This window comes from Mustela erminea, chromosome 13 (assembly GCF_009829155.1).
Source record: "Mustela erminea isolate mMusErm1 chromosome 13, mMusErm1.Pri, whole genome shotgun sequence".
Classification (NCBI taxonomy): Eukaryota; Metazoa; Chordata; class Mammalia; order Carnivora; family Mustelidae; genus Mustela; species Mustela erminea.
This window is the reverse complement of record NC_045626.1, coordinates 29,258,255-29,330,343: the sequence shown is the minus strand read 5'-3', so window position 1 is coordinate 29,330,343 and position 72,089 is coordinate 29,258,255. Positions and strand designations below refer to the sequence as shown.

Here is a 72,089-nt window from a genome sequence, read left to right as displayed (position 1 = left end):
TACCTCACACTTTTGGTTTTGCTCATTTGCCTCTTTTGTGAAGCTGCTTCTTTTACTTCTTTTCAAGATACTCATTGTCTTGATGATGTTCTTGTTTGCTGCAAAGCCTCTTACTAGTACTCTGGACTTTTCACTTTCTGCTTTTCTAGCACATGCCAATTCCACTTAGTTTAATGCAATGATTTGCATTTTATAATAGAAGTGAAGTGTTTAGAAATGCAGCACATGACCAAGAAATGATTGTTAACCATGGGTATGAGTGGAACAAATCAGTAAATCCTGCCTTTGTCACCTTCGTTCAGAGAGGGATAGAATGTAGAAGGACCTGGCATCCATCAACTCTGGATAGCAAAGAGCAATGTTTTTCAGCTAGAGTGGTTTATTGTGACATTACAGGGAGGACTTCTCTGAGCAGGGAAGAGCCAAGAGAATTTAAGCACCATAATGCGGAAGGGAGTAGAAGTAGGTTCAAGAATCAGAGACCTATTGTTTCAAAAGGAAAAAGAAGTAACTTTGTAAGTAATACAAATGTTATTTCCTTCATGGAGAATTGTCCTATGTTGCCTCTAGGGGAAATTAACATTTTCTATTATGTAAGGGGCCTAGGTTATGTGTGACAGGATTCTAAAGGGGGAACTCAGTAATGTGTTATCTGAACTAGAATGAAAAAATTTGCAATCAAATTTAATCATAGGTCTAGAGCAATGTGCCTCAGAGTCAATTGGCTGATGGTTCATTTAAAGTATATTATGTGTTTATAAAACCCAGAAATGTTTCTCTCCTTAGTGAGGTTAGGCTTTGGGAAGTACAAATGAATGTAGCAATTCAGGAGAAATCCATTCATATACTTTCCATAATTCTACTGTAGTAGCACTAGAGAATTGCCTTCAAAGTTCATCATACCTCATCATCTTGGCCTGAAAGGCTTGATCTAGCCCAATATATCATGCTTTCTTGTATGCTTCAGAAAACAAAAAGTGTGTATCCTCCAGGTTTATTACAGTAGTAATAACCTTGGGTTATTTATTAGAGGCCAAGTGTCCTACCTCCTTGAGAGACCCTGAAGAAGATAACTGATATAAGAAACAGCAGAAATCCAATTCTGTAATTTCACAAAGATTCTCCCTGTTCATCTGGATCCAAAGGAGAAAGGTTATAAAATGTTGTGTAAAGTATGATTACAAATGTATCTGTAACATTACATATTCATAGGAAAACAACACTAGGAGATTCATGAGCTTACAAGCTATCTCAAAATATCAATTCAAACTCCTGGAAACTCCCCCTCCTATTATACATATATATACACATACATATGCATCCACATACATATATAGATATAAGCATAGTTTATATAGATATAAAACATGTATATCATAAAAACATATATAATCTATATTATTAAATTATAATATCTTATATGGTATAATATGTAAATTACATGAAGATACAACCCAGAGCCCACTTTTTCACAGGCTAATGGTAATACTGTCTTTAGACATTTTAGGCCAAAATACTTGACATCAAGCTTTCCTCTGTTCTCTTTCTTACTCTTGACCTCTAAACAATTAAAGAATATTATTGTCATAGAATTCAAAATATTATCAAGATATGATCTCATTTTAGAATATCCAACACTTACAATCCTCCCCTTACTCCTACATGAACCCCAAACCTCTCTCTCAGCTTAAACTCTTATTTATTTCCATATTCCTATTAAAGCAGTCAAAGGGATCCCTCCCCCCTTTTTGAAGCCTGAAAACTTATAGGACCATACACAGCCTTGGTTAATCTAACTTAGACAATGGCCTTAGGAATTCATCTACATCTTTTGAGAATAGGCCTCTATTCAGCTCCACCCTAGTGTTCCATCAATGGGCCATTGTACTGATATTTCATGAAGGGGCAACTCCATTTTTACCCATCTTATAAGCTGGCAGTTCAACAGCTTAGAAAAACTGTTCGAAACGCACTATTCTGATCTAACCCCTTCATTTGCTATAGTGGGAGACCCAAAGGTGAGAATCATCTTACTCCAACTAACTGGTCCTGTATAGTCCAGGAATGTGGCCCTCTGTCCTGGCCTAGGTGGTTTTCAAACAGACATCCCAGTAACCTGAGAACCCTTGGAGTAAAAGGTTTCAAGATGCTTTCACTGATCACACTCTGAGGTGTGATCAGACTGATCACACTCTGAGGATCTCTGCACTCAGGATAGGTCTAATGCCTGGCTGAGAGTTATCTTAGAAATCAGCATCTCTCACTAGCAATGAACTAAGAATTTTTACCAAACTCACTTTTTACAAATATCTATTCCTTTGTGTGAAGTCAATGTGGTGACTCAAATAGGATACAGTTAGCCATGGAATAAAGAACAGTCTATACTCTTGTGAACTATGGTAACAATAATAATAAAAATAGTGCAATCTATTGTACAAACACTTGGGATGCCTGAGCAGGGATGTCTGCTACTCAGGAGCAAGGATGGGGAGCCAGGTTCAAGATCTCAATAAAACAGTTAAAGGAGGATTTTACTAGGTTCTGACTCTCTAGGCCCATTTAAGTAGATGTAATGCTAAGAAGATAAGGGTTCTCTAATTTATATCTGAAAGGGAACATTCAGATAATTTAGTCCAATATTCTCATTTAGATGATGAGGAATATGAGGCCCAAAAGGGCAAACTAATTTTTCCAAGTTTATCCCACTAATTAGAGATTGAACAGTGCCTGGAACCAAACTCTCAGATTTCAGTATTTTCTTCACTGACCAATATAGTGAGACTTCGAAGGAATTAAGTTACGAGTGGTATTTTGTAACTAATTCCTATGGGTTCCAATTATAATTTTACCCTTTAGTCCCATCTTACAAATCCATGACCCCTCATGTAATAGTAGTCAAATAAAATATGTACATAATTTTAATCATCTCTTTTAGAAATCTTTTTCAAAATAATAGATTCTTTGTATCTACTATATATATGTGTATATACATAAATATGTATCTCACATAAGTAGGCAGATGATCTAAAATTTCAAGTATTTCTTCTGGCATTCTGTCTCCTTTCTAATAATCTTAAGTCTAGTTTCTAAATCAGTTCAGTCCACCCCGCATCTTCCTTTATATAATTGCTATGTTTCAAGTTTTATTCAGGCCAATCTCATTTCTCTCCTTTTCTCAATCTATTCCAAAAGCACTCTTTTGTACAATCATAAGCCTAAGGTGCTGTATGTCAGCTTTGGTTCTGGGTGATTTGGAGTGAGTTCAAGAGTGATGTGGTGTTGGCCTGTTCATTACACATAGCTGTGCTTCCACAGGGAGTATCTAGAGATTCAATTACACCAATCCAGACAGAAAGAATGTTAGAGACATGCCAAATATATGGGTGCTTGTGAATCCATTCCACTTCCAGGAAGGAAGACATAAGCTAGAAAAGGGAGAAGCAGGCTCAGAACAGTGTGTCACAGGAGGCGGAGCAAGAACTTAAGGTAGTTCATACATCCTCTCCTATGAGTGGTGATGGGGAGACTGTAAGAGAGTCTCTGTTTATAAAATATTACTACCTCTCTTCTTCTACCCCTTGGAATTGGAGAGTATCACTTACTGGGGAAAACAAAACAATACAAAACAAAACTGTGTACTTCATCATGTTCCCTTCTGCAAACTCTGATCACAGAAGCATATTTTGATTGGGAGCCTCTATTAGCCTGAATCACTAAAATGGGCATAGCTCCCTTCCCTCATCACTACCTGGTTAACTTCCACTGACCATGCAGCCCTAATGAGAGATAGACTTTTGTTGTTTCAAAATACTGGATTCTGGGGTTGTTTGTTATCTTGATGTAAGCTACCCTATCTAGACTTATATATGTGGATGGTTTGGACACTGTTTGCATACTCAGATTTTCCACAGGCAAAGAAGAAGCTTTCTCTAAATTCGTTTGGAAACAAGTTCCCTGTGTACTGGAAGTGCTTATCCAGGCCTTTGCCCCAGGATCCAGTAGAACAGAAAGAGAAATGGAAGTCAAAATTCAATGAGTGAGGTCAGACAGACTGATGAAGGAAGTCAATCATACTTGGGATGGTACCAGAATGGCCACTTCTAGCTCCATGAACAGACCTAGATTATCCCTCAGGAAGATTATCTCTGGAGGATGTCTCTCAGAAGCTGGTTCTTCTCCAATGCCAGTGCAAGCCACTGGGAAGGTATCTGAAATATATTTCCACAGGGAAAACACTAAGGATCCTGGTAGCCTTCTTTCTCACTCCTACATTCTGATATTTTATTCCTATCAGTATTTTCTGTTTCAAGGCCCAAACAGGGAAGACTATGAGAATGATTTTTTAAAAATAAGAAAAGAAATACAGTTTTCCCCAAATCTTGTCAATCTCCCAATGGAAAAGACTGACTTTCAGTCAAGACACAAGGGTCCTAGTCATAGAACTGGCAAGTTATTTTATCTCCCTCTGCCTTTACTTAACTCAATTGCTGACAGAAGGTATATTTAGGTTATTGTTAAGACTCCAGTCCTAACATTCTTTGACTCTAAGCCATTTTATTACTCACTACTCTTGGTAACCAAGTTAGTTATGTTACATATTTGCAGAGTCCCTAGGATATTTTATACTTTAATTTTGAAAAATAATTTAAAAAGAGCTAATGTCAAAAATTGTTTATGTTTTGAAAAAATCTAAAATGAAAAATTCAATCAACATAAAAGCCACTGTAGTACTTTAAATTATGCTGTTCTTCTGAGCCTTCTTTACACAGTGGTTTGAATTGCCCCCTAAGGAACTATAATTGACAAAAAGCAAACTACATTTAGAATAATGATTAGAGTTACTAATATACAACATTATGATTCCATCAAGCTCTATCTTTGGCTGTTAATTGGAAAGGCACCAAAAGGATTCAAGTAAAGTCAGCTTTGCTTTAGCAAATTTAAAATTTTCAAAGATAAAGGATATGGCCTAAACCATCTTCTCAAGTACACCATCTAATCACCAGCTCTGTGGAACCATCACACTTGCATCTAAATTTGGGATGCGTTATGTAATACAAAAACCCAACACAGGACTTCTCTAGTACTTTTACCCTATCGGGATTTTTTCTTTTTCTTTTTTTTTTTTTTTTTTTTGCAATTCCCTTCAATATGGTGTCTTTGGCATTTTGGAGAATCCAAGCGATTAGAACTTCATCTCCACCAGATTTGATGTCCGCTGGACTAAGCAATTAAATATTCATTCATTCATTCATTCATGGAAATCCTGAAGTGAAATGTGAGTGTTCTTCTTTCTGACTTCCATAGTCTAAATTCCTCTCAAAGCAGACTCTGAGGTAAAGTTTATAGACAAAATGCAGAAAATATGCATGGTAGAGTCAAGCAGGGGAAAAGGAAAAGTCAATGTGAGGGTACATCATAGCCACCACTATGAATAGTGGGTGCTCTACCCCACAGAATCCAAAAAATCTAGGAAACATGTCTGGGATTTTTCTATGCAAGGAACAAAAAAGGAAACATTCATTCATCACCTCCCATCATCTATAATTGAAAAGTAGCATATGGGATACTTAAAACTTTGCACTTCTGGGTCATTCATGCATCAGTTCAGACACATAAGTAGAGTCCTGTGGGTGTCTCACAATACACATAAAAGAAGCTCTAGGTCAAGAAACAAGAGAACTTGAGGACTTTTAGTTTGCCCTTGTATGAAGTTATCTGAAGACTAGGTGGAAATTATTATTAAAACAGCAGCTGAAATAAGAGTTAAAGTCAAAAAGATTTGAAGTGATGCAAATAAAGGGCCCAACACAGTCAAACTCATGCATTACTGATATGTTATCACCCTCCACTAAATTGAATGCAGCAAAGTATCACATTCAAGATGTTATACAGTCACAAACTCTTTATATAATTAATACAAGAGAATAGTAGAAAAGACTTCCGTCCTCATTGTAGCAACTTAATCCTAAAGCTATATTAATAGTTATCATTGCCAACTTCCCTCAATTATTCTGGAATTCCCTCACCCTTTACCAATACTTCAACTGGTCTAAGTGGTTTGCTTAGAATGTAATCTGAATTTCACACATGAGTCCTTAATTGCCTTGCTTTATTGGACTCAACCACTGCCAACTGCCCATTAACCATTATTACTGAAAACGGAGGCACCAAAAAATGTCATAGTGAATCCTCTTCTCCCATTACATAGCTGGAATACTAGCTGTTCACAGCACTTAAATTGATTACTGCTAGCTACATAAGAACTTAATTTTTTTGGCTTGGTTTCTCCCTGGATGAGAAGCCTGAAGAGACCATGTGATAGTTCTAGCTTCAAGTTCTTTAGAACCCATCTTGTATCCTTTGGAGGAATATTTCCCCTCGAAGATTCAGCACTTATATTCCAACAGAGCCTACGTTTACAGAGATAGAAAGAAAAACTCCTACAAGTGAGTGACTGAAAATGATGGCGAGTTAATCCTCCTTCTGTCCTTTGGTTTCCAGGTCTATGTATCTAATTATTAGAGGTACAGCACCATAAGAGATCTCAAGTCCATAGCAGCATCTTCCACTGTGTATTCTGGTCTCTAGAGGAGAGCCAACTTTGATCTTTTCAGAGATGCCAGTTATGTCCACACTAGCACACTTATTACTGCCTAAATGAAAGAAGTGTCTAGGAACCACCAAGAAAACTAAGTCAGCAGATAGGTTCTCCAATCTCACAATTAATTCATGACAACATATTGCCCTCTAAGTCTTCTGACTACTTCTTTATAACAGACTTTACGTTCTATATCATCTCCACTTGATTAACTATATAAACGGTTATCGTGTCCCAGTTTCAAAGTTCCATCTAATAATATACTGGGACCAGAAAATCTTACCAAAGTATTGAATCTCAAGACGATGGTGGGAGTTCACATGGTAAGCCTTCACCTAACCGGTGAAAGACTCCACAGACCCACTTTCATCCATGTTTTCCCAATTACCTCTAGTACATATTAGCCAAGACTTTACAATGATTCAGTGTTCAAGCTATGTTCCCTAAAAGCAGCAGCTCTATTTCTTACTTGGGCTATACTGAGTCCTGACCTTGAAGGCAATACAGTGGAGACAGGAGTATATCTTCTAGTCAGCAAGCATCATTTTGAGAGACACCTGCCTTAGGTGAGTATTTATAGGATCACTAAGCAAAAGTAATCTGTTCTCCTCTATCAAGGGAAGTGAGATGCTTCTGTTGGCATAAAAAAATCAGAGGGCTTTTAAGATTCTTAGGCTCATTTAATAAATATTTTCATTCTAGGTTATAGGCCTCAAATTGTTTCCTTTTAGGTCTCTAACTTTGACATAAGGAACCTGTCAAGGTTGCACAATAAGTTTCCTTGGCAGCTCTACCATACTTAAAATTAAATACTATGACTCATTTTCAGCACAGTTCTACCAGATATTGGAGGGAGAAGAGCTTTCTATAACTCTTCAGTGGAAATACGGTGGTTTCATAGTTTCTTTAGGTTGATAGGTAGCTGACTGAGTCCATCTTTTTTTTTTTTTTTTTGGTTATGGTTTCCAAAGCAGTTAACAAATTTTGATTTATTTCATAATCCTTATAATTGAAGTTTTCTCCATATGGTTTAATGGCCCCAGGTATCATATAACTTAATGCCTCACATTCTATATGCCTATTATCACAATTATGCAAAGATAAGAGTCAATATGATACTACACACCATGACTTAATTTCTAACCCCCATCCCTGGTACTAATGTTACTAGTCTGGGTTCTTGCCAAAACAGTCACAAAAACAAAGATCTGTGAATGGGTACAATATTTGGGAAAGTAATTCAAAGGAGCAGAAGTAAGACACAGAGAGACTAAAACAGAAAAGAGGAAAAGTCAAGGCAAAAATTTATAATCATTAAGAATGCTAAGAATTAGCGGTCCAATCCAGTGGGATATAACATTTGAGGATCACTAGGCTACAGCAGGGTTCTGCAAACTCATGCTGGTGACCACCTGCTTCTGTAAGTAAGTTTTTACTGGACTACATCCATGCTCATCCATTTGCTAACTGCGTACGGCTGCTTTCACTATAATAGATATTTGAGTAGTTGTCGCAGAGCCTGTACGTCTCACAAAAAAACAAAAACAAAACACAAAAAACAAAAAACTTCCCATTGGCTCTTTACCAAATAAATAAATAAATAAATGTTTTTTGATCCCTGACCTATCGAATCCAAACAGAAGGTGGTAAGGAGGCACAGGCTAGGTGTTACCTGATTATCATATATAGACAATAGATGTCATAGAAATTAAGAAAGAGACGAATGAAAGGCAAACTATTCAGGGAAAGGTTCACCTGAGGCTGGGAATGTAAGAAGTTGGAAACGTGCAAAAGAGAGGAGAAGAACGCTTTTTCAAATAGTCTAGGAAGCAGGGGCCTATATGAAATAATAACCCCTGATTTTCAAGAATAGCTGGCTTATGTTAGGTAGTAAGATGTAAGTTGATGAGGGATTTGGGTTCAGATTCTTGAACTCAGCATTGCATTTTATACTCCAGTGTAAACCAGTCATGCCTTTTCCTTTTTAAATGAAAACTCAGCCTCATACTTTATAAGGTTAGAAAGAGCATATCTAAATTGAGTCTCTGCTTTCTGAATGATCTTAGACAATGTACTTAACATCTCTGAGCTAATCTGTATAATAGCCCTGTATAGTAGGATGCCTGTAAGGAATAAAATCATGTTGAATATCTAAAACTGGCAAGATGTCTGTATATAGTAAGGGGCTGAGTCAGGAAGTATTTGTAACTGAAAAATCACAAAAATCAGAAAAGAAATTTATTAAGGGATATCAACTAGCACATGAAGATCAGGATGTCACACTTTGAATCCATGTATCTGGGAACAACCACTTAGCTTCGCTATGGATTGACTCCTACAAAGATGCTGTGGTACTGCTGGTGGGCACAGACCAGTGACACTGAGGAAGGTATCAGTAGAACTACTGTTACTGGCCCTGGAAACTACAGGTCTCTAAAGCTGCCCTCACCAAAAAGTAGTTCTAAGTGCACGCTTTCTCTGAGGACTTAGTCCCAAATCAAGGTCTTTTGAAACATCATCCAATTAGCAGAGTTCATATGTCACTTTCCAGATTTAAAGGAAGCTGGCAAGTGAGATTCAAGGCTTTTTCATTAAGCAAGCATCACTGCTAAAGGCGAAAATTCCCCCAAATCCTGAGATTACTCTTGAGGTGATAAGCAAGCAGACAAGACAAACGTCCAGCACAAGGCTCATTAGTTTCGTTCTTGCTTCTCACATCCTTATAAAACTCAATAGCCTTCCCTCCTGCTAATATAATAGAATCCCCCACAGTGGAAGTTTCAGTGATTCATAGTTAGTATATGTGCTGCCGAAGCGAACACTCAGTGATTCAGTTAGAAACTTGCAGCCCATCATACCTTTTAGCTTCCTCTGTTGAAATCGTAGATTATGAGAAATAAATACCAATGATATATGGAAAAATCAGATCAAATTGCACAACAGATGTTGAATTTTAAATGTAGTATAGGGTTTTCTCATTCTTTAATTCTGCAAAAATGTAACCAGAAAAGAAAGTTCAAAGCCAATGTTGACTTCAGCTACCACCTAAGGCTGTTTCCTCCCCACTCAAATCCCTCTAACCTTTAGCTGATTTGTCACAGAGGCATGAATTAATGAGAATTTAACAACTGCTCTTCCAATAAAGGCTAAGAGGCAGGTCCACTGCCCAGTAAATTGTGCAAATAACATAATGCTGAATAAGAGTATTTAAGATCTCAAATTTCCATTTACTTAATTTTTGCGTGTGTGTGTGTGTGTATTTAAAAAAAATTTTATTATAGATAATTTTTTTTTAATTTTTTATTTTTATAAACATATATTTTTATCCCCAGGGGTACAGGTCTGTGAATCACCAGGTTTACACACTTCACAGCACTCACCAAAGCACATACCCTCCCCAATGTCCATAATCCCACCCCCTTCTCCCAAACCCCCTCCCCCCAGCAACCCTCAGTTTGTTTTGTGAGATTAAGAGTCACTTATGGTTTGTCTCCCTCCCAATCCCATCTTGTTTCATTGATTCTTCTCCTACCCACTTAAGCCCCCATGTTGCATCACCGAGGATGCGGAGACAGGGGAACCCTCCTACACTGTTGGTGGGAATGCAAGCTGGTGCAGCCACTCTGGAAAACAGCATGGAGGTTCCTCAAAATGTTGAAAATAGAACTGCCCTATGACCCAGCAATTGCACTATTGGGTATTTACCCTAAAGATACAAACGTAGTGACCCATTTACTTAATTTTTATAAAATTCTTTCGTAATTATCAGATAACACATCAGGAGATTTGTTTTCCATTTTGGCTCAGATCAACTCTAGATGATGACGAGTTTGGGACTCTAGGGCAAATTATTTAACAATCCTAGTACCCATTCTTCTCATTTTTAAAACTGAAAAATAGAGATTTCTTTTAGCTTCCAATATTTGATCCCATACCCATTAAAAAATTGCATGCATAATTGTTTTTTATTAAATGTTATAAGGAAGCAGCTTGACAAGTATAAAATAACCAATATGTAGCCAACTGATGACAAACAAAAGATGTAGAAATACTTTATATAATAAACTGGTTAGTTTGAGTGCAAACAAAGATAACCTAATTCCTGTAAGACAGCATACTACTAACAGTAGGCCGTCCTGTGTACATAGATATGAGCAATGTCTCTCTGTCATCTCACGTACTTTCTCTTTTCCAAATTGCTAACTAATGGCCATATTTTGGACCAGCAGAAGTAGAAGCCTGAGATGAGACCTGGCTTCTGCTCTGCGGGGAACACTACAGAAAATGAGATAGGGCATTTCTTCCTCTTTACCATAGCCTTTTCATACAGTAAGTCCTTAGCAACTTGGAGCAAGCAGGGATATTAATTTCAGACTGGGTTGACCTTTAGCCCTATGTTTCTTTAATGTGAACTTTCCCTCTATCCAAAACCTGGAATTCCCTAGACATAAAGACACGTTTTCCTACTTCTTTTTTTCATTTTTTAAAGGGTTATTGTCTCCAGGAAACTGAATATAAAGCCTAAGCTTTGGAAAAACTACTGTGTACTCACCATAATTTAATGCATTACCATGTTACCAGTTTGATTTAAAAAAATATATCCATTTGAGTTAGGTCCAAGACTTTTATGCATGAAAGAGAAAAACTGGTCCCACTTTTAAATGAAAGCACATGGTAACTGAAACACTGTATGAAACATCTGTATAGAGTACACTACAGAATCATAGACTCTGTGATGGGAAATTCAGACAAGACAATATGAACTTTTTTAAAGACCTGTCATCACCTCATAGCAAATCTAAGGAGTTACAGTGCAGTAAGTCTATATTTACAATACATATGAGTTAATGGAAAGACATTATTATCTTCTGATTATTATAGTAACTTCATGGAAAAGCAGTATGATATACAGTGTGCTTCTTCCATTATCTCAGCAGTACAAGATGCTTGGTGGGCACCTTCTTCCAAACTGACCAGCCTGGTGAACCTGAGATAATTAACCTTTTCTTCTCCCCTTGAGAAAAAGTCACCATTCTCTACTCTTTACCAGGGAAAATGAGGGCACCCAGGACATCCTTCTGGGCTATCACCTGGAAATGTGGGGTTTTTAATTCATTTTCAGGCTTATATGTGGTTTAGCCCATATTTAGCTGTATTTTCCATCCTGAAACTAACTCCTTCATTAGTCTGCTAGATGTTGAAACCCAATAAAATGGCCTCCACAGCTTTCTGCCCTGAATCTCACCTCTGAAACAAAATATAAGTGGGGATGATTTCTTTCTTCAATAGAAAATGTAACTAGAGATGAAACCAAGTCTGCTCTGCATGGTTTTTATGTGCATGTGGTTTCCAGGGAAACCTCGCCCTGATATTTCTAAATGTTAGGATAGTAACTGGTACCCCTCAGATTTTGCCTTTGAACAACTTAAAAATGTTCGTAGCATCAAGGAAAGAGGGCCAAGAGCTATTGAAAAAAGACAGAAGTTTATTTTAAAATGAAATTTCATTCTTAAAGATACATTTTAAATTATACTGTAAGGGGGTCCCAGAAAGTGGGAGAGTCTAAAACTCTAAAATTTAAGTAAGGGGAAGATAAACAAGTCCCTTCGTTTAGGTGAACAAACAAGTAAATCTTCACTTTATTAGGGTAGCTTTTCAGACTTCAAAGAGGAGATAGTAAGTTACAAGTCTGATGTTTTAATTACCTGAATATCACTATTCTGAATGAGGGAGGGTCACAGAAGAGAGGAGTAGCAGGTATATGACCCTGTTAAAGAAATTCATTGAAAAAGCCAAAAATATGAACTAATGAAAATATTTTAATCCTTTAATTTGCATAAGTATGAATATATGTTAATGATTATTAATATGAAATGATGGTTAAAAAGTTTCCTCAAAGCAGTGTAGCTTTTCACTTTAATAAGGAATACAATGTACTTTTTTCTTCAGTCTCTCTCTTACTATCTTTGTTCTGAGTTTCTTTCCTTTCTACTTATTCAAAATCTTTCATTTCAGATCCTCCTCACATTTCATGTCTTCTAAATGATGCCTGCTTTCTTCTTGGTAAGATATTTTGCATTCCATTTATATTTGAAAAACGTAATTTTCTAAATATTGCTATAGCTTCTTTGGAAGTAAAATGTTATCACTGGATAATATTCTATATCGCTCAAGTGTTCTCTGACATTAACCTTCCATCCACTGTAAGAATGTTAATTTAAAAATCAACTCATCAACTCTAAAAACACGGCAGTGATGGACAAGGAAAGCAGAGGCAGAGGAAGACAGAAAGAGGAGCACAATGATCAGTTTGAGCTGTGTTATTTGGCACCTCAATTTGTTCTGATCAAGAATTAAAGCATGACAGGCTCTCATCTGGATTAGTGATTTCTCCTCATGGGCAGGAAGTGAAGGACAGACAGAAGGAAAATATTTCCTCCTCTAGCATTGCTTGAGAGGAAAGGATCATTAGTAAAAATTTCCATTATGTAGATTCAGGCTGGAATTCAGGGCAAACTGTTCATTCAACAACCATTGTCGTCATCATTATTATTATCATCCTGCTGGAAAGCACGGTAATGTTTTAGTTCGTGTTTGGTTTTCACCACCCAGCATAGTCCTTGACACAAAGTATATGCCCATTATATGTTTTTTGTTGTTGTTGTTGTTGAGTAAGAGAATGAGACAGGAAGAGAATTATATGCTATCCCAATCCCAGCTCAGGTTGCTCTAGAGGAGGTAGACTTTAACCTACACTAAAAGCACAGATATCTGTTAGATGCGTAGGCGTAAGGGGAGAAGTAATTCTAGTCTGGGCATTCTAAGCACACAGGGAGATGAAAATACCTGAATTCTCATGAATATCTCACTTGAATGTTTATAAAACTCTTCTAATTCTGGCAAACAATCTACATAATTCAGGATTTGAAGTGAAATACTAGATCTGGGTTTTTTTATTTAGCCATAGTCTTCATAAACTGAGTAATTGTGATCCTTTACCTCATGCTGTGAAAATGCCAACCTCTCAATTCCTCCAAGCATCTTGGTGCAGATGGTCCCTTATTGCACAGCCAACAAATGTCATTTTATTTTACCAATATCTAAGAGACAGAATGATTACATCTACATCAATCATCTTGAATAATAGAGACAAAAATCACTGAATTATTGCAAAATAACTGTCTCTCACTTTCTAGAGAAAAGTCTGTGATTTGCAACATTTATTTGTGATAATGTAGGAGACAGTCATTCATGTGACAACATTCTATTCTCTTGAGTCAGAGGTGGGACATGGACAAGTTTTCAGAATACAAGCAAGAAGGTGACTTATTACTCCAGAAAAGCTTTGGCTTTCTTTTTAGGACAAAAGAGTGTTCCAACAAGCATCAGGCAGAATTACTCAATTGCCTATCACTAAGGCAGTGTTTCCATGTACCAAATGGCTTAAATGTGTTGATGGATGGGAAAAGAAAGCAAACCACTTACTCAAACATCTTGTTCTCTTGGGCATTTTGACAGCCTTTAGTACCTATATAGACCCTGGTTTCAACTGAGATCATAGCTACAGGCTTATGTGATATAATTTTGTTATCTTAACAATTATGTCAATCTAATCAGCAAGACTGAAATTAGCTATTCTCTCAGAAAATTAAAAAAGGAACTGATGGAAAAGAGTAAAATTATTTATTAACTTTTTGTCCCTCTCCACACTCAGATGAGTTGCACAGGTTCATAAACACTGGTTCCAATTATTGGAGCCACTTAATAAATAACAATAAATTGGATTAGCAAATTTCATCTGCTTCTTCCTAACACATATAGATAATGGCTTTAATATTTAAAAAAATGTTTTCAAAAAAAGGACACACCTCCAAAAAAAGAGAAGAAAATGATACACCTCTTTGAAATGTTTTACTTTGCTGATTTACAACAGCATACTCAAGGATTTAATTATACTAATTAGCAGAGGAAGCACCTCCCCCCCCCCAAAAAAAACCATGGGCAGTATCTTCCTACATTACAGGAGATAATAGGTAAGGTCCTTTATAGGAAAGGTCCTTTTCCAATAGAACTAGATATATTCCTGGGAATCAGAAAATAATTTTGGGTTGGTTGATGATAGTCATCTTTGTCTTTTGTCTGACATTAGCAAGATACTTTTCCAAATGCATAATGTATTTATCAAAATATCCCAATAATAATCATGCTGCATATTTTGTATTTGCTTTTTTCTTTCTTTACTTTTTCATGTAGCACACCCATTTTGTTGTTTTGGAGTTAAAGGGCAATGGAAAAAATACAATTTTTCATTTTATTAAAATTAGGAGCTTTCTCAGCAATAAGTTAAAAACAGCTGAACAAAAGTACTTCAAAATTGGCAGGTGGCTAGGGTTCCTGAGGAATCATTTCACAGCTTAGTTTCAAAGAAATATTTGAAATTAAAGTTTAGATGGTTTTAAATGTTCCTTTGAGTCCAAACTTCTGGCAGATATCAAGATTAAGGAAATCATTTTGAAAAAGAAACTAGCCCAACCCTCTTTTTCACCACTGCTCAGAAAGATTAAGGCAAGGACTAAATCAGCAACAGGATGAGAAAGACTGGAATCCTACCATAATAACTTAGAAATTCCTGTGGCTTATTAATTGAGGTTGTGGCTTAATAACTGAGGTGGCAGTGGTTGTGTGGTGAAACTGGAACCATCTTGGCCAAGAATTCTAGTACTAAGCTTTCTAATCATTAACCACATAAATTTAGAAAACTCCATTATCTTCTCTGAGCTTCACTTTCTCTCTGTGTCCCATGTAGATCACAATAATAACAACTGGACTTTAACTGCGATTTTTTGGAGATACTTTAAAAAAGCAAAAGGAAGTTAACATTATCATACACAGCTTCTCTCTCCACCACTCTCCCTCTAGCCTACCACACAGAACTACTGGATTATCTCAAATTTCTTATTTGGTGTTGTTAGCATAGGCTTAACTTTTAAATGATAAAAGAAAGTCTGAGCTCACATCATTCCCAAATCCAGCAGTTGTAATTATGTTTATTCAGTGCCATGGAAGTCAGTAACCAAGATGAGTCATTTTAAAAGCTGATGTTGTCAAGATGATGAAATTAGTCATGTAGCCAATCTGATTTGGGTAATCAGATGATCAAAATATCTGACCCAACCAAACTAAATTCCAATTATTTCCATTTTCAAATCTGTTAGTCATTTGAGTCTTCACTAAGATTATGCAATCCAAGTCACACTGGTTTGCAGGAAGAAATGAAGCAAAAGACAAATTAAGAACTAAGGTAACAATGCATTGGGCACAGAAGAATAAATTAAGAAGTCTTAAGAGAAAAGTGCAACAATCATCATCACTATCATCAACATACTTATTATACATGGAATAAGGAAGATATTTCAAAGCAAAATATAATACTGAAAGAATTACGATGAATACAGCTTGTACTCTAGAAATGTACAACATTAGAGGTCATAGACTATGTATCGCAGAAGATTAATAATACTAAATGGAGTGTTTGTTATATCTTAAGTGAATGGTTGATGTTAAAGGAGCTTAGAGGAATAACATAATCATTAAGAGCTGAGCAGAGCCTGGCTATGAGCAAATAAGTATAAAATCACCCAGCATGAATAATAAAGTACAGATTATTTCCTATGTTATGCCTCATACAAAGATGCTAGGATTAAGAGTTATCTGGGAAATGGGAGTAAATTTAACAAATGAGTTAAGATAAAAGTAACTTACATGGTAATTGTGTTGGAATTGCTACAACTGAGGAACAGTTAGACCTATTTGCAATGTACAAGGGCATATCATGGCTTTAGATATGATCCAAATTGGAATCAGTATCCAAATTAAGCTTAATTATAAGGCATGGCAGTAGGTATTCTCTTAGTTAGGTTACAGAGTTGTGGTTCTAGGATGGACTATTCAATTTTAAGAAAAATTCTGGCCAATAGCTTGGATGAAAATAAATCAGGATTGGGCACTGGGGCAGGAAGTGGCTGGGCCTCAGGTAGGGGCAGAATTATAATCCACTAGCCCTACAGTGAAGAAAGTATGTAGTCTCCACTCATACAGGCTGGAGTGGGTACCACTAGAATATACACAAGATCTCATTCTAGTATCACTGGATACTGGATAATCCACTAACTCCAGTCAGTAGTGACTAGACCTCTAATATGTTGCCAGATTTGGTTTACATTTGCACAAGAGTTCTGTTTCTCTTTGAACTCAGGTTTTGAATTTTTGAATTGCCTTTTGTACATCTAAGAGAGTAGGTTTGGGGAAGGGAAGTGCTGATTTTAGAAGTGCTTTCTAGGTGGGGCTACTACTGGTTCATTAATTGTCACTGAAATCCTTGGACAGCATAAAGTAGCAGTTAGGGGAGAGGGAAGGGTTATTTAAGAATTTGTCCCTTCACTGCTAGAAGGTACTTTTTAGTTCATGGCTCATATAGCTCCGTAGCTAGTCCAAAGCCACAATTACAAAGTTTTATATCTCATCCCCCAAATCACATTGATTCTTCAGGACAGATGTCAATTCTAGAGATTAATCTTGTCAATACGACTCAATTTTATTAACACATTTTAAAATATTATGCTAATTAACCAAACACACACATACATATTTACATTGAAAACAGATCACAGCATTTCTTATAATGGGCAAAATGACATTTCTAAGACATTCCTAAAATGATTAACCTTGTCGTTTTCCAACCCTTTCTGCTCAGTCTATCTATGGAGATCTGTGCTGCTAACATTTTTTTTTTTTTTAAGTATTCCTGCTAGACAACTGATAGAATACAATGAATGGCAATTCTTAGCCCACAGAGCTCAAGAGCCACTTAATCAGTGAGGAGTGCACTGGCAGTGCTATGGACTGAGATTCCTTTAAAATAGCTAAGCCACAACCCAGACCAACTGCTGAGTGACAAGACTGATGCATAACCCAGAAGGAGAACAAAGCCTGCTATTCTTGTCCTCAAATGTACGCTTTTCAAAGTTGTTAATCCTTTATATATGGGCAGTAAACTTTTAATTATTTTTTTCTTGTGTTATATTTAATCTTCATCACCCATGAACTGGGTTGGGCACATACAGTATCTTTACAAGTGAGGAAACATAGGTCAAGAAATCAAAAAATACACTCTACATTTCACCTTGATAGTGAGAAGACAGAAAATACAACCCAAGCCCCTCACTCACAGAACCACCCTTTTTCCATTGCAAGACAGTGCTTGCAAAGTTTTCTCAAATTCGCTGCTTACTCATGGCAGTTTCTGATAGTTTCTCACTTCCCAATCAACTGCATGCAAATAAATTTTTCTTACAATCTTTGTGGCAAAATTTATTTTTTTTGGATACAAGAAAATTCTAACATTTATCTAAATGTAGTTTATTAGGAGGAATATGGTGTAGAACTCAGAGCTTTGAGATAATTTCTTAAACTCACAAAACATTTTCAGACACCTACATAAATATTAGCCAATATAAGAACTTCCCCAGTAGCAACTCTGAGTCAGTGTTGTTATACTCTAGGTAAGAATAAACAGAGGATGGAAACTTCCTCAATACTCCATTCTTTTACTCAAGGAACTTACAAAAGAGTTAGGCTGACGTCCAAGAACAAACTAAGGAACATTTACAATGCATATGAAAAAAATGTAAATATTAATCGATAATCTAAGCATTGATGAAATATGAAGAATTTTAGAATAGTCATAAGGATATAAAATTAGTAAAGATAATTTATAGGAAGAAATATCTGAGCCATCTTTCAAAAGAAAACACAAAATTTGGATTTCTAGAGTGTTATGTGTGTGTATATAGAATTTCACACCAATGGGAGAAAATGAGAAGAGACAATTATCAGCTAATTCGTACCCAAGTCAACAGTCAGTCTTTAACAATGGTCACCTTGACCCACAGCAAATCAAACAACTCAACTTATACCCCACTACCCTGAAAGTGATTATTACATTATAATATATATAGAATGTTAAAAGCATAAGGAGTCAAATCAGATAGGCCTGGGTTCAAATCATGACTATCCTGACATTTAACTGTATACTTGAGTAAGTGGCTAAAACTTTGTTTTCTCATATATAGCCTGTGAATAATTTCACCTACCTATCACACTGTGGGGAAGTGGAGGCACAATGTATATGAAGTACTTCGCATAGAGCCTGTCATCATTCAGGCAGATGTCATACTTCTATCTACTGAAGATGGAAGTGTAAGTTTGTTATTCCCTTATTTAAAAATATTTGACACACAAGACTGACAGTCAATTGAACTTTATATAATTCCTACTTTTGGACCACATGCAATCAGTAGATAATACTGGGCATATGGTGTATTAACTATTAGCTAATGACTGAATGCGTCTCATGCCAATTGTGTAAAATTCTCTTCTCTGAGCTCACAATCTGTATTTTTCTTTAAAAATGTGTTATGTACTGTGACCCCTACTCCAGTTGATCTCATTTTTCACCAATTTATTTCCTACTAGTTTTCTTCTTAATGAAATTCAAATGTTCATGTTATTTAACTAAATGCTTTGCATGTAGAAACTACTTGCTTATGCATACCCTGCTTACAGGCATCTTAAAGGCTTTTAGAAAATGATACATTATGTGAATGGATAAATGGCTACAGTATAACAAAAGAAATGTGTGGTCTTAATTCAGAGGAAGATCTGATGCAGACTCTAGTCATACTCTCTTTTCCATATCACCACCAGACCTATCAGTTTCTGGATATCCTGCTAAAAATTGGTAGAATTGGCAAGGTTTGGACTATTGAAAGGCAAGTGGAACACACTGGATAAACTGGAAGGGGCTGCCCATGTCTAGGGTCACAGATAGGCATCACTTCTGGATAGCCAGTGGGAGATGTTGTAGTATTGATCAACTAAAATGTGAAATATAACCTTGCCCTCAACTAGCTTTCAAATGTGTGGGACATACACTTATTGATATTTATAAGGACAGAAATTCCCTTCAAATGTTAGATTCAGACTCAGTGCTAGAGGTAATCAGAGATGAGAAGATTAATTCAGATTGAGTAGAGAGAAATTTGAGCTAGACATTGAAGATGACTAGAATTCAAAGGTGTATTTCCAAGACATATTTGCTGGTAAAGTTAGGGCTATAGAATATAGGAGGTAAAGGAAATGACATTTTTAAATAATCGGAGAAATAGGAAAACATGATGTTTTTGCCAGTCCTTCAATGTTGGTTGGCGTACAAGCTTTAATGTGTGAGAAGAGTACAATATATATGGTCAGGAAATATATATTGTTGGGAACATGCTGTGCTGGAGGAATACTTTGAGGCATTTTGAAAGACAGGCTGAGTTTTATTACCAAACTTTATATTCATTCCATATATAGTGTTTATGCTGTGTTAGGCAATAGACATTTTAGATTAGCACACATTAAAAGATAATGTAGATTCATTTATATCTATAGATTACTTGCTTTTAAAAAAATAAAAGTTTTGTTTGCTTTTTTTTTTTCATTATTCCATGATATCTGAGAAACTAAGTAGAAGTTTTCTTCATAATACAAAATTGGGCATAATGATTTGGGGCAATCATGAAAGGCACCAGGTGGCCATTCGTGTCTGTTCATTTCTAGCTTCAAAGCCTGAAAAAATAACAGCATCACAGCCTACAAGTCTTTACTGCCATTACTGTGACATATTTCTTCTTTGCTATAAAGGTTAAAAGAGCTGTAGATGTGAGATCCTCTGAAAAGTTTTAAAAGGCATATGACATCTGCTGAGAACTAGCCACAAAATTGAAAAAAAAAAAAAAAAATCTTGGGGTCAGTTTTCAGGGAGACTCCTGTACTACATCCACACTGAAAATACCTCTGGAAACTACCTCTCCAGCTTCACACTTGATGGCAGTGTTCTGCAGCAAATCTGGAGAAAATACTCAGGTCTTAACAGCCTGTATTCAGATTTATTGGGAAGCCAGGCTCCATCTGAATGTGCACATTATTCTTATTGAGAGTCATCAATGCTTTGTCAAACTCTACAAATGTCTTTTAAATGACCATTAAAGTAAAAAGACAGTGAAATGTGGGAGCCAAGGCTTAATGCAGTCATAATAATTTTCACCCTAAATCTGAGTTCCCAAATCATCCAACCACAGAAAGAGCATAATTATCATGTGAAATGTGAAAGAATGATAACAACCATGGGGTCTTCCTTTGGATCCTGGGTCACTGTGACTGGTTATGTTCCCTAGCTAAGCTGGCAGGCTGAGAACAGGTAATGACAGGTTAGCTTTTATAAGCTTCAGTCTTTATAATTGTGCCACTGTAGAAATCCAAATCTTGTTGGAAAGTAGGGTTTTCAAGGAAAAAAATATCTGATAGTAAGATGTAATTGCCTAAGGTATATGTAAATATTTAAATATAAATATATGTGAGCTTGCTGTCTATTTATAGACATAACCATGTGTGTATTTGCGACTCTGTGTGTGCGCGTATGTAGGCACACAAAGACATTAATTTAACTCACCCGGATATTTATTTCTGGATATGACTGTTGGAAATACATCACACAACCATCCAAATTTCTATTCCAAATGCTGTTCAAGACTGTAGATAATTAAATATTTGTAGTTACATTGGGAAAGCAGAATCAATAGCAGGCTTTCTAGTTAAAAGTTTGTACCTCTTCATAGTTTTGGCATTTGTTAGTTTCAGATGGTATTGTTGCTGATTGAATTTGTTAAATGTTTTACTCAAAATCATGAAGTGCTTAAATTTGTCTGTCATTATTATGCAAACCATAGCCTCAGCTAGGCACTATTCCTTAGATAGGACAAAGCTATGAAAGAATCTATAGAGGTTAAAGTGACATGCTGATTTCCCAAAGATTAGGGTAATTTGGTCTATGCAACTCCAAGTCTATTCAATATATGTAGCCAGGTAACAATAAGATCAGCCACCTGTACAACAGCCATCTTTGCTCTCTTCTAGAGCCACTCTCAACCCCAACCAATCACTTGGTCCTTTTGGGACGTTCATAATAAGAGAAGCCAGAGGAGCATATGTGGCAAAATGATCATTATTTATCAGGCTAGAACTCAGAAACAGTTACTAATACTGATGGCTATCATTTGTACAGGGGGGACTTACATGTTACAAAGCATATTTATAGTCTCTATCTCTTTGTTCCTCTGTCTTCCTTTCTCCTTCTACTTTCCTCACAACAGCCTTACAGTAAAATAAATAAATAGATATATAGGTAAATAAATATATTTTTAAAAGATTTTATTTATTTATTTGACAGACAGATCACAAGTAGGCAGAGAAGCAGGCAGAGAGAGGAAGGGAAGCAGGCTCCCTGCTGAGCAGAGAGCCCCCATGCAGGGCTCCATCCCAGGACCCTGGGATCATGACCTGAGCCAAAGGCAGAGGCTTTAGCCCACTGAGCCACCCAGGCACCCCAATAAATAATTTTTTTTTAAAAATGATGGGCTTTGTTATAATTCCTCTGTTGCTGAAGGGGAAATGAAAATACAAAGGAGTAATTTGCCTTAACTATGACTGAAAAACTAATTAAAGGGAGAATTAGGGTTTGAAATCAAGTCCCTGATATTGCACAAGCAGTATTCTTTGACAATAATATGATGATCTGGTAAATTTGGCAGAAATTCAGCATGTCCACCAAATGGAAAAGCACATCACAAAATTTATCAATAGGTGACCTAGAAAAAAATTTGCTTCTATATATAGTAGGTCTGCTTAGGTCTGGGTTGACTGAAATTAATCACATCCATGTGCTTTCTAATCTTACTCTCCATTCAAAACCTGATCCACAATTTTAAAAAGTTTTTGGCCTTTGTTCGCTATATCTGTATATTCCTATCTTAAATAAACAAATCAGACCACATTCAAGGGATTTTATAGTTCTTATCTGTGTCTGTGAGGCACCATGTACAACATCATACCAGGATTTACTTTCATCTTAAATATCCTGTCCAAATCTGGCCAAAGAGATACTGAAGACTTTACTTTTGTACTGACTATAATTAAAATTAATATTTGGCATTTTTATAGTATTGTATTATCTCAAAACATTTTTTCTCTAATCATTTTATCTAAGTATAAATGTCTATTACTACATTTTTCATTTTGTAACTCAAAGTGAAATCTAAGACTTGCCAAAAGGACTCACATCTAGTTTGTGGCAGAGGAAAGACTAGAATCTTTTACCTTATTTTAAGTGTCACAGACTTGGAAATAGTTAAGACTTTTCTCTCACTCTAATGACAGATTAAGGGATCTTACTGTTTCCTTCCCATCCAACACCAGTCTGACCACATATTCATAAAGAGGTTTTCCATCAGTTGGTATCGTCAGTGCTGAGCTCCGAAGTGGGACCAGGAGGGTGCGAAGGTGAGAGGAAAGTCAAGACATTTTGTTATAGGAGTTATTTTCTCATCAGTCCATTCATTCATTAAAAGTTTAGTAGTGTTTGCTGACCCTGAACTGAGTGCCAGGTGCTGACCCTGAACTGAGTGCCAGGCTCTGCACCGGACATTCAGCATTCAAAACAGACAAGACAAGTCCTTTGCCTTTATTCTCCCTGTGTTCCCAAGGTCTTGAGAGAACTACCCTCCACTTTCAGAGCCCTCTGATCTGCTCTACCACAACAGTTTCCCTGCTTGAATATACAAAAACTGATTCATACTAGGGTTTTTTGAGTATAATAAAGAAGACAACTGGAGACAAAGGCTATTTCCAGAAACTAAACATGGAGGTTAGCCTGAGTTCCACCTATTTCTAACAGCAATCCCACAAATACCAAACAGAAAGTAATCAGAAACACTGACAATTCTCACACAGATTCAGTCCTATCTTTAATATTTGTGGGACCCACAGAAAAAGCACAAGTGGAGGACTATAACCCCCACCCCCCTTTCCCCACTCAGCCAGCTCATTTTGTTGAACACTGTAAGGAGTCTGTCATATGGATGCAAGGAACACTCTTCCTCTTCATCAACCCCTCTCACCCCTCCCCCACCACAAACTGCTAAACAACCTACCTTTGGCTGTTTGGCATGGGGGGCATAGTTTGCCTTGGAGAGGATACTCTGAGAATGGTGCTTATGTAGGTCCTAGAGGTGGGCTCAGGACATTTAAGAAAAGAAGTAGTCACATGGTCGAGATGAGGGGGCATGGGCACCAGGAGGCACATCTCCTGGGCCCTAAGGTTTGCTCACACCATGGGAACAGTTGTGGCCAAAAAAGGGCCAGGTAGGAAGCCTCTGAAATAGAGCCCCCAGGGCAGAAGTTCCTGCTTCCCAAGTCTAAGGATGGTACTGTTTTTGTCTATTCCTGGGGGTGGGGATGGGGAATTAGACAAAATTTATTCTTAGCTTTCTCACACTTTTATTTTTTTTTAAACTGTCTTTATATTTTTAGGATCCTGCAAACTGACCTCTGTAGGCCTCTCCCCGGACTAGCCTGCTCAAGGAATTTCTTTATCCCCCAGTGCTTGTCTTTTAATACCTCTTTGGCCTCATCAGGCTACACATAGGCCATCTAATAGCTTGCTACTAGGTATGTCTGTGAACCTACTGCAGAAGGATTACCTGAGAAATATAAATTTTTGGCTCTCAGATCTACAGAATCAAAATCTGCATTTTATCAAGATTTCCTAGTGATTTATATGCACAATAAAATTTGAGAGGAACTGATCTAATAGATTTATTTTACAAGGAGATATAAAGAACTTACATAATTTTAAAATATCCAGTAGTTTTTATTTGCATATGATTGATGATATTGAGCATCGTTTCATGTAATCATTGGCCATCTGTATGTTTTCTTTTGAAAAGTGTCTACTCAGATCTTCAGCATATTTTTAAAATCAGATTTTTTATTTTTCTTTTTTTGTTTTGTTTTCCTGTTTTTGTCTTTTAGCTATTGAGTTCTACAGAATACAAGTATAGCAAAGTTTTTCTAAAGAAAACTTAGAGTGAGGAGCTCAAGGCACAAGTAATGGCCTAATAGAATAAGATTTCATAAAGGATATCAATTTCAAACTCTTAGAGAAAATAAGTATGAAGAAAGTGAGTAGTCACAGAAGTTAAGAGAACAGGGAAACTTGAGGATGAAATAACAAAAAATGGCATATGTACCAGAGTTCCAAGTAAATAAGAGATTTTGCAACTGAGCAATCAGGAAGCTATTTACAGCTTTGGTGAACGTAGTTTCTCTATAGCAGTGGAGTCTGAAATCAGATTATAAATTTCAGGAGGTAAGGAGAAAGTAGCAGCTGAGGAATTAGAAATAGGCAATGTTACTTAATCTTTCAGAAAGGACATCTGCAAAGGAAAGCAGAGAGATAGGAAGGTACTGGAGGGACACTTGTCCTAGGAAACTATTTTCAGGACTGGAACAGTTTAAATATAAGAGCACCAATTTAATGGGAGTGGGGACAACCAATAGAATAAGGTAATAGAAAATACAAAAGGCACTGATTTAAGAACAAAGATGGAAAGGCTGATTATGAATAGAAGTTGCACCTAAATTTCTTACAGTGGAAGAAATAATTTGTGTGTGTGTGTGAGAGAGAGAGAGAGAGAGATTGGGTGGGGAGGGAGAGGGAAGAACAGATTAGAGAGAATAGATGGTTTTGAGGTTATGGGTTGAAAGTTATTGAGAAGGTAAGCCAGGTGACACCCGAAAACTTCAGTCTCCCTGAAGAAGTAAAGAGACGCATCTTTATTTTTTTTTTTAAGATTTTATTTATTTGAGAGAGAGAGAATGAGAGAGAGAGAGAGAGAGTGCATGAGAAGTGGAAGGATCAGAGGGAGAAGTGGACTCCCCTGCCAAGCAGGGAGCCCAATGCAGGACTCAATCTCGGGACTCCTGGATCATGACCTGAGCCAAAGGCAGTCACTTTTCTATTTTCTATTTCTATTTCTTTTTCGAGAGAGATCGATCATGCAGAGTGGGGGAGCGGGTGCAGAGAGGGAGAAGCAGGTTCCCCACTGAGCAGGGAGCCTGATGTGGAACTGGATCCCAGGGCCCTGGGATCATGACCTGAGCTGAAGGCAGATGCTTAACCTACTGAGCTACCCAGGTGCCCTCATAAGAGATACATTTTTTGATTAAAGGGGAGGAAGACATTGATGTGGGGTTTATTGAGTTCTTAAAGAGGCCAAACTATACTTCTGCCTGAAGTTCCCTTGATTCTATAAACTAGAATTCTGCTCCTAAACTGCTGTTCCTAGAGGTCTTTTAATTTTCATCCAGACCACCCTTAAATCCTACTGGTTCTCCTAAATCTACCTTTGAAGTGGCATTTCAACAAAGAAATTTTGCTGACCTGTGTCCTTTGTAACTTCACTGAGTTCCTAAGCATCTTCCTCTTAAACACTTTACTAGCTTACCTTAAATTGACTGCTTATGATTCATCTTTTCTGTATATTTGGATATACTTTATATTACTTTAAGAATTTTTATATCTATATCTCTATCTAGATAATCAACCTCTTTTGTTGTTGTTTGTGATTTTGCTGAAGTAGAATTAGTAGTCTTTTTTTAAAGATTTTGTTTATTTGAGGGGGATAGGGCACACACACGAATGAAGGGGGAAGAGGGCGAGGCAGAAGTGGACTTCCAGCTAAGCAACGAACCCCAGCATAGGGGGTTCAATGCCAATACCCTGAGATTATGACTTGAGCTGGAGGCAGACACTTAACCAACTGAGCTACCTAGGCAGCCCAGAATCAGTGGTATTATATAACAATTTCAAACAAAAAATGCTTGAAGGGAATTTATGAGAATAATTGTTTTTAAGGGAACAAACAAACAAAAACTATCTCAATTGAGCCAAAGAATGGCAATCAACTTGTTACATGTTTCCTTGTATATGAACAAGATACCATCACTACAAACTCTCTTTGGAATGCTAATGCACATAGAAGAGGATGAGCTTGTGAAAAATTTAGATATTAGGCTCATTTAGTACAATCCAAAAGAGCAATTTGGCTTTAAGTTTAAAAATGGGGTAGATGGGGTCACAAAAGGTTTTTCTAGCCAAGTTTAATGAATATAGTTTTCACAGTTTTAAGTTGAAGATAGTCAAAGCTAGTTAATAAGATAGTTAATAAATTACCACCACATTATAATTGACAAAGAAAACCCCATGCTTATATCAGTCAATCATCAAACAAAGTAAATCCTGGCCCAGATTTAGAAACCTATTATAAGTCCTGATTTTATGGGATAATTCTCATTATAAACAAAATATTCACATTGTAACTAGCCAACTTTTTAAGAATTTGCAAAAGCTGATTGTTGCTCATAGTGTCAATCCAATTTTTTTCTGGTTTCCTAGTATCCACAAAAATTTGGCTTCAATTTTCCTATTGATTAACATACAAGCACATCAGCTTTTTTTCTCATATGCTTACCCATTTTCTTTATATGCCTTTGGTCATGTTTCTCCTAGAAAGCTAGCCTCAACATTATTTTTCTCAAAGTCTTTCCATTCTGAAACGATAAGCTGAAAATCCATAAGCCCGGCTTATAAATTTATAAATTTTCCAGATCTAGGTACATTGGAAGATTATAAATCACAAATTTGATTTACAACTACAAATAATTTATTTAGCTTTTCACATGTATTTAGTGGTGGACTAGACCCTTGAAATATCCCAATATTCTTCAATGTTTCACTCCTTTTCCATCTACATATGTTGTTTCCAAAATAAATTTTAATTAAAAAAAAATCAAAATGATTATAGTTCCCAGAATTTTAGAGTATAAGCGTTAGTTGTAGACTAAGCTCATGTTCAGCAAATACTTACTGGTCAACTGATTGATTAAATCAGTGTCAAAGTTTGATTGGAGAAGCCACTTTTATTCAAATACTTCGTTACAAAGGGCAGCAAGTTAACATAAATATCTGTTCTGGCTTTTCATGACTAGAGAGGTTTCATTCACCTAAAACTTAGATACTTCCTATGTTCACATCCTATTTCACTTTATTGAAATTAAATTAATTAAAAGTGATATTATTTAAGTTCAGCTCTTCTGAATTGTAGAATATTTCTAGAAATATTTTCTTAACATTTTATCCATCTTAATCTTCAGTCTTATGAGAATATTCTCAACAGCAAGTTATTCATTTTAGTTTCATGAGTATCATTAGGAAAAAAGTTCCTCACAAAGTATTAGACTTTAAAAGCATCATGTTGAAGTAAGATTAACTCATTTATGAGTCAGAATAGATGAGGGAAGAAGCACAAACTGAACAAAGCAGGAAGTATAAGCCAGCAAAATCCAATTTCCTTCAGTAAATTACTGTGCACAGATAACAGCAAACAGGTCATTTAAACAGACTAGATGAGTCATTTATCCATTGTTCAGAGCTAGCAAAATTCACTGCTCTGTAGGAACATCCTGGTTATTGACAAAATTTAGTTTGTGTGTCACTTACCAAGAACTTAAACTTAGTTTAAGGGGACTAGTTTATGGACATCATTCCCATATCAGAAATGAGAAGACATCTTAGCTCAGAGGAAGTGGAACTGAGGAAGCAACCTAAAATAGTTGTAGATGGCTTCAATCAGTCAGCCAACATACGTCATGAAGTATTACCTAGCAATTATGGTAAGTATTCAGTGCCATACGTAAATAATAAGAGTTATAAAAATGTATTACCTACACTAAACACTCAGTTATATATTCCCATGCCATTCTATTTGAGTGGATATTTTGTCTCCCTGACTTATTATAAATTTCCTATGAATGTAGTTCATCCATATTATCCCTCAATTTTATCTCTAACAATGTTGAAATCAAAGTAGAGTTTCAATACATACATATTTATTGATAGATTCAAGTCAACAAACTGACTGAAATTTCTTTTCCAGCTGGTTTTGTGGGAATCATCAAGTTATCACCCTTGAGCAGGGATCATGTCTTCTGTAAGGACTAGATAGAATATACCTTAGACTTTGTGGGCCAGAGACTCTCTGTGGAAACTACTCTCTGTGGAAACTACTCTCTTTGTGGGCCAGAGACTCTCTGTTGTCCTGTGAGAAGAGCCACAGACAACATAAACTGCTCTGGTTGTGAACCAATAAAGCTTTATTTTAAAAAAGCAGGCCATTGGTGGAATGTAGTTTACCAGCTTCTGTCCTATGCCATCATTGAATTCTATTTAACTACTCTGTTATATGAGGGAGATACTTCTAAAAATATGGTATTATAGGGGCACCTGTGTGGCTCAGTTGTTTAAGTATCTGCCTTAGGCCCAGGTTATGATCCTGCAGATCAAGCCCCACATCAGATTCCCTTCAGCAGAGACTCTGTTTCTCCCTCTCTCTCTCACCCCGCTTGTATACTCTCTCTCTCTGTCTCTCTCTCTCAAATAAATAAAATCTTTAAAAATATATGGTATTATATAATCAATTATTTTTAAAAGATGGACCTAATCAGTGACTATCTCATACAAAATGAGAAAAGCTAGCTTCTACGTGAATCCTATGATGTGACCAAAGAAAGAAGCAGCATTTAAAAGACCTACTGGGTCAACATATTATTTAATACGTTCATCTTTGGAATTACTCATAAGAGTCACAGAACATAATTATATAAATAGGTATTTTTGCTAACCAACCAACAGGTTAATTATCTAATTAACCTATTGGCATCCATTTATACAGAGATAACAAAATTCTGTAAAAGAAACAAAACTATGAAAAGTGGGTTCTAAAACTAGTGTTCTTTTAACATATGTTTTGTTGTTTTCTTGAAACCAATATTTAGATAATATTGTGTAGTCATTGAAGGAGCCAGTTGAAAAGAATTACTTTAATAAATTATGACAATTCAGCTATTGAGAGACTAAGCAGGCAGTAATATCAAGAGCATACTATTGTACACTCATATTAATGAGATTTCTTCATAACACAGTAAAAAATCATGTTATAAAATATCATAAAAAGATACCCTGTATTTTAATGCCATATTTATTTATGCTTAAGATTTTTTGTAAGGCTCTGTAATCCAAATAATTAAAATTATCTCTTAGATTATGGTAGTGTAGTGGTTTGTTTTCCTTTTTATTGTTTGCTTCTTTGATGTTTTTCTTTTTCAAATGAATTTTGCTATTTCACAATGTATACTTTTTACAAACTAACTTAAGTTTGTCTTAAGCTGTTTTGGGTTAGTAGGCTATATAGGAACAAAGTACACTGGAACCAAGAGAGAAGACTTTACTTCCTACCCTGTCCCTTCCACACCCTCTACTAACAAAGCATGACTTCATGCCATATCCAGCAAAATAGAAAGGATAATTCTTTCTGTAGTCAACTGAGGAAAGTGGAAGATGAGTAAAAAGAGATTACTATTATGCATAGTCTTTCGAAATTTTCTTTTTTGTAATTAAGGTAGTAGATGAAGGAAGAAATGGATGAAAGAAGAAATTTCCATTCTTTTGAGAATAGAAATAATTCAGTAGAATGGAAAAAAAAGGACAATAAGGATAAAAGATATATTTGAGAGCAAATCCATAAGAGAAGGTAAGATATCAAGTACCTTGCAGGAATGGTGGGCTAAGATAAGGAGCACTATCATCTGTAAGTATGTGAATTCAGTTGGAGTTTGGTCACAGACGTGGGAGGCAGTCATTTCTCTTTCAATTGTTTCTACAATTTCTGTTAAACCTCCTGAAATCTCTCTCTACAGATAGTATCTTAAAGAAAACCAAGGAAGGGGCACCTGGGTGGCTCAGTGGGTTAAGCCTCTGCCTTTGGCTCAGGTCATGATCTCTGAGTCCTAGGATTGAGCCCCACATTGGGCTCTCTGCTCAGTGGGGAGCCTGCTTCCCTCTCTCTCTCTGCCTGCCTCTCTGTCTACTTGTGATCTCTCTGTCAAATAAATAAATAAAATCTTAAAGGGGAAAAAAAAAAAAAAAGAAAGCCAAGGAATTTTCCAAACAGACTTTTTGAAAGGTCAGTTATGGTTACCAATAAAATACAGGATGTCCAATTAAATTCAAATATCAGATAAGCAAGGGATAAATTTTTAGGATGTCTCCAATATGGAATGAGACACAATTTTTTAGTGTACATAAATTTGGTATGAAGCACTATTTTTAGTAGAATGTGTATTTGGAACGTACTTATCCTCAAATATTATTACTTATTTATCCAAAATTCAAATTTGACTGTGTCCTATATTTTTTATTACCTAAATCTGGAAACCTATCCATAGTCCAAGTAGAAAGCATAAGCAAACTCTGGTATATAGAAATAAATGCCTTTTAGAATATTCTCAGTTATTATCAGGTTGCATACAATCTTTTGGGGACAGTGAAAAATGTATAGCAAAGGTGTTATGCACAGGCAGAATAAAAAGTAACCTATGAAATGAAAGGGTTTTTTTTTAATTTTTTTTTTAAAGATTTTATTTATTTATCAGAGAGAGAGGGCGAGAGAGCAAGCACAGGCAGACAGAATGGCAGGCAGAGGCAGAGGGAGAAGCAGGCTCCCCGCCGAGCAAGGAGCCCGATGCGGGACTCGATCCCAGGACGCTGGGATCATGACCTGAGCCGAAGGCAGCTGCTTAACCAACTGAGCCACCCAGGCGTCCCTGAAATGAAAGTTTTTATGATTTAATATCTCTGCAATATACTCCTCTGATGCCAACAAGTGTCTAATACTAATTTAAGAAAGCTAATTATCAATGGACAAAAGACACTGACAGACATTTCTCCAAAGAAGACATACAGATGGCCAACTGACACATGAAAACATGCTCAACATCACTAATCATCATGGAAGTACAAATCAAAACCACAAGGAGATATCACCTCAAACCTGTCAGAATGACTAAAATAAATAAAAGAACACAAGAAAAAAAAAGGTGTTGATGAGGACATTGAGAAAAAGGAACTCTTGTGCACTGTTGGTGGGAATATAAACTGGTACAGCCACTGCAGAAAACAGTATGGAGGTTCCTCAGAAACTTAAAATAGGATTACCATGTGAGCCAACAATTCCACTACTGGGTATTTACCCCCCCACACACAAAAAACAAAAACACTACCATGAAAAAATATATGCATACCACATAACACATATAAAAATGGAATACTGGTTATAAAAAGTAATAAAGTCTTGCCATTTGTTACAACATGGATGTTAAATTAAATGAGTCAGTCAGAGAAAGATAAATACCATATGATTTCACTCATACATGGATTTAAGAAACAAAACAAATGAAAGAGGGGAAAAAATTCAAACAAAACATACTCTTTTTTTTTTTTTTAAGATTTTATTTATTTATTTGACACAGAGAGAGAAATCACAAGTAGGAAGGCACAGAGAGTGGAAAGCAGGCTCCCTCCTGAGCAGAGAGCCCCACATCGGGCTTGATTACAGGACCCTGAGACCATGACCTGAGCAGAATGCAGAGACTTAACCCACTGAGCCACCCAGGTGCTCCAAAAGAACACATTCTTAACTACAGAGAACAAACTGATGGTTACCAGAGAGGAGGTAGGTGGGGATAATGAGTGAAATGGGTGAAGAAGATTAAGAGTACACTTATCATGATGAGCACTGAGTAATGTATAGAATTGTTGAATCACTATACCTTACATCTGAAACTAATATAACTCTGTTAGATACACTGTAATTAAAATAAAATAGAAGGCTAATATCAGCAAAAAGTACCTTAGTTTGAAAATCTTTTGCCATTTTTTCATGAGTACCATGAAGACACTTAAATTAATTCAGTGCATTTTATAAGTGCTTTACATTTTCCAGAGTAGAAAACAGAGCCTCCAGAAGATAAGTAATGCCCAAAACATTGGAAGAAGGTCTGCTCACCACTAAAGTTGATTCTCCATCACAGCTTGCTGCCTCTCAGCAAGACATGTTGGAAATAAGACAGTGGGACCTATTTGAAGCACAGAGCTCTGTTGGAGGGATTAGACTGACTCAAGAGCATTGTTCATCTGGGAGGCAGAGTGGGAGAGCTGGAACTAAGAATAGTGACAGCAGGAAGAGGATGGATATGCAGAGAAAAAAAATTACTATTTGAATTTCACAGATCACCAAGTCTCTCTTATTTTCAGCTTCTCTATTACCTTCTTAAATAATTAACAAACCTATGTTGAAATCTTTCAAATAGGGAATTTCACTATATGGGTTCTATGATAAGTAATACTTACACCAAAGGAAATTGATTCCTTGATTTGATGTAAAGATAAATAATATTTAGGAAATAGAGAATATGCCAAAGGTAGTTCAACTTATGGTAGTTGTAATGAATATTTAGGGGGAGTTTATAGGAAGATGGCAGATAAGGGCTTCAGTAAGAGTTTAAGGCTTCATGGTAGTTAGACATTCATTAATCTATTTCTTCATTCCATAGATATTGAGTTAGCATCTATCATGTGCCAGGACTTATACTAGCTGCAGAAATTTAAAAAATGAGTAAGTCACAATTCCTAGCAAATTCAGATGTGCTTAAAAAAAAAGTTATTTACATCACCTTCAAAGAACATCAAATAACTAAAATAGTTGCAAGATTTCTCCAAAGAAAACCATAAATCACTATTGAAAAATATTAAGAAGGTCTAAGTAAATGGAGAAATACACATTGAAAACAGTTTGAAATGGAAGATTCAATAAAAATGTAAAGGTATTTTTTCACAAAGTATATATGTTATCTATATATTTCAATTCTAATCAAAACATAGCCATTTTTTAAAATTTTCATTAAAATTCCAGTTAGTTAACATACAGTGTAATACTAGTTGCAGGTATACGATTTAGTTGATTGAGATTTAGTTAAATGAGATACGATTTAGTTGATTGAGATTTAGTTAATTGAGATACGATTTAGTTAATTGAGATACAACACCTGGTGCTCATCTCAAGTGTACTTCTCAATCCCCATCACCTATTTAACAAAATTGATAAGCTGACCCCAAATTTTTCTATGGACGTGTAAAGGATGAAAAAATCTAGGCAATCTGAAGAAGGAAAAAAAAAAAAAAAACCCTAAAAGATTTCTGCTGGGCGCCTGGGTGGCTCAGTGGGTTAAGCCGCTGCCTTCGGCTCAGGTCATGATCTCAGGGTCCTGGGATCGAGTCCCACATCGGGCTCTCTGCTCGGCAGGGAGCCTGCTTCCCTCTCTCTCTCTCTCTGCCTGCCTCTCCATCTACTTGTGATCTCTCTCTGTCAAATAAATAAAATCTTTAAAATAAAATAAAATAAAATAAAATAAAATATTTCTGCTATCAGAGATTTATTGTCCTGTGGACTTGGTGTAGGCAAAGTCAGATATGCAAATCGATCAGAATACAGAAGCCAGAAACTCACACATACACATGGACCTGATGCATGATTAAAAAGAAAAACTATTGTGAAAACACCACACACACGCACACACACACACACACACACACACACGCTGATACAGTGAGGGAAATGGCCTTTTCAATAAATGGTACTTTGTCAATTCAGTATCGATAAGAAAAATGACTCTTGAATTTATATTTTGAATTACCACCTAATTCTATTATAGGTGAATAGTAAATATAAATATAAAAAGGTAAAATGATAAAGTCAAAACTTTTAAATGTCCACCAAATAATGGAATGGAGATATATAAATCTCCATTAATTGAATATTAATTGAATATTACTGTCATAAAAAAAGTTTGATACATGCTACAACATAATGAACCTTGCAAACTTTACGCTAAACAAGTGAGTAACAAATTACATATATTACTTGATTCCATTTTTATTAAATGTCCAAACAGGGCAAATCCATAAAGTCATAAAGAAAATTAGGGATTGCTTAGGGCCTGAGGAGATTGAGAATTAGAAGAGCAATAGCTCAAGTGAAGGGGATTTCTTTCTGAAGTGGTAAAAAAAGTTCTAAAATGGATTGTAGTCATGGTTGCCCATATCTGTGAATACACTAAAAAGCACTAAATGTAAATGAACCCTTAAATGTAAAAAAACAAAAAAATAAAACAAACAAAAACCTCATCTTAATCGTACCATAAACCATTAAATGGGTGGATTGTATGGTCTGTGAATTTTATTTGGTAAAACTGCTATTAAAAAAAAAGAAAAGAAAAAAGTAAAAACTTCTAGAGACCAGTAAAAGATGAAAACATTCATGGCCCCGAGCTATAGGCAGATTTCTTTTTTTTTTTTTTTTAATAGGCAGAGTTCTAAACAAGACAAAAAACACAGTAGACATAAAAAAATCATAAATTGAACTACCTTAAAAATAAACTTTTCTGGGACTCCTGAGTGGCTCAGTCAGTCAAGCACCTGCCTTCCACTCAGGTCTTGATCCCAGGGTTCTAGGATCAAATGCCATATTGGGCTCCTTGCTCAGCGGGGAGCCTGCTTCTCCCTCGGCCTGATGCTCCCCCTGCTTGTGAAGGAATGCGCGCGCTCTCTCTCTCACAAATAAATAAAGTCATAAGATTAAATTTATCTTTAAATTAACATATGCCAGGAAGAGTGTAAAAATCCAAGCCACAATGTAAGAGAAGACATTTGTAATGCATCTATTTATAAAGGACTCATTTTCATAACATACAAAGAACTCTCAAATTCAGTAACAGACAACCTAATGGCAAAAAAGGCAAAAGGGGGGCACCTGGGTGGCTCAGTCGTTAAGAGTCCTGGGATTCAGCCCTGCCTCAGGCTCCCTGCTCAATGGGAAGCCTGCTTCTCCCTCTCCCACTTCCCCTGTTTGTGTTCCCTCTCTCACTGTGTGTCTCTCTGTCAAATAAATAAATAAAATCTTTAAAAAATAAAATTTAAAAAAAAAAAGGTCAAAAGGGCTGAACTTTACAAAAGAGGATATCCAAATAGTAAACAAACCTATGAAAAGAAGCTCATTATCATTGACACAGGAAATTCAAGTCAAAGATACACTGCAAGACCACTACACACCTACCATCATAAATAAAATTTTAAAAATGAAGAAAATACCAACTGTTTATAAGAACATAGAACATTCAGATCTCACATGTTGCATCCACTTGGCACTACCTACTAAAGGTGTTTATATTCATATCTTTTGATTCAACAATTCCTCACGCCTGGATATATACTTAACAAATACCTATTTATCAAATGACATAGACAATAATTTTCATATTCCAATACAGTAAACTATCTAATACCTATTAAGTGTTAGACTTGATAAATAGGTTGTGGTACTCTTATAAAACAGACCCGTATAAAGCCATGAGAATGGCTGGTCTACAACTACATCCGTTAACATGGATGTAATTATCACAAACATAATAAAATACAATACTAAGAGAAAAATCTAGCCACAAAAGCATGTAGATTGTATGTTTCCATTTGTACACATTTCAAAACCAGTTGAAACAAAACAATGAGGATGAAAGTCAGGTGAGTGATTACCCACGGGAGAAGACGGGAAAGAGGTTTCTAATCACGGGAGGAGCTTGAAGGGGTCAGACTATGCCCTTCGGACAGGAGGACTACTTGGAGCTGAAAGCAACTGAGAAACAGCAGACACTGGAAGAACTTCCCGCCCCACTTTTGGCTTAAAACCTTTGTAAAGGTTACAGAAATGTGCGTTTATCCAAGTATTTCTTCTCCCCATCAGGAAACGGAGAACAACTCTCATTTGTGTAACAAACCTTACGAACCAACCCTTACTCCTCACAGAGTTCCTGGTCACCTTCCCACAAGTACCCAACCCTAGCGCGCCTGCCCTTCTAGTACTGGTTCTGGCCCCACACCTCAAGGGCTTGGAGGGACTGGAGAGGAGTAAGTTCTGCGGTCTCGGAGAATTTGCAGGTTTCAGGAGCAGGGAACTCACCGAGGAGGCGCAAGTTCGCTGCAGGATCACGCGCTCCCTCACCGCAGGGCCTGAAGGGCTGAAAAGACGACGGATGTGGACGCCGATGCGCATGCGCCCAGACAGTCTCAGCGTCACGTGCCAGTTCACGGCTGCGCACTGGAAGATGTCTCCCGAGTGGGGACTGCCGGCGGGTTACATAATACGAATTCGGGAGAGGGTGAGGCGCCCCTAGCTGCAGGGTTCCAGATACCCGGTCAGCCAGTCTTATCCCTTGCAGGGCCTCCACCAGCTCTCCAGCTCCCATGACCAGCGGTTAGCTTTATGCGTCCTGGGTCCTTCATGCCCCCGGGGTTAAGCCAGGGGTCCCCTCAGATGATGACTCGTTGGGCAGCTATATGGCTGCAGCTGAGGCGGTCGGTCCCCAGGGCAGCAGTGGAGGCTTGCGCAAGAGAAAACAGTATCCAGAGAATGATTCCCAAAGTAAGTGACAATTTTCTTTACCAAGAGCCTCATGATTCAAACCGCTGATTTGTTTCGGACTGGGAGTCGGATCACCCAGGGTGTTCACTCCTATCCTCGTGGATTTAATGAAGATGCTACATTAGCGGAGTGCTGGGCTGTGAACGCAGTGTCCGCCTGCAATGGAACAGGTGTCCCCTTGTGAGGTAGTGATAGTGTTCAAGACCGTCCATTTTAGGATACGTCTGGGTATCCAGTGAGGACAGGCTTTATCAGCTAAAGTTTAAGGTTGTGGGTGTGTGTGTGTGTTTAGTTTAATAAGAGCTTTGATGTGCTGTACTGTCCTTCAGGCCAATAGAACAACGATGGCAGCCAAATGATGACAGTGGAAAACAGAACGTGTCAACCAGGACTTGAGGAGAGGGAGGTGGGCAGCTTTTGTTTCCATGGGGGCACATTCTCCTCTATGTCCAAGAAAAACTCAGAATGCAATGGCCAGCTCACCCAGATGGAAGCCCCAGTCAAATGTTTGTGACTCGCAACCAGTGGGTCCTATTTGGGGCTACCCAATAAATACCTAGATTGTGTGAACAGTCAGTGTCAAAACAGTTGGCTCCCCCTTAATGTGACAGAGAGGCTGTGTAGGTTTCAGTGATATCCATCCCATATCCCAGGTACAATGGGGTTGTTTTATTTAGAGTGGTTTTTCTGTTGCCAACATAATGGTGCTTGAGTGCTAACAAGGGGTAAGCCCCATGAATCTATTACTCTAAAAGTGAGTTTACCTACCTCTTGCTGGGTGTGGAGCTAAAAGACAACCAAGCCAAAAATAGGAAAAGGAAAGGTTTTATCTGCAACAAGTAAAAGAGGACACTAGTGATATTTCCCAAAGCAGGGTCTCCTTGGATAACAAAACGAGGAATTATTAAGCTAAGAGTACATACATATTCATGAAGGGGCTTGTGTGATGGGGAATTCAGCACGGAACTAGAGCAAGAGGCATCTCTAAGTGTCACAGTCCAGGTCTAAGTTGATCAAAGTCCCAAGGGCCAATAAGGGTTAGTTAGCATCATTAATTCTCTGACTCCAATTGTTTGGGTATTCAAGCACTCAAAGGAGTTTAAATCCTGAAAAGAGAACTCTGTGATGTATTCAGTCTTTCCTTTTGAATCAGCAATGAGAATTTTACCACTGATGTATTGTCCCTAATATTATTAAGCTATCTTCTGACCTGCTTGTAACTATTTATTCTTACATTCTTTTGTTTCCTTAAAATAATTAACTACTGAGTTCTGTAATTCTGCAATTTCAACATACCCCTGAAGTTCTGCAAAAGATGTGCTTTGGGCAAAAAACACTGGTCAGGCATAGATCACAAGATGGCCAGGGGCCTGAAATGACTTTTCTTATGACAAGAAGCTATGTCTTTCTCTTTTTCCAAAGATCCCTAACTTGTTCTGCCTATAAATCCATCCCAAATCTGAGTATAGCCATCCATGACTCTGATGGTATTTTTAGGACCCCGCTGGCCAGCAGTTTGATGGGTTGCCCATGTAGTTTCACTGACAGATAAAGAATACCCACATCCAATGTTTTTGGTAGTTATGTATCACAGGTCAGGTGTTGGGATCAGTACTGGTAACATCAGATGAATTAAGAATGCTAATCCTAGGTTTTTCTTCCTTAATATGCTGCTCTGGTGCCTTTCAGCCCCTGTTCCAGAAGTAGTGACAACTACCATGGCAATCTCAATGAGCTAGAGAATGGCCACATATTCAATTGCTGGATTTATTTCTTTGCTGGGTTTGCAGGTGGACCCCATTGTAGTTGGGTGTTTCTGTTAGATGACCATCTCATGACCAAAAAACCACCAGAATGGTAGAAGTCTAAGATCAAGAAGACAAATACTTAGTAGGAACTTGTATGAGAAGTTCTTTCCCTTCTGTAGGAATTATATGTGTGTAATGACCCTTAGATGTTAATGTGGCTTCAGCCTTAGGAACTCGACCTGCTTGTACACACCTTATGTGTTGGCCTTGGGGGCATTACTGTCAACCATGAGGAGATGGCCTGGGGGTGGGATATGCCAGATCAGGATCCCCATCTTCTCCTCCCCAAGGATGCATATTCCATTTCAGGCATATTGTGTTTAACAGGTCCAGCTTACATGAGGACAATGAGATCTCAGTGGAGAGTGAGTAGTTCCCTCTCACCCAGGGGTGTGATGTAACTCGGACATCTCAGTGGGACATCCTATTGCAAATTCTAGAAGCTAATGCCTTTCCCAGGCATGATGGGGTTTTGTATTCTCAGCAGCATAGAACTTTGCTTCTCGCTAGGAATAGAGGCATGGGTTGTTCCCCATGACTTTTATGCCTTTACACTGTGGATGTCTCAGTAGGGGTCCCCAATCTGGCATAATGGCAACAGGCCCTAGTGGTTGATCATTCAAATGTGTTAAAGCCTGGAATCATGCCTTAGTCCACTGGCCGAGATGGTTTTGATTTATAGTAATTATATATGCTGCTTTTATATTCCTTTTTTCCTTTCAACCACCTTTTTGCATGTAGGTTAAAGGGAAGATGGAACTTTCAATTCAATGCTATGTTCTTGTGCCCAATCTTGAACATCATGACCCTTAAAATGTGACCTTGATCACTGTACTAGGGTATGCATACATGGTACTCAGTTTCTCTAATCCCCAAAATGGAGGTTATCTGGTTTATGTGACAACAGGGAAGACCTTGGGTTAAGCTAGATGCAGCATCCACACAAATCAGAACCCTCACTTGGAGGGAGGGACAATATAATTAATTTACCAATTTCTCACCATTTGGGAACTCCAGTGGATGGCCCCAGATTCATTTGGCAGTTGCCTTGGGTGTTGTTTAGCACACACAGGAAGGCAAATCCTCAGTCTTTCTTTTGTAAATTTAATTTGCAGTCTCCAGTAATAACAACCTAAAAGTGTAGAAGAAAATTTTTTTTTTCTATTCCATATGAGAACACCAGAGGAGTTTCTAGAGTACGTTAATCATCTACTTTTTTAGTCATTACATAGGTGTTATCTTTTAGTGAAAATTTGTGGAGCTCTATACATATGAGATTATGTGTAGTTTACTTTAATAAAAGCATAGTTGAAACATGAAAGAAATATCAAGGGCCATCCAGGTAAGAAATAACATTAGTGAGGAAAAAGTACCAGTCTTATTTAGAACCAGTGAGGACAGTTTGACTGAAGCCAAATATTTGCAACTCTCATTATAACCAGAGATGAAAAAATTAAAAGGACTATTTAACCAAACATTTAATGTCCCTGCTAAGAAATTGCCTCCTCTCTTGAGGAGACTTTTAAAGAATTAGGGGGTTGTTTTCTAAACATCAGGGGCAGTATGTAAACAAGGAAGTGGAAATATACTCACAATTTGAATTTCTATATTCTTTTTCACCAGTTTCAGGTAGTTTCGCCTGTCCTTTGACACTTGAAATGTAAACAGGGAACAAGAGTCCTATATTCCATTACAAGAAATCTTTGTATAACATAAAATATATAACGTATAAAAACATCCTATTGAGTTTAAATTAAAACAATAACTTTCTAATGGTGAAATTTTAGGCTTTATCAAACCAAAAAGGACAGATATGAAGGGTAGGATTGAAGGTGGGGAGCCTTCTGTAGTAAAGAAATGTTCCTAGGTTTCATCAGAAATTCAAATCACAGAATCAGACCAAAGATGAGACCAGGTCATCTTTGGTGCTAAAGACAATGGAGGGATACTACACTATGTTAGAGTATAAAGGCCACAGTGCTTGTGTACATCCCAAGGATTCAAAGCCTATAATTGAACCCTGATTCCATTTGAATTTGTAATTGTTTCTGGGTGAGTGGTACATATGTATGTATACCTGACAAGCAGTATAACCTGCATAAGCTTTCTGTTCTCTCACATATTTCTTAGGTCTGTCACACAATCGGTAAGACATCTTTATCATTCCCAACTTTTATTTTTTCACCCAGAATTATATGGAGACTCTTGAAAAGTAGCTTCAGCATAGGATCAAAAGCATAAAGACACAGAAGTCTATTTAAGGATTCTTCCTATTTTTATTTTTATTTTTATTTTTATTTAGATTTCATTTATTTGACAGAGAGAGAGAGAGAGAAAGCACAGGCAGGGGGAGCAGCAGGCAGAGGGAGAGGGAGAAGCAGGCTCCCTACTGAGTAAGGAGCCTGATGTGGGGCTCTATCCCAGGTCTCTGGAATTATAACCTGACCCAAAAGCAGATGCTTAATCAACTGAGCCATCCAGGTGCCCCCTGTTTAGGTCTTATACGACATTATTCAAGGTAAGTGCCTTACATAAAAATCTATCTCCTCAAAGGAGCTCCCTTAGAAACACTGTTCCACCTCTTCAAATCTAAATATTTACTTGCAATGACTCTCTACACCAATCTCATTTCTTTCTATGCCTGAAATTTAGGTACATCTTAGGTACTTATATTTAGGTACTTGCCTCATAAAGGTGTCCCTGAAAATTGTGTGTGAATTCAGTGTCTTTAAACTGAGTTCATTTTAAGAGCACCAGGGAAGTTCACTATTTACAGAAACCCTGATATAAACCTTTTTATGATTTGAACAAGCATTTAATAAGGAAATGATCACCTTTTCGTTATGCCTGGCTTATTAGTAGTCCTTAAAATGGGAGTTGAAATGAATTGATGTTTTAACTTATACCTAGTTCTAATTCCTCTCCAGATTTCTCCATGCTTTGTTCAACAGAGTTGTCTGCATGATGTGCACCAAGTTCCTACCAGGGATATTAATTTTTCAATGTTCTCTACCTACTGTTATGCCTAGCTATCCATGCAATCAATGAATTTATGATAGTGATGGTAGGTCTCAGACCTATCCTAGTCAGCATGCTTCTTGAGCTCATTTTGTCCAGCTGCCCCATTTAATCCTGAGGACCTCCAGTAATCCAATTAATGTCCTCAGTTAAGTTTTCTAAACTTGGCATTTTGTTGTAGTTGATCCCTATAGTAGAAACTGTCAGGTTTATTTCAGTATTTATTCTCTAATTGATACTTGTCAATGGAACCTTGCATTTTTATGTGAGCAATAGCTTTCCAGGACAAAAAAGAAAAATTGTATTTCCCAGTTTCTCTTCACCTAGGCATACCGTGTGACTGAAGTACTGCCAATGGGATATAAGCAGCAGTGTTGTGTCTAACTTTTAGAGAGTATCTTTAAACCCCTGTGGCATACTTGAGTTCCTCCTTTCAGATTTTCTCCTGGTCGGAACATAGACAGGATGGATTTTGAAAAGGAAGCCAAATGCTAAGTATTAAAATGAAATAAATTAGAAGGTCCCCCTATATTTATTTGAGATGAAAATGTAATATGTTCTCTTTATTTAACCCACTAGTATGTTGAGGGATCTCTCACAAGAATCTAATAGTAATTAATGCATTTCTGTTTCCCACTTGCTAACTGTGCAACTTTGGCATATCAGTTGCAGTTAAAGAACTTCCCTTATGTGTTGAATGGAAAACATATAGCACCTGTCTCAGGGGTTGTGTATAATATATGGGATTACCCATGCAAAGAGATTACTTTATGTCCTGGCATACAATAGGCACTCAGTAAATTCTAGTTTGTTTGTTTGTTTGTTTTAATTTTATACTTTCTGTGGCTTAACTCCACTTAAGCTCAGGATGACTAATTCTGCATTTCAAGATGCATGTTGAATAAATATTCAACTCCTGATGTCTGTTTATAGCTGCCTACCTTGATAGCTATAAATACCTCAAGCCCATCGTAGCTGAAAACTAACTCATATTGTTTTCAACTCGCTCTTTTCCTGAATTTTCCTTTCTGATTAATGTCATTACTACCTATGTAGTTATGCAAACAAAATAATACCAGTCACTTTAGGCAATTTATTATGTACAATATAGTCTCTAAGATGGTCTAAGTTGTCTTTATAGTCTCATATCTATTCACATTCCTCTTTTACTTGTCTCTTATTTGAGTATTCGTCTGACTTTCATTTCTGTAGGAATCTCATAATTGGTCTTTCTACCTATATATCACCACCAAGAAACCTTTTTATAGATGGGTATTTAATCAGGCCATCATACTACTTTTTTTAAAAAAAGATTATTTATTTATTTATTTGCCAGAGAGAGATCACAAGTAGGCAGAAAGGTAGGCAGAGAGAAAGAGGAGGAAGCAGGCTCCCTCCTGAGCAGACAGCTTGATGTGGGACTCGATCCCAGGACCCTGAGATCATGACCTGAGCCCAAGACAGAGGCTTAACCCTCTGAGCACCCAGGTGCCCCCAAAATCTTACTTAAAAGCATTTCCGAGACATGCTTTTGGATACAAATAAAATCCAAACTTCATTCCATAGTCTGAAAAGTTTATGTTCTATTCCTTCCTAACTTTCAGTTTCATTCCATGTTTCTTTCCCAATCAGACCCTTAATTTCAGCTATAAAAATAGCTAGCATTTATGGAGTCATGCACTTCTCTAAGCACTTGACATAAGCTATCTTTTTTAATCTGCTGAGCAACCTTATGAGCTAGAAATCATTATTATTGCCAGATGTTATTGCCAGATGAGGAAAATGATACATAGAGACATCAGAGGCTTATCAAAGTTTGCACAGCAAGCAAGTGGTTTGCCAGGGATCAAGCCTAAATGGAGTTTACACTCCACTCTGGGGCTTTGCCTCTCGCCATCCTAAACCCGAAAATACTGAGCACTTTATTTTTCAATTTCTTTGTCCAGAATGCACCCCATTTGGGGAACATTCCTCTCAGCTGGGAGATTCCTCAAAATTCTCTTCGGTGGCTCCCCCTGGAGCACAAAGACTTCCAGACCCAAGCAGGAAGAGCTGGGCACACTTTCTTTGTGTTCCCGTAGCATAGGCATTGTGCTTTCCTTACAGCCCCTGTCCTCTATTATTACTGTTTCTTTGTCTCTGATCAGTGTGTAAATTTAGATGAGACCTGTGTTATTTAACTGAGTGTCCCAAAACATAAAAGAGTGCATAGGACATGCTAGATACTCTACAATCATTTGCTAAACAAATTATAAGAAAAGAATAAGTTAATTGGTGAGTGAAAGAAACATATACATATGCATGCAACCAAACAAAACCATGTTACGCCATGGGAAAAGCAATTTACTGACAGGCAATCCAATTTTTATATTTAATTTCAGAGTTAAAGTTCTGTATGGATTTTACGAGATTTCTTGGTGTTATTTAGATTATAGAGAAAAGCAGGTCACATGAAGAGGTTAAAAATCAAACCTCACAAGTTATATCAAGACAGAAATACTCTACACGCCCTCTCAGCTGCATGGAACAGATGCCCTTCTTGGTGGTAACGCCACAGCCGCTGAATGATGTTGTGTATGAGAAAACTTGGATCCTATCCTCAGAAATCAGCTGTTAATAAAAAGGACAGTCTTTTTCAGGGCCATGAGCATAGGTTCACATCTTCACCAAAGCAGAGAGGCAGCAGGGATTTATTGATTACACAGCTGTTAAGTTCCACCCATCCAACCCCATTCCACTTACTCTCCCCAAGCCTGCCTTGTCTGCTAGGAAAGTTCCAGCCAGATGCCTGCCTGCCCTCCTGAACTGTATTCATTCTAGACTTGGTCTATCACAGTAGCCACACCTCCTTGTCTTTTGACTGTCACAGCCCATCTCTACTTTGAATCACCATGCCAAAATAAGGCTCTTCTCAGGACTCTACCCCCTGGACCACTCAACCATGTACTTTTCAAAAGAGTTTACTCAAGTAGATAATTTTTAAAGTCTCTTACATATCTAAATGATGTGATTTATTTAGCCACCTTGGGTTCTGGTATCCAGAGACACATTGAATTCCATTAACAGATGATTTCCAGAAAGGATCTGTTATCTCTCCTCACAGGTCACATTTTTATATTTTAACAAGAAAAGCAATCTTAGAATTGCTTTTGCTTAGAATGATCTTGCCCAAAATAATAACTAGAAATGGAAGTTTAAGAAGCTGGGGAAAATATCCTTGCTTTTGACCTCAGCTTACTGGTAATACTAATATGTTTGTGCTACTAACTGAATTACCACTGACATTAATCAAAGAGGAAAAGATCAGATATATATAAATTGAACTAAACAAGTGAAATTATCAGACATGCTACAAAAGTGGCTGAGAAATGAGAACACAGGTAGCAAGCTGTGAGCAGCCACATCAAAACCATAGGAAAATAAGAAGGGAGTGGAAGAAGCACAACTTCATGGATAATAACCAATGGCCTAAAAACAACAGCATTTGCCACTGTGTTTCATAAATTCTTAGTTTGAATTTTCATGGCACAGTTGCAGAAGACTTGAAAGGAATTTAGAAGATAAAGCTGCAAGTAGAGAAACTCACCAGATAATTTACTGGCCCAGGAGTTATTATTGTGGTGAATGCTGTGTTTACTTTTATCTTCCTAATGAAAAATGAAATGCAGCATGAAAGGTGGAAGTGGGATTTTTGGTCTCAAAATGTTCTCCTACATTTGGTTTCAAATGTTCTCCTATCCATTACTCCCCATCTCCTGATAGGCCTTCATTACTAGTCAGATGGGTTCAGAGGAGGAAGTGCTTCTCCCAGGAGCTACAGTGGAACCTGGAGATTGAAGATCTATAGACTGAATCTTTAATACATTGATTCAGAAGAAAAAGAACAAAAATCTATTAAAGGAGAGTCCTTCCTGTGTAAGTGAGGACAGTGGTCTTCACCAGAATGAAGGCATAGAACCTCAATCAAAGGAAAAGTATAACTAGTGCAGGTTCCATAAATGTCATATGCTGATGTATCAATACCCTAGAATGTTCTCTGGTTTGTTCTTAGGTATTAAGGACTCTGGGTTAGCGTTATATTTATGTCCCCTTTTAGTTGCATTATTGATCTGGTTGTCTATTTCTTTTTTTTTTTTAATATCTTATTCGGTTATTTGACAGAGAACCAGAGAGCACAAGTGGAGGGAATAGCAGACGGAGAGGGAGAAGCAGGTTCCCCACTGAGCAGGGAGCCCAGTGTGGGGCTCATTCCCAGGACCCTGGGATCATGACCCAAGCCTAAGCCAGATGTTTAATCATCTGAGCCACCCAGGCACCCCTGGTTGTCTACTTCTATGTAATAAGCCACCTCAAAATTTAGCAGCCTAGTATAATAATTTATTATCTCAATGATTCTGTGCATTGACTGAGCTCAGCTGGACAGTTCTTGCTCAGCTGTGGATGTGGTTGCAGTCAGACAACATGTGGGACTGGAGTTATTGAAAAGATGGACTGGTCTAGATTACCAAGATTGATCACTTACATGGGTGGACTTGTTGCTGGTTGTTAGCTAGGAACCAGAGCTATCTATAGGAGCACCTATATGTGGTTACTCCATGCACCTTGGGCTTCTCAGCATGGTTGCTAGGTTCTCAGTGTCACTACCACACATATTCTATTGGACAACAGTCACTGGCTCTACCTCACCCAGGTTCAAGTAGGTGGAGAAATGAACACTGTCACTTGATGAAGGAACAGCGAGATGATACTGGAGAACAAAGTAATGAGAAATATTGTCATGATCATCTTTGGAAGAGACAGCCTTCCAGAATTATTGATATACAAACTGATTTGTTAAGCTTCTAGATAGCATGTACCCAAACTGCCCAATTCCTCCATATATTCGAGCCTCTCCACTTGTCTTTGGAACCCTTTCTACTTTAAGTGCTCTAGTCCATGAATATTCTGTTCTGTCACGTTCTTTTGAATATCAGTCTTTCAACCTCTTCTTCTGCCAAAGCTCTCCTATCTTGTGTTCTAGTTCCTAAAGGTAATCATGAGTGATGTGGGACATTTTGGTTTTCTTCTTCTGTGTTCGTACCTCTGTCCAGGTATCTACTAATAAAATTAGGCTTCCAGGAGATTTAGTACAATATGACTGTTAAAAGGGTAAACTGAGGTATACTAAATTTTTGAATAGTATATTTGAGCAAGCAGCTGTTCCAATCAGGCAGTGCCAAACCAAAAATGGTTAGGAGTGCTCTACTAGCAAGAGTTAAGGAAAAGGCTTTTAAAGAACAAGTTTGGAAGTAATTCCTTTATTTGGGAATCCCTAGTTGGCTGTTTGTTATTAGTTGTTTAAGTTTAGATTTCTTACCTAAGGCATTTATAGGAGCTGAATCTGGCTTACATTTTGGTTTGCTTATGTAGGCTTCCAGAGTATTAGAACCACCTCACTCTATTGGCCTCCTTGTTTAATTCCTTTCACAAAATGCATGTTTTTTCACTCTGAGTAAGATTTAGGCTATAGAGTGGCTGCAGAGGGCTTGGATATGTAGTGTAAAAAACTTCAAGAAAATATGCTTTGCCATTCAGTTTAAAGGTTTTGAAACAAGAACATCCATTAGAAGCGAACTTCTTAATTTCCCCTGATATGCCTTGTAGCCCTTACAAAGCCCTTCAGGGGTGAAGATGCTAGGACATGGTAATTCCCATTCCCTAAAGTTGGGAGGCACCACACATGGAGGGGGCACCACACATGTATACAAACAAAACCTTTTACTATAGATGCAAAAAAAATTCTGTCATCGGATCTACTTGTATTGCCCTCATGTCTTTCCAAAAAAATCCTGTTAGTAATCATGGAATAGGAAATAAGCAACCATTACACAAAGCAGACAGTGAAGTATCATGGTTAAGTATCACCCTTGGAGCCGACAGGCCTGAGTTCAAATCCCAGCCCTTTGACTTAGTCTGTGCAACTGTAGCATCTCTCTCCCTAGGTTTCTTCAACTATAAAATGGGAGTGGTGGTAGTATCCATTTCCCAAAAACTAGCATGAGAATTTCACTTAGTTGACATATAATAAGTATTACAGATATCTGCTATTACTATGTATTTTGATCCTGACCACTTTTGAAGCTCCTCCGTGGTGTTAACAAGAGAATAGTAGAGAGTGTGACCAATATGAGATGACATGATCACAATCCTTTTGGTGGTGTGCTGGCTGGTTAATGTGTTACCCCTTCCAGGGAATATAATGCCATGAAAACCATCATTGTATCAATATGCTCCTGCTGTGTCCATGGCTCTTTAAGGAAAAGAGCATATGGTGGAATTTCAGGCACCACAGGAGGTCAATGAGGGGAATAATTTCTGTTGAAGGGGAAAAAACCTATTTAAAGTTGCCAAGTTATCTACTCATCAAATCCTTCTGTGCTCTTCAAGTATAAAAATAAAATTATTTGCATGTTTCTTTCCATTTTTCATTATAAAAGTTTTATTCTATGGCTTTTAGTTTCTAAAAATGCCACAAAGGCAGACAGTGACAGAGGTTACCTCGTAAAATGTGAAGAAGTTCTGACTAGAGATAAAATGAAAATTCAAAGCCCATGATCCATAATCAGGAAGAATATGTTGGCTCCAAAAGCTAATAGAGCAATGAGAATAGATAGAAAAAGAATGTATTGTTTTAAGGAGTATTCTGACATAGATAATTAATAAGAAGAGCTAAGAAGAAAAAAACAGTCATGCACTAGCATGACTGCTATTCAAAAACAAACAAAAAATAAACCAATCCCCCAATAAAACAACAACCCCCCCAAAAAAAGTCATTTTCCACACCTAGTCTATTATAGGAACTACTTAACTTACATAATAGGCCTAGGAGATTTTATTAAATCAGTTTTACTTCAGAGAAAATCAAGACTCAGAGAAATAAAATAATTTGCCCAAGTTCTGCAGGTGGTGGCTTTAGATGCCAAAAGTCAAACTCAAATGTCTTTGGCTCTATGTTCAGTGTCTGAAACCCTATCCTTTGTTCACACATCAGTGCTAACAACACAAGTCCCTGGTTTCTCATTTGGCTGGAATGGTAGTCCATTATCCTAAAATGTTGTTCTGCCTTACCTTTCATCACTTCCCAAACCAACTCTTTATTCCAGCCAGAACAGTCTTCTTGGTGATCTTGTTCATCTGATTTGCCTGTCCCTGTCCTCTGTCCCCTTCCTGTGCTAGTGACATTGTCCTTTCCTCTATTCTACTGATTTAAATCTTGACATTCCTCAGAACAGCTTCAACACTCAGGCACCTTCTCCTGAACTCCCAAATTCAATGCCATTAGCCCTGAACTCAGTGTGTCACTGCTGGGGTTTAGCTTGCCCCATGTCATAGTGCCTTCTGTTTCTGTGAAGCATAGAGCTTGCCTCCCTGAATAGGGCAGTGTCTGATGCCTCTTCTTGGATCTTTATGTAATACATGGTAAGTCCTCAGTAAATTCTGGGTAATTGACTTTGGGTCAGTTCTTTGTCAGTTCTATGACAAAAGCCTAAGTCTTGGGATTAGTCTGTCACTGGTAAATAATTTCATGAGAATAATTTTTTGGGAATGAAGGTGATTGGAGGAGTTTATAGGAGAAAGTCCATTTGTAGAGGATGGCACATTTTTTCTTCTCCTTTACAGAAAACGCCTTGATCGTACCTAGGTGGGAAAAAGCAAAAAAAACTTTATAAATGCAAATTGCAACATAAATGCAATACCTAGCCATGTTGTTGGTGTTCTTTAGTGTTCAGATTAAATAAAAGTGTTGAATCAGCATTCAAAATAAAGAGGTAAATTAACAGGTCTTTGCAAGATGGCCTTCAAATTTTCCATGATAATAACAAAAACTATGGCTAAGGTAAACAATAAAGAAATATATATGTATATACATATATATTTCTTTATGGGTTATGTATATATATGCAAGATCAGGTCTAATAACTTGAAAATCTTAACATGCAGATATATGAGTGTGACTGTCTTTTATGCACTGGATCTTGGACTTGCACTTAATCTTTCTGTGACTCAATCTTATTATCTGAAACAGTCTCAACAGTACAATTACAAAAGTTTGTTCACTTGTTTTGAATCATCTGCATCTTCTGACAGAATTAATCTCAGTTGAAGATCTGAAATAGGGAAGCTTTTTAACTGAAAACCCCTGCCTACTTTTCTAGAATCTATGTCTAGATTCTATATCCACCAACCCATTTCCCATCTTTCCAAGGTAGCAAATGCTATCATACTGCCCATGGTTTCTTCCTAACAAATCCATATCTGTGTTTTGAAGTTTGCAACAATTTACTTGGGTACTATCTTCTGTGGTCTTCACAGATGTGTATAAGACAGAAACAAACCCCATTTCCAGATATGAAAATTGAGTTTTAACCTTAAGGAGGTTAAGAAGGTTAAGAAGCATAGTCAAAGGGATTTTAAATATTAGAGCAGGTAATTGAATCCATATTTCTTTCTTAGGGCCATGTTCTTTCATAGGATCCAACACTGTAGATGATGCTGCAAAGTGATGTCATTGCATAGGGTCTATGCCCTCTGTCCCATAGTTCTGCTATCCTGCCCTTCCTCTCTACCCAGAGGGAAACTCTACTCTCCAGTTCTTCATTTAAACAGGATACTAATTCTCCTAAAATCTCAAACATACCACAATAGGGTCTGTGTTCAGTAACTAATAAAACAAAGTTATCTCGGTAAGTATCCAAAAGGGTGATTTCAGAGTCGACACACTAAACATAAGAAGTGTAATGGTAAAAATTTGGAGTTTCAGGGCCTGATTAAAAAGGTAATAAGGCACACAGAGGGCTTCAAAGTTCTTTCTTCTGAATCTCCAACATAATTGTTTTGTCTTCAACCAACACACAGTGGCAATAGTTGAAGATAGATAGAAGAGGAGATTCAATAGATGTAAAAGGAAAAGCCCTGTCTCTAGGATTAGACAGGTATACAGACATAAATGTGTAGGTTGTTTTTTTTTTAACTAGGCAAGATTATAAATTGCAAATACAGCATATAATACGGCCAAGCATGTGAGTCAAGTTCTGAACTCTGAGATGTCCAGCTGAAGTGTTTAGTGAAAAGTGTGAAAGAAGAGGTAAAGGTGACTATGAGGAATGCATTTCAGAAGGTGGATTTGTGCTGAGCTCCAAAAGACATGAATGCTCTGGAGGTGGTGGTGATGCTGGCACTGGGGCTGACAAAGTGTTGGAAAACTAATTCACGGTTTCTGTTGAAGAAGATTCATATGACCTTCACCTCATCTTCCTCCTTCTGCACTAGGATGGAAGAGAGAATCAACGTGTGGAGAAAGGAAGGGAAGTATGCCTGGATATCATGACACAGGGATTCTGAAAGCAATATGGAAGAAATCTTAAGAGATAAATAGGGGAATGTCTGTCACTTGTGTTAAACTACAATTTCCCAATAACATTGCTTTTCCATTTGTGCTTTATCTCTTCCCTTGTGTCTTGGGCCCTGTGCCAGGCCCTGGGATGCTCTAGTCTTGAAATACTTCAGAACAGCACTTTCCTGCTCCCTGGAGACAGCTGAATTCTAGCACATCTGTGCATTTTATAGAAACTGAAGCATAGGCAAATAGGCTTGTTTTGAGCGGGGAGGTAGATGGAGAGGTGTCCAATCTTCTTTACCTTTATCAGACTCTTTGAATACAATTTACTTCATTGTCCAGAGGGTTGCTTTATTTGGGTGGACATAATAATCTGGACACTCTTAAAGATAGGCAGAGGAATAATTAAGGGGACTTGGGGGAGCCCAACTCCCTTACCTTGAACTGCTGACACTCTTCAATTTTCTACTTCATTTGGAATAACACCTTCTCTTATCCTGCCCCCATTTCAGTTTTAATTAATAGACTTTATTTTTATAGCAGTTTTAGATATACAGAAAATTGATCAGAAAATACAGTTCTATAAAGAACTTCTCAAACTCGACACACATAAAACAGATAATCATGTCAAAAAATGGGCAGAAGATATGAACAGACATGTCTTTGATGGAGACATAAAAATGGCTAACAGAAAAAAAAATGGCTAACAGACACATGAAAAAATGTTCATTATCACTAGCCATCAGGGAGATTCAAATCAAAACCACATTGAGATACCACCTTACGCCAGTTAGAATGGCCAAAATTAACAAGACAGTAAACAACGTGTGTTGAAGAGGATGTGGAGAAAGGGGATCCCTCTTACACTGTTGGAGGGATTGCAAGTTGGTGCACCACTTTGGAAAACAGTGTGGAGATTCCTTAAGAAATTAAAAAGAGAGCTACCTCATGACCCTGCAATTGCACTACTGGGTATTTACCCCCAAAATACAGATGTAGTGAAAAGAAGGCCCATCTGTACCCCAATGTTCATAGCAGCAATGGCCACAGTCGCCATACTGTGGAAAGAACCAAGATGCCCTTCACAGATGAATGGATAAAGAAGGTATGGTCCATATATACAATGGAGTATTATGCCTCCATCAGAAAGGATGAGTACCCAACTTTTGTAGCAACATGGATGGGACTGAAAGAGATTATGCTGAGTGAAATAAGTCAAGCAGAGAGAGTCAATTATTATATGGTTTCGCTATCTGTGGAGCATAAGGAATAACACGGAGGACATGGGGAGATGGAGAGGAGAAGTGAATTGGGGGAAATTGGAGGGGGAGACAAACAATGAAAGACTGTGGACTCTGAGGAACTAACTCATGGTTTTGGAGGGGAGGGGAATGGGAGGTTGGGTGAGCCTGGTGGTGGGTAATGTGGAGAGCATGTATTGCATGGAACACTGGGTGTGTGCATAAACAATGAATTCTGGAACACTGAAAAGAAATTAAAAAAAAACAACTCTTATAATAAAGATAAACTTTTGAGATTCTCATAAAAAAAAAAAAGAAATACAGTTCTATATCCCCCCCTCATTCCCAGTTTACCCAGTTACTAACATCTTACTTTAGTGTGGTACATTTGCTATAATTGATGAACAAAGATTGATGCATTTCTATTAACTAAAGTTTAGTTTACATTAAGGTTCATTTCTTGTATTATATTGTTCTTGGTATTGAACAATGTGTATATCATATATCCACCATTAGAGTATCATACAGAATACTTTTGCTGCTTGGAAACAAAATATTTTTGCTAAATAACCTTTTAGTGTTGTAATTAGAATATAAACTGTGTAGTCAAACATGAGTTCAAATTGTGGCTACTGGATCTATGTGACCCTTACATGCCCAACTTCTCTTTCAGACACATAAGAAGTAGTACCAATCTTTTAACTGGTAATCATGAAGAAAAAAAGAGATGACATTTGCCAAAATTCTCATTCACCCACTCAGCAGTATAGTAATGAGGAATCATAATTGTGAGTGGCTGAATAAGATGTTATAGCAAGAAAAGAAGAATCTCTATCATGAGTTATGGCATGGCAGAACTGGAGAGGAGGCATGTGCATACGTGTGTGTGTGTGTGTGTGTGTGTGTGTGTGTGTGTGTGTATCTAAACAGTATTTGAGCAATTGTAGAGGAATAGGAGGACCCTGGGGACTGACAGTTAAGAAGGTAAATGTGTTGGGTGCAGGTCTCAGAAACATAATTAGAACATCAATAGACACAAGCATGTATGCTGTATAACCGAAAAGGTAACAAATCTGAGTGTAGGCAATAGTATTGAAATCTCAGTTATCTTTCTTTCATTCAGTGGTATGCCTTTGACATTTTTTTATCTTATTAAAGAGAAAATTGTTTTACATTGTAAAACTATGCTATGTTTTGGGGGTTTTTTTAGTAGTATTACTACTGTTTAATTTCAGGAATCTTATAATAACATACTTTTTTTGTTTTGTTCTGGTAACTTACACAGATAAACATAACAAATATACCACACCAACCAGTGGTATGTTGCTTTCTTAGCAGAGACTTCACTTTAATGTTGGCTTATTCTGTTCACCCTACCATCCCCAGACCCTACATTGGAGGACATGAAAGATGAGCTTTATCTAGTCCTATAGCATTATATTCTTACTGTGGGCCTATGAGACAAACATCTGAATAAAAGGTTAAAACACAAGAAAATCTTTAGCAGGAAGTTTAATTGTGTTTGAGGGATTAAAAATTGACTTCCAGTATTGCTGTGTTAAATAAAGTCCTCCTTTCAGTAGAGCTAGGCACTTGAAGACTGGGGCACCTGAGAGGGAGGCCAGCAAGCTCTTTTACTACTGTTGAAAATAAGGAGCAACTACATCAGAATTCTACTAGTTTTGGGGAACTATTACTAAGTTCAAAAAAGTAGTTCTTGGTATTTCAGGCTGGTAACCCTTCTGCTCTCTCCTTAAAGATTTACCACATACAGCTAGGTAATCTACTTTATTCCTCTATTGTTTTGTACCAAGAAAAACTCTCTAGTTTGTGACACTACTGGTCATAAATAACTGATAGTATTTTAAAGCTTTTAAATTTTTCATTATTATTATTATTTAAATATTTTATTTATTTATTTGATAGTGAGAGGGAACACAAGCAGGGGAAGTGGGAGTGGGAGAAGCAGGCTTCCCACTGAGCAGGGAGCCCAATGTGGGGCTCAATCCCAGGACCCTGGGACCATGACCTGAGCAAAAGGAATATGCTTAATGACTGAGCCACCCAGGCGCCCCTTTCATTACTATTTGACCCATCAGAATCTTACCTTAAGTAGAAGAAGAATCTTACCTTAAAGTAGAAGACAACTCACTCAGTTGTTGAATTGCAGAGAAAACATTTGAGGAAGTAGATGCAGGAGACAGGGAGAAATGGGGATTATCGAGGGTAACTGAAACCAGACTACCTACCAGTATGTTTCCCACAGTGCAGAGAAGTGAATCTTGCCCTAGATTCTACCTATCTACATTACAGCTGTTCTTTTTCAAGTCATAGTTTATTTCATAGAACCTCAAAATTTAAGAAATGGGGTTGAAGGTATCTGACTTCAATGTTTATAAAAGCATCTTTTTGAGGGAATTCTCCTTCCAACATAAAATGACAGGTTGCTTTTGGAGAGAGAATTTGGGAGGAAAAAGAGAGAAACAATTTTTCTCATTCTGTTAATACATTACCTCAGCATTGCAGTTGATGCCAACTGTCCCCTGTGGTGCTAGGCTTTCTCTCAGTCCATGGGCCATTCTTTGATGATGTTGCACAGAGAAGCCCCTCCATCAGAGGAGGCCCTGCTTATGAATATGAACATGGACATACTGACCAGGACATTCCCACATACATAAGAAATGGTTATCTAGGACTGGTTCCCATTTTTCCATTTCAAATTTGGGCTTTGGGTTTTTTAGTTGCAGTTCTTTGATTTTATGCAAGGACAGCAGCATAAGGGAAGCTGGGAAGCTGCTCCACTAGGCTTCAAGCATATGCCTGAATTTGTTTACCACAAACAAAATCCTCTCAGCTACTGTTACTGTCACCATAGCAACAAGATTGGGGTTACTTCTATCAACAAAGCACCACATAAGGCAAAGGCAGGCATTTAATAAAGAAGAGCAATGATAATTATATAGCAGCCAGTTGCCAGCTCAAACACAGAGTCCTTTTTCCAAATTGGTAGTTTCCATTTTCTATGTAGAAATGGAAATTATAACTTAATACGCTTTGGAAAACCCATTCCTGTATTGTCTGGGAAATGGAAAAATAAACAGCTGGAAAATTCTCCACAGATCTTAATTCAGCTTCACAGCATAACCTTATTAGTAGGTTTATATGCCTCAGTAGCATAAAACTGCCTCATTAATAAATAAGAATATTAACCAGAAATAGATATGGAAAAATTGATTTCTTTTTTTAAAAAGATTTTATTTATTTATTTATTTGAGAGAGAGAGAGAGAGAGAGATCACAGTAGGCAGAGAGGCAGCCAGAGGGGAAGGCGGTGGGGGGGCGGGGGGGCGGGAAGCAGGCCCCCTGCTGAGCAGGGAGCCTGATGCGGGGCTTGATCCCAGCACCCTGAGATCATGACCTGAGCTGAAGGCAGAGGCTTAACCCACTGAGCCATCCAGGTGCCCCGGAAAAAATCAATTTCTGATTTTAATTATAAAATATTGAAATAAGGACCCAGAGAACAAAAATGTACTTACTGAGGAAAGAGATTAAGTAGACAACTAAGCTTAGATGGACTGAATTCATAGCTGATAAATTTTATTTACTATTATTCAACCATCCCATGCTCTATCCATTTCATAGTTCCATACTTTAATTGCAATCGGGTAGAACCATATTGGAGAAATACGGTGAAGAATATACACATGGATATATGCAGAATGATTCATTTACTAAGCTTTAATTGGCTACTGACACTATATACAATGAGCTAGGAACGATATTAATCCTAAAAGACATTAAAATAAATAAAATGAGGTCCTATTTTGAAAGACCTTGATAATTTCACTGAATGTGCAAATACAAATAATCTACAAAGGATGTTATGAGTAAACAAAAGTTCTGGGAATGATACTGAGAAAATGCAGAGAAAGAAGTGCTAAATTTTAGTAGCAGATATTGATATAATTTGAAGTTACATTCACCTTGGCCTTGAAAAATCAGAATAATACTTATGGGTGGAGAATGTGATCTCAATGGCAAAATTGACAAAATATACTCATAAATCTCAGCTCAAACTTTTACATCTTCATCTTTCCCCTCACCATAAATATCATTGCTAACTACCTGACCTTTCCTCTTGGATGGAGGCATTTATCCAGGTACAGCAAGATATATTAGCAATTTCCCAGACCCTGCCTTGGTCCATGTATTAGTTTCCTAGAGCTATTGTAAAAAATTAACACAAACTGTGTGGCTTAAAACAACAAAAATGTATTCTTTCACAGTTGTAGAAGGTAGAAGTCCAAAATCAAGATGTCTATGAAGACATGCTCCCTCTGAAAATTCTGGGGAAGAATCTTCCCTTGCCTCTTCCAGCTTCTGGTAATTGTTGGCAATTCTTGGCATTATTGGTTTGTAGATACATCACTACAGTCTCTACCTCTATCATCATATGGCCTTCTTCACCCTGTCTCTCTTTGCTCTCTTTGTGGCTCTGTATCTCCTTATAAGGATACCAATCTTTGGGTTTAGGATCCACTCTAATGCAGTATGATTTCATTTTAACTTTATTATATCTGGTTTAGGTTTAGGATTTAGGGGTTTAAGACTCAACATATCTTTGAATATGAACATATGAACATATGAATATGAACACATTTTTGAAAATACAATTCAACCACAGCTTTCTATGAGAAAACATAGGGAAATCCTATCTATAACAGCCTTGTCCAGTGTATTGAGGCTGATCTGAATGCCTTCTGGTGGCAAGATGATGTTTAAACACTTAAAGTTCTCTTTGACCACTCTTAAGAAACAAGTCACCGTGATTGGGAGAAGGAGGCAATTTAATGCCCTGCTCCCACACAAAAAGTACCATCCCAGGAGCAGGTATGGTGTCTTTAGAAGGCAAGTGTTATATGCAATTCTTAGGGACCCCAAATGAGAACTTAGCAGTTGAGGGGAGGGGTGCAGATTGACAATGTCTCCACAGTGGCTTTTCAGACAGCTGGTAGGCTAGTGTTATCCCAGCTCAGTCATAATAATTGAGTCTAATTCTGGTTTCTGGAGGGCTGCCCAAGGACAGTCAGTACATTCTTTTCTGTTCGTCCATACTACCAGCTGGGTGGCATTTGTCTACTCCAACGGAATGACTGAGAATGAGGTTGGGAAAGACATCCTGAGGTGTTGATAAGTGATCTGCATGGAAAGTTCAGGAGCCAGAGCCATCCTCAGCTATTTTTGACAAACATCTCACAAAGGTTTAAGGGATTGATGTTCAAACTGTGTTCAGAGATCTACTGAACTTATGGGGCACCGTGGACTCAAGAGTCACTTGTAACCATTTAAGAGAATGACACCAGGGTATTTTCCCTTGTAAGGACTGCTCCAAGGGCAACACCGAAATACAAAAGATTGTTAATGACCCTCTGTCCTCTATTCCTTCTAATGTCTAACCTGTTTTGTCCTAGTAGCTGTGTTGCTGCTCTCCACTGCCACAAATTTTTATGTCCTATTCCAGTGGTTATAATTTCATGCCCTCTCCCCCTTCTCCAGATCATCCTGTTCTCACATTTAGACTTATCCAGAAGGGCCAGGTGCAAGAGGAAGAGGGTATTTTTTATGATTATTACTATACTCAATATAGTGGTTATTATTCATGTGATCTAGAAGTGTGTTGATCCAATAAGAGAATCCAGATGGTTGAATCAAAATTAAGTTGTTTTTGTTTGTAATTTTTATTTAAATTTAATTAGTTAACATACAGTATAATACTGCTTTCAGGAAAAGAATTCAGTGATTCATTACTTACATACAACACCCAGAGTTCATCATAACAAAGTGTCATCTTTAATAGACATCATAGAATCTAGCCTGTCCCCCATCCTCCTCCCTCAATCAACCCTTAGTTTGTTCTCATTCAGTCTCTTAAGACTTCTTTCCCTCTGTCCTTTTCTCCCCTCCCATATGTTCATCTGTTTTGTTCCTTAAATTCCACATATGAATGAAATCATATAGTATTTGTCTTTCTCTGGCTGAGTTACTTTGCTCATTATAATACACTCTAGCTCTAAAATGTTGTTGCAAATGGCAATATTTCATTCTTTTGATGGCTGAATAATATTCCATTGTGTGTATACATATATATACGTATGCACACACACACGCACACACAGCCATACCACATCTTCTTTATCCATTCATCAGTTAATGGACATTTAGACTCTCTCCATAGTTTGGTTATTGTTGACAATGCTGCTATAAATATTGGGGTATATGTAGTAGTTTTCACATCTGTAGTTTTGTATCCTTTGTGTGACTACCTAGAATTGTACAAAATTAAGTTTTGATACCTTAGGGCCCTTTTTGACCATTTTGCCAGTTAAGGAGTTAACTAGCCTTCTACCCTAGGGTTACTGCTAGGAGAAGAAAAGTCAGCCGTGGGCTACACCATGCCCAGGAATGGTGTAGATAGACTATCATATTATCAAAATTGGTATTTTAATCTTAGGTGAAAAAACATTGCTTTCTGGGATGGCCGTACTCAGTGATCAAAAAACCTCACTAAGGTGTGTGGACCAAGAGAAACTTAAGGATGTAGCACCAAAAATATTTTTGTGTCAATATTTTAGAAGTCTGTCCCAATGCTCAGTAATACCAAGAGCTTCTGGGTGGCACAAAGTGTGGAAGTTCCATCAATTATCATGATTATCAGCCCATCGTCAGACTGCAAATGGTTTGGAAAGCTTAAAATGCTTGTTTTCAAGAGTCTCAAAGACATTAGATGTTTCAGCTGATCAAGGTGGAACAACAAAAAAGCAGTAACCAGAAAAAAGTGTTCTCAGAGGTGAGGTACCATTGAAAACCTGAAGAGGGAAGTCTAAAATATATAGTTTTCAGGAGTAGATGGAGAAGGCTCCCTTCACTACAAGAAAACTGGGTCAAATATTTTAAAGAATCACAAGTCTAGCATGCAGTTTCATCTGGACTGGCAGAAACATAGGACTTTTACTTTTTTCCAGTTTATGATGGTGGATGTCTTGCCATATCTGGTACCATGATGAATCCAGGCAGCAATGATGCCAGTCTTGGGTAGTAGAGTATCTCAATCAGCAACTTATTCTAGCTAGCCTCATCAGAAAACAAGACCATATCATAAGTCCAGAAGACCATACTACTTGAGTGACTAAAATATTTGTTTTCAGTCTATGGTTATTTTAGCGGAGGAGCAAATAGCTAGGCCATTGGCAATAGAATCAGTAAAACTATAACAAAGTTCATCAAGGGGACTGTTGCCCAACATCATGAGGAATGTTTTGAGTTCTGACAACTGAGTGAGCCAACAATGTCTGCTTTTATTTCCACTTAACTGGAGTTGGGCTGAACAGCCACCATAGCCCCATAGACATCACTGGATTTTGATAAGCAAAACCATGAGTGAAGGAAGCCCAGGCATTTAGGGAAGTCTCTGTGAATGCAGGGCCCCATCAAGCTAGTAATTTTACTTGAGGCAGCAGAATGATGATTTAAAGTTTTCTTCAAAGGAATAGCATCCACTTTTCTATGTAAAGTAGCAATGTCACTTTGTCATATAAAGCTGAAATGTCACTAAGATCAGGCCAGTTGCTTTCTTGCATATTCCATTTCTACTTGACAAGCTAAGTTTATTGCATCCTTCCCATCCTGTTAGTTGCATTTGAATTGGTTCTCCGGCAATTGGAAAGCTCTGGCAAGACAGTCACAAGGCTCCCATTTAGTTAGTCAGGATTTTGTTTTGGCAAGAGCCTGAGCAAGGTAATAGTCACCTTTTTTTCTTTTCTTTTTTTTTTTAAATTCTGTTATGTTAGTCACACTAGTTTTTGATGTAGTGTTCCATGGTTCATTGTTTGCATTCAACACCCAGAGCTCCATGCAATCCGAGCCCTCCTGAATACCCATCACCAGGCTCACCCATCCCCCAGCCCCCGCCCTTCTAAAACCCTCAGTTTGTTTTCTGGATTTCATAGTCTCTCATGGTTTGTCCCCCACTCTAATTTCTCCCCCTTCATTTTTTCCTTCTCCTAATGTCCTCCATGCAGTCACTTTTTAAGAAGTTTGTACCCTAGAATCCGTATTAGGAAGATGACAAGGCAAAATTCTCAGGGAGTACCTCAGGATAGAGGTTGCCTCCCTTTCTATTCAGCAAGATCATTCTTCACAAGGACTTGTAGCTCAAGGGATGATTAGGTTTCCAGGTACCGAAGTGACTATGTAACACTTCTCTTTATATGGTTCTTCCTGGTGAGTATAATTCCCTGTGGTATTTACAGAAGGAGAGGTACAAGCATGCAACATGTCAAATGAGCCAACTTTAATGTGGCAGAGAAGCCGCCAGTCCTCATGGCCTGCCCTGCCCTGCATCAACAACGTTGCAGGGTTGGAGTTGCCCAGACCAGAATACCAGATTCCCAGTTCTTACATACCCAAAGGTCAGTAGTTTCTTTTAAGTATAAATGCTTCTCTTATTATTATCTGCCTCTGATCACTTTCCAGAACACCAACATAGTCTTTTTGTTCACTTTATCCTACTTCATTTTTGCTTTCTAGGGAGAATATTTGTCAATATACTTACTCATTACTAGAAATTAAAGTGCTTTAATTTTGCAGTCATATCATCCTCTCACCTTACCAGAGTCCATTAAGACTAATGAGGTAATTATCTATGCCCTCAAACATCTAGAAACCAGGGTATCCACAGAGACCCCCTGTAAGCTGCTATGTGCTCATCTGTACTCAAATATCTGAGACATTTGGTTAACTTCATTCTCCACCCTGCTGTTCATTCATATTGTACAGAATAAAGATAAACCAACCAGGGACCTAATAGACAGAAAGATGTTTTCTAGAGTTGCTTTGGGAGGCTCTTCCTCTTACCTTTTTTTCCATGGTTCAGTCTTCTAGGAACATTCTCCCTTACCATTAATTAAATCCTGAATATAACTCTTAGTTATGCAGCAGATGTGCTTCCTAGCATCCCAGGGCACTTCTCTAGGTGAGGTATAGAATTCATGTTACAAGGCCCAGCAAACATGACAATAACAGAGGAGACCGAGAGATCAAAGGTAAATCAGGGCCTGAGATAATGAGCATCTGGGCAGTTTTTAACAATCTGATTTATAATCTTTCATATATATTATATATATGAAATTATGATTACATGAAATGTGAATTATATATAATATATAATTTTTAAAGATTTATTTATTTTAGAGAGAGAGAGGAAGCACACCCACAGAGGGTGAATAGGGAGAGGGAGAGAATCTTAAGCAGACTCCCCACTGAGTGTGGAACCTACCATGGAGCCTGATGTGGGGCTTGGTCTCACAACCCTGAGATCATGACCTGAGCCGAAATCAAGACTGGGACGCTTAACCAACTGAGCCATGCAGGTGTCCCATTTCATATATATTTTTAATAATGAAGAAACAAACAAACAAAAAAAAAACAGCTATCTCAGTTATTTCCAGCAGTGTCCCTGGTCTGGAGAACTCATCTCAGCCAGTTCTACCACTTTCCCTTGACCCTCCAGCTGACATAATCACACCATGTCCCCAAGGCACTGTGCTTACTCTAGCTCCTCTAAAAACAGGGAGTCAGATTTTTTTCTTTCATATTATCCTTGTGTTTCCCAGATTAACAATTAGCGAACCTAAAAAAATTCTTTCTTTTCTTCCTTTCTCTTTTCCCTTCCTTCTTTTTCTTTTCATCATGCCTCCTTTCCTTCTTTTCTTTCTTTCTCCTTCTCTCTTCATTCCTTCCTTTCTTCCTCTCTTCTTCTTCCTCTTTTTTTTTCTTTTTCTTTCCACCCCCGAAACTTTTTTTTAAAGCAAAAACATTGAGAACAAAATTTGCTAAGATGTTATAGGAAAACAAAGAAACAAGCAACAGGAATGCCAAAGCCAAGTACAATTATCTGGTTCTGTGATGATTAATTGAGATAAATTACATGGCATTCAGACTCCCAGTTCATTTCTGACTCTAGAAGAGCTGGGTCCTAGTACATTCTGTCTAGAAAAACAGTGCCCCAGAAACACTGTCTAGCATGAAGGACCCTTCATGTCTTTACTCCCTGTCCTGAACAATAGCTGGGAATTGACAATGTTACTTAAGTTCTGGTTTCCATGGGCATCTATGGACTGCTCTAATTTCCAGCCTCTGTTTTGCAGAAAGAAAGACTTTGCCCCAGACACCTCCATCACTTCCAGCCCACTGACATCACCAGATAATGTCTTCCTCTGGAACTCTCTAGTCTTGTGTCCTTAAATTCTAGTGTAGCTTTTTACCCATTTTTTCCTATTTCATCTCTCTTGCCTGAAATTTATTGATTGATCATATACTAAATGTAATGATTTCCTAATTCTTTGTTTTCAATTTAGTAAAATTTGTCTCCTTTTTTTTTAAAGCTACAGTCGTGTTATATATCATATTTCTGCTCACAAGGCTAAGGCTACTAACTTCTTAAGGTATATTGAAGTTACTTTTTTCCTAAGAATTTGATGCCCTCAAAGAAATACTCTCAGAATTGTAGGTTTAAATATTACTAATATTTTCTCCCATTTTTGTGGCTTGTCTTTTACAACATTTAATGATCTTTCCATTGACAGTCTTGATTCTAATAAAGTCCATTTTATTAACTTTTTCCTTTGTAATTATATTTGTGCTCTGTATGAGAAATGTTTTTCCTGTGATAATGTAATGAATGTGTATATATTTTTAATAGACAGAAGTTTGTTTTGTCTTTTACTTTAGACTGAAAATAAACCTAGATTTGGTATTTGTGTATGCTGTGACACAGAGGTCAATTTCATTACTTTTCATATGGATAACTGATAGGTCCAAGCATGTTTATTGAAAAGACAGTCCAGGGATGCCTGGTTAGCTCAGTTGGTTAAGCATCAGACTCTTGATTTTGATCTCACGGTCATGGGATCAAGCCCCATGTCCAGTTCTGTGCTCAGAGTGGAGTATGCTTGGAATTCTCTCTTTCCTTTCCCTTTGCCCCCTCTTCCCTGCTCTCTCTCTAAAATAAAATAAGTTTTAAAAAATCTTAAAAAAAAAAAGACAAAACATTCCATTTTGCACTTCTCTGTAGTGTCAAGACTGTCATCATATGTCCATATAGGCATTGGTTTTCTAGATTCTCTTTCATTTGGCCTTATGTCTATTCTTAGCTTAATAACACCTTCTCTAATTATGATAGCTTTATAATAAATATCGATATCTGATATAACATGAACTTACTCAATTTCTCTCCAAGATTTTTCAATTATTCAAGGCTCTTTGCATTGTTGTATACATTTTAGAACTAGTTCAAGTTACCCACACAGCAAAAAGAGGGGAAAACCTGCTAGGATTTAGACTGAATTGAGAAACTGGTTTAGAGAATATTGTCATCTTCTATTTCATGAATATGATTTACCCCATTTATTAAGGTGTTTATTTTTATCGATAATACTTTATAGTTTTCTATTAGGTATCTGTGTATCTTCTATTATTTTTCTAATCCATTTGATTTTCTTCCAATTAGGAATATTTTTAAAAATTACACTTTCTTGGGTGCCTGGGTGTCTCAGTTGGTTGGGCAGCTGCCTTCAGCTCCGGTCATGATTCTGGAGGTCTGGGATTGAGTCCCACATCGGGCTCCCTGCTCAGCAGGGCATCTGCTTCTCCCATTGACCTCTCTCCTCTCTTGCTCTCTCTCTCTCTCTTAAATAAATAAATAAAATCTTTTTAAAAAATTACACTTTCTTGTTATTTATTGTTTGAGTATAAAAATAGAACTGATTTTCTAAAAATATGTTGACCTGTAACTAACAACCTTGCTCTTTTTCTCACTTCAAAACTTCACGTGTTAATTCTAACAACTTATCTGTAGATTCTTAGTGATTATATCACCTGCAGATAATGACGTTATTTCAGTTTCCCCATACTTACCAATTTATTATTTTTATATATTTGTACTAGCTAGGATTTCCTGTACAATATTGAGTACAAGGAGAGTAGTATGAATTCTTCTCATGGTACATTGATCAACATATATGATTGTTTTGGGTTTTTTTGCAATGATGTCTCATCGTATTAATGTAGTTTGCTACTAAACCTAGGATACTAAGGGTGTTTTTTATAATTACTATGAATAGAAATTATAAAAGATTTTTTCATTCATTGAGATGATCATAAGATTTTTATCAATTTTTATGTTAATATGGATACATGATTAATAGTTTGAATCAAATGTGCAAACTCTAAATTAGTCCTGACATGTTATAAACATATGTGTTTATACACATACATATGTGTTTATTAATTTATTATTTATATTGGCTTCAATTTTCCTCTGTTCTAATAGTTTATCAAATTTATATATAAAATTCCTTCATAAAATGAGTTTGAAATGGTTTCCTTTTCTTTTTTAAATAACATTTTCTGGTGGAATTTGGGTAATATTACCATTATGTCTGTCCTAAATGTTTGTTATAATTTACTGGTGGTGAATTTCTGATTTTCTATTTCTTCTTGGGGGTGTTATAAAAATTGTATTTTTCTATAAATTTGATCATTTCAAAGTCGATCACCAAACATTTGAAATTATTTTGCATCATGTTTTTCATAGTATCTTTTTATTGGTTATTTATTGTACAGTTGGTGCTGCTGACCACTCTATTTCTGGAACTTTGTCATGATTAATCTTGTCTGAGATTATGAATTTAAAATGTTTCTTTTTAAGCTTGTAAATATGAATTTCATTTTAATATCTGCTTTCATCTCTGTCATGTTCTTCTGCACATTTTACTGGGATTATTTTATTGTTTTATTTCTAACTTCATTGATTTTCAGTTCTATTTTTAAAAATGTATTGTCTCATTCTCAATGTTTCCCTTTAATTGTGGATTTAGCTGCATCACCATGCTATTATATTATTCTGTTTATTTTTCCATTGCCCCAGATTTATCTTTTGACCCATGGTTTATTATAGAAGCTTATTTATTAATTTCAAAATATAGTACTATTTTCCAATTAACTTTTCATTATTGATTTCTAGCTTAATTGGACTGCGGTCAGAGTACATACTCTATATGATTTTAATCTTTGACATTTGTTGAGACCCCTTTATGGCACAATATAAAATTGAATTTTTGGAAGTGTTTCATGTATGATTGATAATTATACATACTGGAGTTGTTAGATACAATGTCCAATATATGCCAGTTAGATAAAATTTTCTAATCATTGTGCTTTATATGTTTGCTGTTTATTTTATGTATGTACTTACTGGTGTTGCTCAGGTCTTCTTAAACCGTTCATCATGTCTCCTCTTGTCTTGTTTCTTTTTTTTAGGACTTTATTTATTAGACAGGGTGAAGGTAGAGCATGAGCTAGAGGGAAAATCAAGGTGAGAGGGAGAAGCAGATTGTTTGCTGAGCAAGTAGCCCAACACAAGGCTCCATCCAGGAACCCTGTGATCTTGACCTGAGGCAAAGGCAGATGCTCAACTGACTGAGCCACCTAGGCGCCCCATCTTCTTGTCTTCTGTATTTTTTTTTTTTAAGATTTTATTTATTTATTTGACAGAAAGAGATCACAAGTAGGCAGAGAGGCAGGAAGAGAGAGAAGGGGGGAAGCAGGCTCCCCGCTGAGCAGAGAGCCCGAGGTGGGGCTTGATCCCAGGACCCTGAGATCATGACCTGAGCCGGAGGCAGAGGCTTAACCCACTGAGCCACCCAGGCGCCTGTCTTCTGTATTTTGAATATATTTATTCATGTTTTTCATAATGCATATTGTCTTTTGACCTTTCTTCCAGTTTACTATTAACAGTCCTCGGCTGTATCATATCTGCTATAAACGCAACCATTGCATTCTAAACTTCTGTTCTTATATTTTTCAATTTTCAAGTTTTTAGGAGTTTTCAGTTTTCTGTCAATATTATCCCTTTTGTCTCCTATTTATATGAACATATTTTTTTATCTGAACCAGCCACTTTTTATTTTTATATTTTTTATAATTTTTTATTATGCTATGTTAGCCACCATCATTAGTTTTTGATGCAGTGTTCCATGATTCATTGTTTGCATATTACACCCAGTGCTCCATGAACTACATTTCCGTCCATAATACCCATCACCAGCCTCCCCGATCCCCATACACCCCTCCCCTCTAAAACCCTCAATTTGATTCCCTGAGTCCATAGTCTCTCATGGTTCGTCTCCCCATCTGATTCCACCCTCCTTCTTTTTTCCCTTCCTTCTCCTAATGGCTTCCATGGTATTCCCTATGTTCCACAAATAAGTAAAATCATATGATATTTGTCTTTTTCTGTTTGACTTATTTCACTTAGCATAATCTCCCCCAGTCCCACCCATGTTGATGCAAAAGTTGGGTGTTCATCCTTTCTGATGGTGGAGTATTATTCCATTGTATATATGGACCACATCTTCTTTATCCATTCATTTGTTGAGGGGTATCTCAGCTCCATCCACATTGCTGCTATGAAGATTAGGGTACATATGGCCCTTCTTTTCATTTCATCTGTATCTTGGGGGTAAATACCCAGTAGTGCAATTGCTGGGTATAGGGTAGCTCTATTATTAACTTTTTGAGGAACCTCCACACTGTTTTCCAAAGTGTCTGTACCAACTTGCATACCCACCAACAGCGTAAGAGGGTTCCCCTTTCTTCACAACCTCTCCAACATTTGTTGTTTCCTTCCTTGTTAATTTTTGCCATTCTAACTGGTATAAATTGGTACCTCCATGTGGTTTTGATTTGGATTTCCCTGATGAATAATGATGTTGAACATCTTTTCATGTGTCTGTTAGCCATTTCTATGTCTTCTTTTAGAGAAGTGTCTGCTCATGTTTTCTGCCCATTTTTTGACTGTATTATTTGTTTTTTGGGTGTTGAGTTTGAGAAGTTCTTTACAGATCTTGGGTATAAGCCTTTTAACTGTAGTGTCATTTGCAGACATCTTCTCTCATTCTGTGGGATGTCTGTTTGTTTTATTGACTATTTCCTTTGCTGTGCAGAAGCTTTTTATCTTGATGAAGTCCCGAAAGTTCATTTTTACTTTTGTTTCCCTTGCTTTCGCAGACATGTTTTGAAAGAAGTTGCTGTGGCCGATGTCAAAGAGGTTATTGCCTATGTCATCCTATAGGATTTTTGATGGATTCCTGTCTCACACTGAGGTCCTTCATCCACTTAGATTTTATCTCTGTGTATGGTATAAGAGATTGGTCAAGTTTCATTCTTCTGCCCAATAGCTGTCCAATTTTCCCAGCACTGCTTATTGAAGAGACTCTCTTTTTCCATTGGATATTTTTTCTTGCTATGTCAAAGATTAGTTGATCATAGAGTTGAGGGTCCATATCTGGGCTCTCTATTCTGTTCCATCTGTTTTTATGCCAGTACCATGTTGTCCTGGTGACCACAGCTTTGTAATATAGCTTGAAATAGGCAATATGATGCCCCAGCTTTGTTTTTCTTTTTCAACATTTCCTTAGTGATTCGGGTTCTCTTCTGGTTTAGGCAAATTTTAGGATTGTTTGTTCCAGCCTTTGAAAAATTCCATTGATATTTTGATTGGGATGGTGTTGAAAGTATAGATTGCTCTGGGCAGCATAGACACTTTAACAATGTTTATTCTTCCAATCCATGAGCATGGAATGTTTTTGCATCTTTTTGTGTCTTCCTCAATTTCCTTCATAAGTGTTCTGTACTTTCTAGAGTATAGATCATTTACCTCTTCGGTTGGGTTTATTCCAAGTTATCTTACGGTTTTTGTTGCTGTTGTAAATGGAACTGATTCTCTAATTTCTCTTTCTACAATTACATTGTTAGTGTGTAGGAAAGCAACTGATTTCTGTGCATTGATTTTGTATCCTGCCACATTACTGCTGTAATAAGTTCTAGTAATTTGGGGGTAGAGTCTTTTCAGTTTTCCACATAAAGTATCATATCATCTGTGAAGAGAGTGAGTTTGACTTCTTCTTTGCCAGTTTGAATACCTTTTATTTCTTTTTCTTGTCTGATTGCTGCTCCTGGAATTTCCAGTACTATGTTGAACAATAGTGGTAAGAATGGGCATCCTTGTCATGTTCCTGATCTTAAGGGAAATGCTTTCAGCTTTTCCCCATTGAGAATGGTATTCACTGTGGGCTTTTCGTAGATGATTTTATGGAATTGAGGAATGTTCCCTCTATCCCTATACTCTGAAGAGTTTAGTCAGGAAAGGCTGCTGTATTTTGTCAAATGCTTTTTCTATATTAATTGAGAGGACTATGTGGTTCTTGTCTCTTCTCTTATTTATGTGTTCTATCACACTGATTGATTTGAAAATGTTGAACCTTACCACTCCCAAGGATAAATCATGCTTGGTCATGATGGGTAATCCTTTTAATGTACTGTTGGATCCTATTAGCTAAGATCTTGCTGAGAATTCTGACATCCATATTCATCAGGGATATTTGTCTGAAATTCTCATTTTTGATGGAGTCTTTGCCTGGTTTTGGGATCAAAGTAATGTTGGCCTCATGGAATGAGTTTGGAAGTTTTTCTTCTATTTCTATTTTTTGAAAAAGCTTCAGGAGAATAAGTATTATATTATTTCTTCTTTATATGTTTAGTAGATTTCCCCAGGGAATCCATCAGGCCCTGGACTCTTGTTTCTTTGGAGGTTTTTGATCATTGCTTTAATCTCAGTACTGGTTATTGGTCTATACTGATTGTCCATTTCTTCCTGTTTCAATCTTGGTAGTTTATAAGTTTCTAGGAAGGCATCCCTTTCTTCCACATTGTTTAATTTATTGGCATATAGTTGTTGATAATAATTTCTAATGAATGTTTCTATTTCCTTGGTGTTAGTCCAGATCTCTCCCCTTTCATTCATAATTTTATTAATTTGGGCCCTTTCTCTTTTTTTTTGGATAAGTCTGGCCAGTGATTTATTGATCTTATTAATTCTTTCAAAGCACCAGCTTCTAGTTTCATTGATCTGTTCTATTATATTTCTGGTTTCCAATTCATTGATTTCTGATCTAATCTTGTTTCTCTTCTTATGAGTGACTTAGGCTTTGTTATTCTTTATCCATTTCTTTAAGGTGTAAAGATAGTTCATGTATTAAGGATTTATTTTTTTTTTTTAATGAGGCTTGGATAGCTATGTATTTCACCCTTTGGACCACCTTTTCAGTATCCCATAGGTTTTGGACCAATGTGTTTTTGTTCTCATTGGCTTCCATGAATTATTTAAGTTCTTTGACTTCCTGGTTGACCCAAACATTCTTAAGAAGAATGGTTTATAGCTTCCAAGTGTTTGAATTTCTTCAAAAATTTTACTTGTGATTGAGTTCCAGTTTAAAAAACATTTTGGTCTGAGAATATGCAGTTAATAAGCTGTCTTTTGGTATTGGTTGAGGCCTAATTTGCTACACAGTTTATGGTCTATTCTGGAGAAAGTTCCATGTGAGCTCGAGAAGAATGAGTATTCTGTTGTTTTAGGGTGGAATTTTCTGTATGTATCTATGAGGTACTTCTGGTCCAGTGTGTCATTCAAAGCTCTTGTTTCTTTGTTGATTTTCTGCTTAGATGATCTAGTACTGTGAGTGGAGTTTTGAGGTGTCCTACTCTTAACATATTATTATCATCAACATATCTCTTTAATTTGGTTAACAGTTGGCTTACATACTTGGCTGCTCCCATGTTGGAGGTATAGATATTTACAATTGTTGGAACCTCTTGTTGGATAGAACCTTTAAGCATGATATAGTGTCCTTCTATATCTCTAACTACAGTCTTTAGCTTAAAATCTAATTTGTATGATAGGAGAATTGCTACCTCAGCTTTCTTTTGAGGTCCAATGGCACGAAAAATGGTTCTCTATCCCTTTACTTTCAGTCTGGATGTATCTTTAGGTTCAAAAGGAGTCCCTTGTAGACAGCATATGGGTGGGTCATGTCTTTTTATCTAGTCTGCAACCTTGTGCCATTTCATTGGAGCATTTATGTCATTCACATTGAGAGTGATTTTTGAAAGATTTGGTTTTATTATCATCATGTTGTCTATGAAGTCCTTGTTTCTATAGATTGTAAATTTATGATCTATATCACTCTTGGGGTCTTTATCCTTTTATAGAACCCCCCTTAATATTTCTTGCAGGGCCACCTTAGTGTTCACATTAGTTTCTTTTAGTTTCTGCCAGTCTTGGAAGCTCCTTGTCTCTCTGTCCATTCTGAATGAGAGCCTTGCTGGATAAAGTATCCTTGGCTGCATGTTCTTCTCATTTAGTACCCTGAATATGTCTTTCCAGCCCTTTCTGGCTTGCCTCGTCTCTGTGGACAGGTATGATGTATTCTGACATTCCTCCAGCTGTATGTAAGAAATCTCTTCCCTCTCGCCACTCTCAAGATTGTTTTCTTTGATCTGAGATTTTCAAATTGTACTATGATATATTGTGGCATCAGTCTGTTCTCATTGATCTTGGGAGGGGTCCTCTTTGCCTTTTGGACATGAATGCTTGCTTTTTTCCCCCAGGTTAGGGAAGTTCTCATCTACAATTTACTCAAATATATCTTATAGACCTCTCTCTCTCTCCACCCTCTCAGGGACTCCAATAATTCTGATATTGGAATGTTTCATTGAGTTACTTATCTCTCTGTTTCCTTGGGTTTTAATTTGTTTTTACCATGCTGCCTCAATTTCCTTCTTTTCTATCATTCTATCCTCTATCTCACTAAATCATTCTTCTTTCTTCTGCCTTGTTTAAGCTGGTAGTCAGAGTATCCAGTTTAGACCACATTTTATTCATAGCATTTTAAAGTTCAGCCTTATTAGATCTCATTTCTGCCCTTAGAGATTCTATATTGTCATTAATATTTTTCTCAACCCTAAATATCACCTTGATAATTGTTACTCTAAAGTCAATTTCTGACATCTTGGTTATATCCATGTCCATTAGTTCTGCAGCAGGGGCCGGAGTCTTTGAATCTTTCCTTTCTTTGGGGTTTCCTCTTCTTAGTCATTCCATTGAGGGGTGGTTGAGGGAATGTACAGGGTCCAAATTATTGACCACAACCCAAGCAAATGCACCTGTTTTATGGGGACTTTAGGGTTGTTGGCCTCTTGTTCTTCTAGCTTGTCTTCTGGGGGAGGGGCAAGCCATGCAGTTACTGAGGCAACCCTGTTTGTTTGGGGGGGAGATGGGCTCAGTGAAAAGCTGTTTTGGGGCGGCTTTTGTTCTCTGGCAGCTTTCCCTGTTGGATTTCCACCTCTCTTCTGAGAGTCAAAGCAAAAGTGACTATATCTAAACCTCTGTCTCAGAACAGAGAGATTGCAGTCTGTTCTTCAGTGAGCTCTCCAGGCCCCACTGTCTCCATTTCTGTCTGTGCTGCTAAAAACTGCAGCATCCTGGGATGTGCACCCTACAGCAGTATTCCCAGCCTTCATTTCCAGGTCCAGGCACGTCTCTGCCCTTTGTGCTTCTAAACCCACAAACCATCCCTGGTTCACACACACACCCCTGCAACTCCAGGTTTCAGTCTGTGGGGCTGCCCTAAAGTCCTTTCCCTGCTGCTACCAGTCTGTGAGTCCATGCCTGGTCCCCAGCAGAGGAGGCTTTTGCACTCTGGTGATGCAAAAGAGAGTCCCT

The 72,089-nt window shown here is 37.3% G+C and overlaps 1 long non-coding RNA gene across 2 annotated transcripts; it reads right to left on the bottom strand.

The window, feature by feature from the left end:
- Positions 1-13,606: 13,606 nt before the first annotated feature.
- On the bottom strand, positions 13,607-27,158 carry LOC116572006. 2 transcript variants are annotated; one of them, XR_004278083.1, is made up of 4 exons: positions 27,073-27,158; positions 22,859-23,007; positions 21,156-21,235; positions 13,607-13,701 (listed from the first exon to the last, which is right to left on the bottom strand). It is a non-coding gene; the product is annotated as an uncharacterized LOC116572006 (long non-coding RNA). The 2 variants fall into 2 exon arrangements; XR_004278084.1 differs by having other exon boundaries at positions 22,934-23,007.
- Positions 27,159-72,089: the final 44,931 nt, after the last annotated feature.